This window comes from Zingiber officinale, chromosome 4A (assembly GCF_018446385.1).
Source record: "Zingiber officinale cultivar Zhangliang chromosome 4A, Zo_v1.1, whole genome shotgun sequence".
NCBI classification, from domain to species: Eukaryota; Viridiplantae; Streptophyta; class Magnoliopsida; order Zingiberales; family Zingiberaceae; genus Zingiber; species Zingiber officinale.
Window position 1 is genome coordinate 30,746,647 of NC_055992.1, and position 71,145 is coordinate 30,817,791.

Consider the following 71,145-nt stretch of genomic DNA (forward strand, 5'->3'; position numbering starts at 1 on the left):
TAATAACTTAAATCAAATTAGTAAAAGACACCAGAATTTGCTTAGTTACAACCTAACTGTTATTAATCCAAGCTAAATGGAAGCTCTTAAAAAGTCTCCTTCACTGAAGGTGGAGAAGTCTTTTACACTCGTTAATAGCTTAGACTATTGCTAGGAAATTAATATAGAAGGTGTTGACTCTTTCTTAGGTCCAGAGTCTTTTTATAGCCCTTGAAAAAACTTATCCTCAGGATGAAAGGCGTCTCCAGCAAGGCAAAGGATAAAACTTTATCCTTTCCGCCAACGACCAAATTACCTGGTCGAAGGCGCCTTCCATGGTTGGTTAAAGGCGCCTTTAGCCATTGAAGGCACCTTTTGCCTGAAGGTCGTGGATGCGCCTTCAACTCTTGTTGAAGCCGCCTCTAGTAGCTCAATAACTCCACTTGAGCTCTTCCACTGCTCCGATCGCCTCGGTGATTTCGACCAACAGAATATGGCTCACCCAAACCCAATTTTCGATCTTCTCCTCGAGCAGGCTTCCGCTCCGGCTTCTCGTCCCTCGAACGTCACGCACGTCCTTTTTGTCCACTGGCGTACTCTTCCGCAACGTCTCATCCCTCGGACGCACCAAGCTCGTCGGCTCTCTCCCGTACCGTCCTTCTCGCTAGTCGCGTATTCCGCTCGACTTCTTGTACTCCTAAGCTCCTGCACACTTAAACACAAGGATCATAACATAACATGCCCTAACCTAACTTGGTTGATCACACCAAAAATAATCTTGGGATTCCAACAATCTCTTCCTTTTTTGATGTGAGTAACCCAAGTTAAGTTAGAGTAAACAAATATAAAGTTAAAGTAATAAGAATACAATAAAGTGCAAAACAATTTAAAATTTGAATAATGCAATAAAATGTAAAAAGATTAAAGATTTAAATTTGTTCCATCTCCCCCTAGACTTAGTTTCCCTTCTCCCCCTTTGATCAAATAAAAAAATGGGGTAAAAAAAAACTAAGGGTAATTAAAAAACTTACAAGTGCTTTGAAATTTTTTTTGAAGATTATTTTGATATCACTTAAAAAATTTGCAACAATATTTGAAACTTTATGTTTTAAAAAAAATCTTGGTTATAAAATTGACAAAACTTGAAAGCATTATTTTAACTAACTATTTCATGCTTATCGGTTTGTCAATTAAATATTTAATTTAGTAATTAGCTTCCAGACTGTGGCGAGGCACTAGACCTTCTTGGTTATTGGATCATCAACCACTTATAGACAAAGACTCTTAAGGAATTTAAATATTTAATGTACTTTCTAAAAGCCCTAAGTCTAATTAAACTTTTAATTTAGACAAGTCTTTGTAACTCAATATAGGTTCCTTCCAACTGGATTAATTAGAAATTTCGGAGGTACGTAACTTTTGGGTATTTTTCGAATTTGATCCGTGTGAAATCTAATATATCAGTTCAGATTTTTATATTTCCTAATATTTTTATTATATGAACATGCACGATTTTTTAGATATTCTATCTTTATTTTCAAATTATCATTTTCTATTTTAAATTATCATATAAATCTAGCGGACATGCTTTGGACAATTATATTTTCAAATCTAAGTTTTCCTTTTATAACTTGCAATAATTTTTTGATAAGAATTTAACAAATTTGAATAGCTTATCAGGTGGAAGATATCGTACCTGACTTACCTTGTCAATCCTGTCATCTGTAGCTCTCCCTGAATTGTTACTTTCTTCTAATATAGTTCCCCCTTCATTGATGCTCTCAATGCTCATTTCAGAAGTGCTTTCTTCGTGTTCGTCTTCTTGATGACTTGCCATCAACGCAAGTCCAGAAAAGGCTTCGACCTCCGATTTGGATGACGTTTCGTCCCACATCACCTTTAGGGTCTTGTATTTGTTCTTTTGAACGGGTTTCTTATTCTTGCCTTTGTCCTTTTCGTTGATCTTTGACTTGGCGCAGTTGTCTTTAACGTGCCATTCTTCATTGTAGTGGTAGCATCTAATTGTCCTTTTCTTTCTACCCTGCAGATGATTAGATTTTCGAATTTTAAATAATTTCTAAAACTGTCTTACCATTATTGCCATTTCGTTGTCGTCGAGAGATGATTCTGACGTTTGTTCATCCATCTTTGCCTTAAAGGCAATATTGTGCTTCGGCTCATTTGGATATTCACATCTTGTTTCGTGAACTTCAAAGGTAGAAAATAACTCTTCTAACGTAGTTGAATCTAAATCCTTAGATATGTAATAGGCATCTACTAATAATGCTCATTCAATACTTTTAAGGAATGCGTTAGGCACGTACCTTAGCAAATCTCGGTTACTTACCTTTTCTCTGAGATTCGTGAGTCCAGTGATGAGCTCCTTGATCCTTGAATGAAGGTGTGCAATTGTTTCGCCTTATTTCAGTTTGATGTTGTTGATATGGTTTTTGAGCAGATCCTGTTTTGCGAGTTTCGCCTCCGAAGTTCCTTCATGTAGTTCTAGGAACTTCTCCCAGAGCTCCTTCGTAGACTCATAGACTCCGATCCGATTGACTTCTTGTGGTGGTAGAACACTTAGCAGATGGAACTCTGTTTTGCCATTTGCTACAAAATCAGCTTGCTCCTTTTTGATCCAGTGGTATTTATCTTTACTCTCGGGTGCTACAAAACCAAACTCCATTATTAAAAATAAATCGAAATCAATCTTAAAAAATACCTCCATCTTCTTTTTCCAGTTGGCAAAGTCCCCCTCGAACTTTGGTGGGTGGATGCTTGAACATGTCATCTCGTGTGCTTCGTTCGACGGTTAATCCTCCTGCTCCTGGAGCTGTTAGGCTCTGATACCACTTGTTGGTCCGATGGATCGGCTGGAGAGGGTTGAGTTGCCTGAAATAATAAAAAGCCTTTCTCGATCTTCCAACTTAGGTTAGCAGCAATAACAAATAAAATAGAATAAAAAATAACAACTTAAATAAAATCAGTAAAAGACACCAAAATTTACTTGGTTACAACCTAGCTGGTTGTTAATCCAGGCCAAATGGAAGCTCTTAAAAAGTCTCCTTCATTGAAGGTGGAGAAACCTTTTACACTCGTTAATAGCTCAGACTATTGCTAGGAAATCAATACAGAAGTTGTTGTCTCTTTCCTAAGTACAGGGGTCTTTTTATAGGCCTTGGAAAAACTTATCCTCAGGCTAAAGGCACCTTCTATAGGGCTGGAAGGCGCCTCCAGTGAGGCAAAGGATAAAACTTTATCCTTTTCGCCAACAACCAGATTGCCTGGTCGAAGGCGCCTTCAGCTATTAAAGGCGCCTTCTGCCATTGAAGGCGCCTTCTGCTTGAAGGTCGTGGAGGCGCCTTCAACTCTTGTTGAAGGTGCCTCTAGCAGCTCCATAGCTCCACTTGAGCTCTTCCGCTGCTCCAATCGTCTAGATGATTTCGACCAACGGAATAGGGCTCACCCGAACCCAATTTCTGACCTTCTCCTCGAGCAGGCTTTCACTCCAGCTTCTCATCCCTCGAACGTCGCACACGTCTTTCTTGTCCACCGGCGTACTCTTCCGTAGCGTCTCGTCCCTCGGACGCACCGAGCCCATCGGCTCTCTTCCGTGCCGTCCTTCTCGCTAATCATGTCTTCCGCTCGACTTCTTGTGCTCCTAAGCTCCTGCACACTTAGACACAGGGATCAAAACATAATAGGACCTAACCTAACTTGGTCGATCACACCAAAAATAATCTTGGGGTTCCAACACCACACCTACGGTAAGAAAAGGAAAAAAAAAGTATATAATATGTTTTAGGTGTAAGAAGAAGGGTTATTAAAAAAACCACTGTGCAAGAAGGAGATCCAAAAACAAGTACGAAAGTTCATATCCATGGGATCTCCTAAGATAAAACTTAAGATATCATTTGAATTTTCTGTAATTTATAATAATATATTTTATGACATTTTTAATGATGAGCAAATAAATTAGAAAAATCAAATTTTTATGATTTGAATGCTTCACTTATTACCCATAATTCAAAAAAATAAAATTTAAATTCCAATATTAAAAATTTAAGTGTAAAATCTAAAACTAATAAAAGCATAAATGTAAATAAATTAAATGATAAAAATATTGATATAAGTAAAAAAAAAAATAGAAGTAAAAATTGGGAAAATAAAACAAAACAAAATTTTAAAATCTAAAATTTAGAAAAGACCCTCATGAATTCACAAATGAGATTAAGGCACAAAACTTAAGATCAAGAACACATAACAAATTCAAGGATAAGGAAAACTTAGGTCACAAGCCTACGTCCAAGAACAACAAAAGTTTAGATTGCAAACCCAAATCAAATGACACTATCCCAACCTACCATAAAGTTCTATTTGACCATGGAGCTAAACCCTTTAACATAGATAATTTCAAGGTAGGAGGGCATCCCTATGATTAACCTTGATGAGACTACTATGACTATGACTTCCAAGAGACCTAGGAGAGTTATTAGAAGAATATCTAGGGAGATTATCCTTAGTATACTTGGTATGATCCTAAAAGCATTATCACTTTACAATGAATGAGTATAAGATATGTCAATTAAAATTAGAAGAGTAGTTATTAGTTAACTCTTTTGAAAAGTTTACACTTTAAGATATAAGGATACTCTAAAAATGAAACTTCAAGTCTCATTCTAGAAAGTATCAATAGAAATTAAGTTTTAAGTCCATCAAAAATAACACATAGAAATAAAGTCTAAATGTGTGTCAAAATTGGGGTTTGACATATTCAAGGGAGTTATTGCATCAAATTGTATATTAGAAATTAACGTTTATATAAAATTATTTTTCTTGTTATAACTTGATATGTTTTCAATACTTGCAATATTGTGTGTATCATAATACTTATCATGTCATATCATAAAATATTTTTTTTTATCAATATATGCTTATGCAGGTCATGTCGTATTACGGCTTGTATGAATTTATATAAATTAATTTAAACTAAGATTCAGAAAGAGTTTTGGTCAGTTTAGATAATTAGAGAGTTTGAGATTGCGCATGTCTAGGAAAGATTGTCTTAAGTTTAGGCCTACCCAAAGTAGTTTCATTGTGTCTCGCTGCAACCTGAAACTTTCTTGGTGCATCTTTTTATCAAACTTTGAAAAAACTTATAATTCTTTCTCTAAATCAAAACATCTCATATATATATATAATCCAGGTATATAATTCTTACAATCTAACTAATCTTGTAAGTGACTATCCCATGAAAGTTTTCAACCTATCACTAAGATAAATCCAATATTGTAAATGGCTCCTGACGTGATGCCCCAACATCATCAGTAGTTCAACTATAGTAGATGTGCCCTACATGGAATCAAATCCTCATTGCTTAAAAAAGCGACATACTTTTGACCATCGCATCATGCCCTGGATGACAAGATTTATATATTTTTGATATATGCAAGGAGATGAAATGTAAAGGGGCGAGATGAAAGATTGAAGTTAGAAATCTTCTTTTGACATAACATGAGGAAAGTTGGGTTACTAGATTAGTTTATTTTAAATATATTATAAAATATCAAAAAGGAGATATTATTGACACAATCAATCTCTAGTCAAGGTTGACTAAAATCAAATAGAATTTTGATATTTGATTGAAGGGGAGATTTTTTGTATAATTGATGTATGATTAAAATTGATCAAGTTCGAATAGAAAATTGGAAAAATACTTGGCATGAGGAAGAAGTCTTAGTAGGTTGTAGAAGATCAAATATTAGGCGGTTGGTTGGGAGTCTTGACATCTTAAGGTTAACCTAAAATTTGACACATGTGAGAAAAATTTAGACAAGTTAAGGATGATCGAATATTTGATAGGTATTAAAATCCTAGAGGAGTGAACTTTAAGTTAGGTGTGAGTGCACTCTAGATAAGTACGAAGTCCAAGTAGATCAAAAGAGAATCGGATGTCCGACAAGTATGGAAGTTTTAGAATAGTAAACTCTAGACAAGTGAGACATCCTACAAGAATAAACTCTAGGCAAGTGTGAGAAGTTCTGATATGTCAAGTAGTTCTAATACCAGATAGGTAAGGTCAAATAGCTAGAAGATATGTTGAATAAGTATGTTGTCTATATTCTTCATCCTAACCTTTGTGTTGTAGGTTTTTTGGGTAATTGGATGAGGTTTTCGATCAACTAGAGTTTGAGCTATAAAAAAAGGAGGTTCAGGCAACTAGATGAAAAGATAAGCATAGACAATTTCCACATGTTGACATGTCACACATGTGGTAGATTAAACTTTGGGTTGAAGCGATCGTAAAGTGATCGAGCAATCAAATGATTAGTGAGCATAGAATGTGCTATGTATCTAGACAAGAAGCCAATGTGGAGGGAGTTCAGTCGATCAAACAATAGTGTTTGAGCAACCAAAAACTAAATAACAATTAAAGAATGCTCATCAAATAACAATAAATTTGGTCGATTGGAAACCCTTATCTGGTCGGTCAGAACACAATTATAAGATGGGCCTTTGGGAGCAAAATAAAACAACTCAATTATCAATCACATTCATTAACTACTTTCAAATCTCTAAAGTGTTTCTGTTCATTTGTTTGAAGAGGTGCTATGATGAGTGTTATTACATTAAGAGCTTCCGGAAGCGATGATGATTTTTTTTGTGTAATTTTTATTATTATTATATTCAAGGGAGGAGCCCTCTTATGACCTACTTGAGTGATAGCCCGAGGGCTTGACTCCGACGATAAGGAGGAACGACTTAATTTTTTATAGAAAAAAGAAAAAATATATGAGAAAGAGAGGAAGGTAGCTCGGATAGAAAAGAGAAAAAATAGTTCGAAAGCTTTTTTATCCTTTTAGTTCAGGTTATAGATTTTCTGGATCTACTTGTATTGTGTTTGTAGGAATAGAAATTTGTAAAAGATTGTTTCTAACTCTAAAATTGTCCGAAAAAAGAAAAAAAGTAACAGACTTACTATCAAGGGCGGAGCCAAGTTCAACGCCACCCGGGCTACAGCCTGGGAGCTAATAACATATTTAATGTAGATTTAATGTGATTTAATGCCGGAGATTTGAAAAAAAAGGAGAGCAAAAGGAAGCAGCCCGGGGGACGATATCGACACTGTCGCTTGTAGCCCACCGCTCACGATCAACCCGGGTAGATCACCCGGGCTGGCTCCGCCATTGTTTACTATGACATATAGGCAATGGTCATGTAAAATCATGATGTATTTTTGTGGTTGCTTTTTTATTTGTTATTATTTATTTCCGTCATATACTAACAATCCAAGCAAGTAAACTAATGACAAAAAAAAAATCTAAGTAAAGACTAACTCCTATTCAACCCTAAAGAAATTATTATAAAATAACTAATAAAATAATAAAAATGAGTGAATATTTTGAGAAAATGTGAGTATAGCTACGTTTGGTTGAGTGTAATATAATCGAGCTTGTAATGTAATCAAATTTGTAATATAATGTAATGTAATTTTGATTACATTACTATGTTTGGTAATTTTTGATTACAAGAGTGATTACATTCTTTTGTTTGATATCCATTATTTTTTATAAGGAATGTAATTCATATTATTATAAAATGACAAAAATATCTTGCGACTTCTACCGACGGCCGACGACGACCGGTGACCGGTGGCGGTGGCCGGTGACCGGCGGCCGGTGGGCGGGCGGCAGCCGACGGATGATCGACGAGTGGTGACCGACGGGCGATCGACTGACTAAGGGTATATTCGACATTCAAATTTTGATTAAACAGTGACCTTGTAATGTAATCGGATTACATAGTATTTGCTTCATAATCCATATTACAAAACATCACTATCTTTTGTAATCAAGATTACATTACATTACATTACAAGTTTAAAGTTAAATTAAACAAAATAATCAACCTTATAATATAATTTTGATTATGCTATAAGGCAGATTATATTCTACCAAATATATAAATGGTGACTTAAGAGTTGTTAGGGAATGAGTTAAGAGCATAAGAATAAGAGTTCTTTGGATGGAGGATGAGCTGTGAGATTGATGTGTATTTATAGAAAACTTGAAAAATTTAATTTGAAAATTTTACTTAAATTACTAAAATATTTTTAAATTAATTATATTTGAGAGTTTATAGTCATCAATTTTAACCCTAGAATCAAACGCAATGGCTAACCGTGCTAGGCGCCGCTCATGCGGTCCGATTGGCGATTGCTATCCTCACCCCTTGCGTGTAAATCACGTGAGACTAGTATTTAGTCCAGCTTTCTGGCTGCTCCAAATGTACGAAAGACAAACCCTTTCTCTTGCCCGCCCACTTTGAGAGAACCCTTCTTCCCGTACCCTCTCAACCTGTAGCAATGGCGGCTGCGCAGTCCGCCGATCAAGACGCTGCGCCCTTGGACTCTGAGACCAATATCGACATTCCTCCGTCCTCCGCTTTTGCCAAAGTTGACGAAGAAGAGAATGCTTCAACTGCCGAAGATGCCTCGGGAGTTGCCACAGGGGTGGAAGGGGATTCTGCTACCGAGACAGCCACAGAGACTAAGGTCGGAGGCGGCTTGGTGGTCAAGAAATGGCCTGGGTGGCCCGGGGATAACGTGTTCCGCCTCATTGTGCCCTTGCTGAAGGTGGGGAGTATCATTGGCCGCAAAGGGGAGCTTATTAAAAAGCTTTGTGAGGAGACCAGGGCTCGTGTTCGTGTTCTGGAAGCTCCCATTGGTGTTAACGATAGCATTGTGAGTTTTTATTTTGCCTAGTTTTTACTTGCTATAGAATTTCTTCAATGTCTTTTCCCTTTCAGACACCGTTTAGCTATTTCAAAATTCTGACAAACTAGATGATTTTAATAGGCAGAGATCAAGTTGGACATCTAAGAATAAGAAATGAGGAATATAATAAGGTAAATGAAGGCTATAGTTTTGGAAAAAGATAAAGAAGGAAAAACTATATTGATTTTCGGGATAACATATGAATTTATAATAACTAATATATATATTTTTTTTAAAAGAGAGAAGAACATCGTGTTATTTATAAAAATGGGAATAATACGTCTCAAATTGATTTTTTATGGTTTGAAAGAGGGATAAAAAAATTTATAAAGATTGTAATGTCTTGTAGAAAACTGAACTACCTAACATAGGTTATTGGTGTTAGATATGCGCCTCAAGCATAATATTAATAGATGGAAAATGTGCATGACATGTAGGATCAAGTGGTGCAAGTTAAGGATGGGAAGTAAAGAATCTTTAAGGAGAAGGTAGGAGCACAAAATACATGACAACTTGAATGTGATACGAAATAAGATGATATCAAATTTGAAAAAAGTAGTAAGAACGTACTCAATGAATCAAGAGAATTGATACTACCAAATAAAAAAATCTTGATAGTGGAATGAGTAAGTATGTAAGAAATTGAAGGGAAAGAGATTAGTTTATAAGTTGTTGTACACTTGTAAGAATGAAGAAAACTTAAAAATGTATACAATAGCCAAGAAAAAGGGTAAGAAAACAATAAGTCAAGCCAAGAATGAAACTTTTGAATGCTTGCATCAATAGTTTGATATAGAAGAAGGGAAAAGGGACTTCTATAGAATAGCTAAAGTGAGAGGAAAATTAGAGATTTTATCAAATAAGATGCATTAATGATGAATCCAATATCGTACTAGTGAAGGATGAGAAAATAAATAAGCAATAGAAGTTTTAGATTACTTATTTAGGAGATTTAAGTAAGCAAAAGGAGTATATAGAAATTTATTTTTTTTGACAATTTAAATTTAGAAGTAGAACATGCATTAAATGAGATGAAAAATAAAATTTGGTCGAATTAGATGATATTCTAATAAAGGTATGAAAGTGCTTAAGGAAGCAATATATTGAATGACTTGCGAAGTTATTTTATTTGATATTACAAATGTAGAAAGTGCCTGATCAATTGACATAAGTATTTTAGTCCCTTTGTACAAAAACAAAAGAGATGCACAAAATTATGTGAATTATAGATGCATTATGCTAATGAGCCATACTATAAAACTTTGGAAAGAGTGATAGAAAAAATTAAGGAGATGAAGGTACTAAAAAATTAATTTGTGATGCAAATCTACTACCCGAGTACAACTTAGCTATGCTCGTGGGGGCAATAAAAAATCAATTTGGATTCATATATGAAAGGTGATAGGATTTATATATCTTCTGAGATTGATAAGTATTGAGAAAAGAAGTAAGACTTAATATTTAGAAAAAGTTTATGACAGAGTCTTGGAGAGAAATTATATAAAGAATTATAGAAAAAATGTGTTAACTTATTATATATTAAAACAATTACGGATATATATGATGATGTAATAAGTAAGAGTGGACATGCTAAGCAAATCAACTAAAACACTTCTTATAAAAGTAGGATTATACCAAGGATCAATGCTAAGTCCATATTTATTTTACACTAGTTATAAATGAACTCATCATTCAAAATACTTTACCGTGATGTATATTACTTGTAGATGATATTATTTTGATTGATGAGACACGTGAAAGATTAAATATTAATCTCGAATTTTGGTGGGAGATACTAGAAGTTAAAGATTCAAGGCTTAGTAGAGTAAACAGAGAATATATGTAATTTAAATTTAATAGCAAGACAATTGTTAAGATAGAAGATCATAATATCCTGTAATTGAAAGTTTTAAGTATCTAGAATTCTTTTTGTAGAAGGATGGAGAAGTTGATATTGATTTTTTACATAAGATACAAATATGATGGTTGAAATGGAGGAGTGCGTGTTACGTTTTTTGTGATCGTAAAGTATTTTTAAAGCTTAAAGGGAAGTTTTACTAAATGACGGTCAGAGATGCAATATTATATGGAGCTGAATGCTAGTTATGAAGTGAGCACACGAGCCAAAGATGAGAGTTGTAGAAAAATTAAAGAAAAATTGGGGTTACACCTATTGAGGGAAAACTTTGAGAAATGCCCCAATTAGATGATGTGAGATTATGATAAATACGCATATTAACAAGGGAGAGGGCGACAAAAAAAGACTTGATTAACAATGATAAAACAAGATGTGGATATAGTAGGGGGTTGAGCTCAATGATGTAGGAGGATTCATATAACTGATCTCATTCAATGGAATAAAGGCTTGATTGTTGTTGTTGTAATAAAATTAAAATTACCAATGTGAGACAAATAATTTGACATTGTAATCTATATTCTGCAATCCTCACTTAGATTATAATGTCAACATTTCAGTCTTTAGTCTTTGCTTACAGTAGGAATTTTTTGATTTAATACTGCTATCAGTTTTAAGAGTTTCATGACTAATGGTATACTTGTAGTTTGGAAACTTAAATCAAGAGTTCTTGATATTAGAATCATAAACATCACACACAAAGATCTATTCAAATCATTTAAGAAATTCACCAAAATATGTTAGCAGTATTAAGTCTACTACATCTTTGATTCATGAACATTTACAAAGGTATTCTAAACCTTTGTTTGGAGTGGGCACAATTCCTTATATTCGCATAGATGGACTTCCATGCAACATGAACTTCATTAAGAATTTAACACATCCTCAAAGTATTCGAGAAGAAATATCTTACTTATCAATAATGTATCCATTATATATTTACTTAGCAATTTCACTAAGTAAAGGTAGGGTTCCAATTGTTCATGATTTGTTTTAAAGGATCTTAGCCACATTTTAACTTATGATGCTTTTATCTTTTCTCCAATAAGTCCTTTAGTTATTGAATCAACTAACATCTCACATAAAACAATATTAATTATTCCATTAGTCAGTAATAATTGCTATACGTTCCTACCTAATAGTTATGTCTAGATTTTCTATTGTATACCTTTCTAATTACCCTAGATATTGTAGCTTTGCTATTACAATTTAAAGAGACAGGTCGCGAGTAATGCATGTTTGCTTCTTTGAATTCTAAGAAGTAATTTTGTACAAAGTTTCATTGACTCATTAATTTAATGCCCTAAAATTTGCATAATTTTGTATAACTTCATTGATTTTAATTTAAGGAATAAAGTACTTAGTCTCCACTAACAAGAGTTTTCTTTGTTTTCCATAACAATACTCTGCTTCCCTAGGTAATTCTATACCTTTATGAGAATATCTTTTGATCCATTCGTTTTTTTATCCCATTTAAAGCCGGATCTGCTTTCATAGTCGAAAATTTAAATATCGACATTTATCCAATCATTTAAATTTCTTATTTAATCATTTAAATTTCTCATCTAAACATTTATTAAAAAATTGATGAAAATACCAATTCTATCACTCCTTTATTGTCTCATCCTTCACTAGTACCCTATTAGATTTATCTTTAATGCATTTATTTAGACTTTTTAATATAGCCTACAAGTTTAGAGCGCTTGATACTAACTTGGTTCTTTTATGTTCAACCACTTTGTAAAAAATGCAAAACACTCCCAAACCTCAAAATAATCTTAGGAGTTCTTCCTCTTCATAATTCATATGGAGAAGTTTTGTACAATTATGTATGTGACTTGGGACTTCTACTATAGTTTTTTTTTTTTTTACTAAACCATTATGTTGTGGGGTATATGATGCACTGTACATATAATATCATTTTTGTTGCAAAAGATAACTCATTGGAAAAATATTCACCACCTCTATAACTTCTTAGAATTAAGGGGCCTTCATTTAAATCTGTTCCTCTAGATCTCTATGCAAAAATACATTCTCGACATTAAACTGATGTAACTACTTCAACTATAATTAGCTGCTAATGATAGTAAAATTCTAACTATATTCACTTTTGCAATTGGAGCAAAAGTCACTAGATAATCAATTGCATAGGTTTGAGTATAGCCCTTTGACTACCAGCCTTGCCTTACACCCTTCTATCGATCCATCCGTTCAGGTTTCTTTCCTTCTGCAACGTCACTAATTCCCATGTTTTGTTCTTATCTAATGCCTCCATTTCTTTTTCCATTTCTGATTGGATAACACCTCATATAAGGTGGTAGGGTTGATAGTGGTGTTCAAGTTAACTAAGAAGGATTTAGGTGATAGTGAAAATTGTCCAAAAGATAAGAACTTTGCAAGAGAATATAATTTGGTTTAGGGGAATAGGAGTGAGCAATGGGAATGAGAATCATTGATTGCCATTGTTAATGTTTGGATTATAGGAATAGGAATACAAATAAGGGAATGAATCCTTGAAATTGGATAATAACTCATTCCCATGTACCTCCCCTTCAATGAGCCATTGCCCTATTTTCATCAATCAAAATATTCCCTTATTCCAAAAATACCCTTGACCTAAAACTAAAATTTTCTTCCTTAATATCAAATATCAAAATATATTTATTTATTTTTTCTTTCATATCACTTCTCTCTCCTTGTTCTCTCTCATCATATTTTCTCTCTTATCATTTTATCACACACTTTCTCTCTTTCCTTAATCTCTCCTATCACACCCTTTTCCTTTTTTTTTCTCATTACACTTTCTCTCTCATCATACTTTCTCTCTCCTCAATCTCTTCCTTCTTTTTTTTTCTCATCATACTTTCTCTCTCATTATACTTTTTCTCTCCTTAATTTCTTCCATCGCACTCTCTTCCTTCTTTTTTTTCTCATTATCCTTTCTCTCTCATCATACTTTCTCTCTCCTCAATCTCTTCCATCACACTCTTGTCCTTTTTTTTTCTTATTATACTTTCTCTCTCATTATACTTTCTCCTCAATCTCTCCCATCATACTCTCTTTTCTCTTTTTTTCTCATCACACTTTCGCTCTCATCACACTTTCTCTTTCCTCAATCTCTCTTGTCACACTCCCTCCTTTTTTTTCCTCAACACACTTTCTCTCTCATCATACTTTCTCTCTTATCATACTTTCTCTCTCCTCAATCTCTCCCATCACACTCACTATTCTCTTTTTTTCTCATCACACTTTCTCTCTCACCGTACTTTCTCTCTCCTCAATCTCTCTCATCACACACACTCTCCTCATTTTTTCTCATTATATTTTCTCTCTCTTCATCCTCTCCCATCATACTTTCTCTCATATCATATTTTTTCTCTCATCTTCTCTCATCATGCTCTCTCCTATCACACTCTCTTTTATCATTTTCTCTCATCACACTTTCTCTCTCTTCATTCTTTCTCATCACACTTTTTTTTTTTTCAATTTTTTCTGATCACACTTTCTCTCTCATCATATTTTTCTCTCACATTCATCTTTCTCTCACATATAATTTTTTCTCTTATTTTCCTTTAAGGGTAAAAAGGAAATTTTGATTTATTCCGATAGAAAATATGCAACTAACCAAACATTGCTTTTAAGAGTGATATCCATGCTAATACTCATTCCCATTCCACAATACAATGATTCCCATTCCGATTCCTATTCCTAGGAAAGAACCAAACGCCCCCTAAATGTCATTTCGTACACTCTTTAGTTCATTTCCTATAAGTAATGGGAAGATTTAGGTCTTCATTAGCTACATGAGATTCATACAATTTGTAATGAAGAATCAGAAATTGAATGAAGAATCAGAAATTGTTAGCTCATGCCTAAGATTTGGGTTGGGTGACTTGCATTAATTTAGGGACAATCATCTTCTTCCTTAAGTATGCCCGGTCAAGTTTCACATTCTCAATGACAGAGTTGGTAGTTCCATGCACAGATTTAAACACAGATTCACACAGAATTTGACGCAGATTCAAATTTAGGATTTAACATAAATTCAAACATAAATATTTGACATAGTAGGACACAGATTCAGTCATAGGATTTGATAGATGTTCGGATTTAAGATTTAGTATAGATTCAGACATAGGATTTGGTATTAACTTAGATACTGACTTAGACATTGGAAATAATGATAGGTCGAGTATGAAATCCCATTCTTATCTTCCAGTGTAAAATTTTCCTTAAGATAAGATGTGAAGTAAGATGTATGTTCATTGAAAGGAATACTTATACCCCTTTTGTGTTGAGGATAACTACAAATACACATTTTAATACCCTTGGATCTAACTTCCCTCTATTTTTTGACTATGCATGGGAACAAATGACACCTAAGGGGGCACTTGGTATATATTTGGCAATGGGAATGATAATGGGTTTTGATTGAGGGTTAATGGCAATGAGAATGATTACTGGATTGATGGTGCTTGGTATAGATATTGGAATGGATATTATTCCCATTAATGTTGCTTGGTTTGGCTTAAATTATGGAATGAGAATCGGCCAAAATTCTCATTTTATCCTTATAAGTAAAATACAAAAATAATCACACAAAGTCATGGATTAAACAATTTTATTAAAAAAAACGCAATATGATGGCAACAACTCTGTCAATGATCTTGCATAATTAAAACATCTATCACAGTATCAAAAATGATAGAAGCAAAAAAATATTCATCAAATCCAACGACATCACAAACATACTATTACTTGAACAGCCTTGTACTTGTTCTTACCAACGAAACCATACTTATCCAACATCTCAAGAACTTGTGGCATTTTTGAGGATTTACCTTGAACCCAAGATGACATTGACTCAAATTGTGAGCTAACAGTTTGCATACATCCCTCAACCTGAGCACTGAGTAAATTGAAGTCAGAATTGACATTTTGCACAGCTGAAGTCTTTGTCCTCTTCGAAACTTTTTGAACTCTATCAACGGATGATTTCTTTTTCTCCTTAGAGTGAGATGCCCTTGATGTAACAGAAGGTTGTTGATTTGACATCGAATCAACTTCAACTCCTTTTCAACAAGTGAATTGTCATCCGATATGGTCAACCCAACATCCACATCAGTGATGTTTTGTGCAGCCATCATAGGATCTTCTGCGACAATGCCTGTTGCTCTGTCTTTGCCATATACCATCTCTAACTCCGAAAAATAAGGGAATGATACATTATAGAGACTTTTAGCGTCGTTGTGATTATGTCCAAAAAAAAAAAAACAAAACATAACAATCAATTTAACAAAGTTTGATAGCGTGTAATTTGAAAAAAAATAAAATAATGACTAATACACATACCTTATCTATTCAAGATACCATGTTTCTTCACAAGCTATCTTCTTTTCGACATCATTCCAAGTACAATCACTTTGTCTGCACATTTCATTGATAGCATGGAATTTCCTCTTTAAGGTTTTGATCCTAGATTCAATGTGATTGATAGATTTTGTGAAAGTTGGCAACTTTTGGATCATAATCTTTCTTATCTCGACCATGTAGTTGTTCTTGAACCCTCCGTTTGTTTTCCAAAGAGGATGGTTGACATATCTTGCAAACATCTTATTAATGCCCAACTCTCCTCTTCCGTTTAGAAAACTTTGTTTTTACCTCTTCCTCGTGCTACATTCTTCCCCACAGATTCCTTAGGATTACTCTCCATCCTACTATCCTGGTCATATCAGAGTCACATAAAATATAATATGAAGAGGAAAGAATATTACATAATATGACATATAATATAACAATGAAATTACAAGAATATCAAATCTGGTTGAAAGAATGTTAATGACACATAAAAGTTCTTTTATAGGCAACAAATCAAATGGAACAAATATTAAAATAAGGAGTACACATAAAAGTTTTCACAAATTTGTATAGACAACAAAACAAACATCACAACAATGGAAGTCATTCTATATCACTTACTTCATTTTCTCAATTGTTAAACATTTGTTGTGCTAAATTATTCCTAAATGCAGTCCATTGATCAGTTGGGGCAATTGTACGTATATATTCCGTTTCAGTCATCACTATCATCATCTTCACTTTGTTCATCTTCATCAGGAATACACTCCTGAGGATCATGGCTCATGAATTTACGGATCAAGTTATGAAGCAAACAACAAGCAATGATAATATGAACTTGGGTTTGCATTGGAAAAATGAAGGGGAAGCTAAAATTTTTCAACGACCCTTCAACAATCCAAAACACCTCTCAATAACATTCCTAGCTCTAGACTGCTTCATGTTAAAATATTCTTTAGCTGTCTCTGGACGACGACCTTCCCATTCATTGAGGTGATACCTATGCCCTCGATAAGGTGCCAAAAATCCATCTGAGTTGCAATATCCAACATCGACCAAATAATAACAGCCTAAACCAAGGACACTAGTTAATAAATGCAAGTATTCCAGAAATTTGAAACTCTGTCATAATTCCAATTTCAAATAAAAAGTATTTGTTATTTACCTTGGGGGACTTTAAGATTAGATGATCTACTGATGACATCACGAAGTATCCGACCATCATGGGCAGAACCTTCCCACCCAGGTAACACATATATGAATTGCATTTGTAGGCAACACACTCCCAACATATTTGTTGCAATCCCCCCTTTTCTTGTGCGATAACGTTGTTTTTCTTCTTTAGGGGGTGTCACTTGGATAAAGGTACCGTTTAAAGCACCTAAACAACCTTATAATAATTTTTAATTATAAGAATTATATATTGAAATAAAAAATACAATTAAACTGAAGAATTATAGGCGATTAAAAAATGCTTACCTCAAATGATTCCCATCTATCTTCTTCATAGTCATCGCGTATCGGTTCAGGTTTCTTGAGCAATATATTGTGTAGTTGTAAAATTGCTCGAAGACATAGATTGAAATGACGACTCAATGTCTCCCGACTTCGTTTAAAAAGGAGACTCATTGTTCGATTTTTTTTATGATGTGCCAACACATAGACAAATAAGGCCACAATTTCATCAATGGTGACATTTTTTGTGGCTTTTAAACCTCCAACATCTTGAACCATATCACACAATATCCTAAATGTTCTCCTATCCATTCGAAGTTCACTAATACTTATTTCATCGCTCTCTTTTGTAAGGTTGAACATCCATTTCACACGTGCAATCGATTTGTCCTCCTTACTTTTTATTTGACGAATCCTACTTCGACGATATGCAAGTATTGAAATTTGATAAAGTATGATAACCAAACAACTCATGAGCATTCCATACATATTCCACAAAGTGCATAATAATCTACGTCTTCTATAGTTTAACGGTGGTCGTGCCATGTTTATCTACATCATATAGCAACCGATGTCACCAATAATAAGTCAGAACCAAAACCATACATGAATAAATATCAAATAGCTCATGCATATATAAATAAATACGGAACCAAATCATAACAATGCTCAACATTTCAGATAAAAAACATGTAACCTCATTGACTTATGTCTCCTATCTAGAAAATTGGATTTAAACAGTGGCTTAAGTTAAATCAAGATATAGAAAAGTGATATAAATTTAGGCCATAATTAAATAGTTTGTATGTTTTTTTCGTTTTTTCTGTGGATTCTTTACTTCACATAAAGTAAAGTATACAATCATTTCAAAAAACATTTATAGAGTAAATGAACATCATAGGAAATAAGAGATGCCATGACGAAGTGATCAAACGAAAATGATAAAACTACATCCACTGAAGAGAGAAATCTCAAAAGCGGCGATCGAGTTCTATAATCCTAGAAAAAGGATCACTGTTGTCACCAATAGAAAATAAAGAGGCAATAGAAAATAAAGGACACTAATTTCGATTGACGAAAATTAGATAAAAAAAGACGTTGAAATGCGAAAATCAAAAGAGAAAGAAAGATAAGTTGAGGCAACTGACTCACCTTCGACAAACCAGACTGTGGCAAAGAGGCGAGTTGAGGCGCAACGGCGAGTGAGGAAGAAAGACGCAGAAATGCGCAAATCAAAAGAGAAGAAAAGGTTCGGCTCGAGGGGTTGGGTCGTCAAAAAAAAAAATCACATGAATAGGGAGGAATGAGTTTAACGATAACCTAGGGGTGGGTGGGTTATGAAAGTAGGGGTATCAAATCCATATTTTGATTCCTATTCCCATCTACCAAGCATCAAGAATGGGAATGAATTAGATTTCATTCCCATTCCAACATCCGAAACCTGCCTACCAAGCACCTCCTAAATATTTGAGGGACTGGGATAAGAGTATTTATAGTGCGTATGTTTGATAGGCTGTTTATAGTTTCTATTAAATTCTTAAATCCCAAGATATTGGAAGATGAATGAACGATGGGAAGAAGTGCTTCTTTGAAAAGATTTAAGCATATTTTTCTGGAATAAAAGGGCTCAGGTTGATTGTAGTAGGTGACTTTTTATATTTTTTTATTGTGGTGTATTGATAGAAGAACCTCCATGTGCTACCTTTTTTTTTTTTTTTGAAAATAAGGAGTTAGGAGTTGATTGAAATAAACCCTAGCATTATTTGTTCTAAATCTTTTGTGCTAAAGCTTTTGATATGACCCCATTTTTGTTTTTAATTGTGAAACAAAAAATTGGGAGTATTTTACTAACATCATATTTATGTATAAGTTAAAAAAATCTAACCAACATGCGTACACTCATCAATGTCATAAACCATTTTGCCAAGAAACATTAAGAGTTTTAGGACCTTAAATTTCACTGAAAAAGACATGTTTGTTTTTAGCAAGTTCACACACTTCACAATAGAAATTCTCAAGATCTATATTTTGAAATAAAATGGAAATAAAATTTCAATAATTCTAAATAACGAGTGCCCATGTTGGTGGCAGTGAAGTTAAATTTTACCATTATTAGACGAATAGAGTTTTGAAACTAAAGAAGACAATTTACATTTGTCAATGTTTTACTGCCTCAATGTTTTAAGATAATACATTCTCTAGCATGTGCAATCATTTTCCTTGAATTCTTGTCATGAAATACATAATAGCTATATTAAAAATTTACATTGCAACATAAATCTCGAGTAAGGGAACTAGAGTACTTATCCTCCATTCATTAAATATTTTTTTCATATTCAATATCATGTTAATTAATTTTGTAAGCCATTTAATACTTTGTTTCCCTAGGTAATTTCATACCTCTATCAGAATATCATCTGGTTCAATGACTTTTCCATTATGCATCCCATTTAAAACTTATTCTATTTCTGAAGTTTAAATTATACGATAAATATTTAAATTTTTATATTCATTTGACCTACTTAAATTATTTAAGTTAAGTTGACTATTCATTAAAAAGTTGATGAAAATACCTCTTCCACTGCGCTTTTATTTCTCTATCGTTTATTAGTACCGTATTACATTCATCTTTAATATATTTTATTTAGATAATATCTCGTCTTCTTTTCTCTCACTTTAACTATTCTATAAATATTTTTTTTTCTTCTTTTGTATTCAATTTTTGATATAATCGTTCAAAAGTTTTATTCTTTGCTTCATTTACTACTTTTTAGCCTTTTTATTAGCTATTGCATATTTTAAAATTTTTTTCTTTCTTATAAATATATAATTCCTTATAAGCTGTTCGTTTTTCCTTTCAGTTTTTCTTGTACTTTCTTATTCCACCATTAAGATTCCTTACTTGGTGGTGCATATCCCTCTGACTCATGAGTATATTATTAGCTACTATTTTCAACTTTGATGCCATCTTATCCTATGTCGTATTAGAGCCACCATATATTTCACCTAATGCTTGTACTCTTACTTTCTCCTTAAATATATTTTTCTTCTTATCCTTTAATTTCCACCACTTAATTTAGGAGTTGTATATATTTTCTTTCTATTGATACAATATTTGAAGTGTATATCCAATACTACTAACCTATGTTGGGTAGTTAAACTTTCTCATAATGACCTTATAATTTTTATAAATCTTTTATCTTTCTTTCTAACCATAAGAAAGTCAATTTACGATTTATTATTCCTACTTTTGAATGTGACAAAGTTTTTTCGCTTTTCTTAAAAAATAGTATGAACTAATATAAAATCATATGCTATCGTAAAATCTAATATAGTTTTCCCTTCTTCATTTCTTGCTCCAAACATATAACCCTTACCATCTCATATTCCTCATTTTTCATGACATGCCTATTTAGATCATCTCCTATTAAAATCATTTCATTTGGCGGAATGTTTTGTAATACTTCATGTAGATCGTCCCTAAATCTTAATTTGATAGCTTCATCTAATTTTATTTGCGGTGCATATATGTTAATTACGTTCATAATTTTTTTCGTCGTTATTATCTTTAGGGATATAATTCTATCTCCTTTTAACTACTACAACTTTATCCTTTAATGAACTATCTACAATAATATCTACTGCATTTCTTGTTTTACTCTTTCCTGTATACCATAATTTAAAACCAAATTTCTCTATCATCTTTGCCTTAATGCTTATCCATTTTATCTCTTGTACACACAAAATACTAATTCTTCTTCTAATCATCGTATCTACTATCTCTATTGATTTACGAGTGCAGATTCCTATGTTCCATGTTTCAAATCTTAGACTATTAGTTTTCCTATAATATTTGTTCTTATCCAACCTATGGTATGAGAACTCTTGCTTATTTAACACTACACCCAATTTCTCAAGGAGATGTAGCAGTTCTTGTGAATACGTTACATCCTGCAATGCAAACTCTTACATATTTAGCACTACACCCGAGTTTTGGTGATTTAACGGTTATTGCTGAGACGTTACAATCGGACTCTGCAACACGTTCATTCAGGGGAACAACTTAGCATTAGCATAATAATTTAATGAATCAATTTATTGAATATTTGTCATAGTTTAACTTTAGCTAGCAATCTAACATAACCCTTCTCTTTTATCCGGGTTTGGGACGGGTTATGACTAGTTCATCATGGGCGGAGTTGTAAGTTTACTATAATAGTTTAGAAACCATCGACTGTGATTATTTTTTTATTGAATGGTGAGTACATGGAAAAAGCACTTGGTAAGTGCATCATATGATTGGTAACTCTTGAATCCATGATTCAAGAGTTGAAAAAAGTTGTATCCGAGACATTTAATCTAATAGAGGATGGAAACATACCTGACTACACTAATGAAGCAATACACGGAGGCTTTTCAAGATTACCAATAAGAGATCTCAGCCTCTTGGGCTCTTCTTGGTTTAGTTCATCCGACTCATTTGTGCTGTTTCAGTTGTTGTGTATTCGTCATATGTTTCTGACAATTGATCCCTGTTTGTTCTCCTTTGTGTCCCCACTCTTGGCTAAGTGATTTACGATGAAACTTCAAAAACTAGCTTCTAAAACTGTTCAAGAGTATGATGTACCTTCTTATAATAGGTCCACCATAAAGCATCATGGTCAGAAGCTCGATTAATTTGCAATTCTATAGTTTGTTGAGATTAAATGGCCTCCTAACTTTGTTCTAACAATGTTTTTACAATTTTTGACATTTTATAAGCCAAAACTTGGAAAACATTAGCAATAAAGGCCGAGCAACTGAGAAAAATCCAGCTATGTAAAAGAATCTAGCTAAGACTGATAGCTAGTACAGGGAAAATCATTAATATAGGCTGAGCAACTGAGAAAAATCCAGTTTTGTAACAGAAAACCAGCTAAGGCTCAAAGCTAGTAGATGGAAAATTGTTATAAAGGCTGTGCAACAATGAAGAATACAGCTAGCTGGTAAAAGAATCTGTCTATGAAGGCTGGTAAAAGAAAAAATTATCAATGAAGGCCAAATAAAAGAGAAAGGTCTAGTTATAAAGGCTGGTAAAAGGAATTCAACTATGAAAGTTGAAAATTTGACAATAAGGGCTGAGCAACAGGGAAAAATTCAGTTTCAAGGGCTGTCGAAAGAAATTCAAGTATGAACCCAGTTGAAAGGAACTCAAAGGAAAAATCGGCAATGAAGCCAAGCAAAAGGGAAACATCCAACTATATATGTTGGTTAAAGGAATATTTGACAAATTGACAATGATGGCTAGACAAGATAAGTTTGCTAATGATGAAGACTAGAGAAAGGAATCCAATTATGACGGTTGGTAAAAGGAATAGGAAACATTCGAGAACGGATGAGAATAGAGAATTAACAATGGTAGTGGAACAAACCACTAAAAGGTGACGATGAAAAATGTGCAGAGGATGCAATATAGAAAAATATGTGTAATGATAAGGAGAAGGAGATGAGGACAAAAGTGAAATATGAGATTGTTGGCTTAGGGTTTTGATTGAAGGCATAAAAAAAAGAACAATAGAAGAAAAGGAAAAAGGATAAAGTCTATAATTGGTGAAAATTAAAGAAAAGCGATTCTGAAAGATAAATATGGTGGGGAGACAGAAAAGAGATTATGGCTCTAATATCATGTTGGAAATTGAAAATTATACTAAGTCAAAAACTTGTCATGTAACATGAGATCTTAACCCCTTTTTATAGAATGATACCAGACCTTATTCTTCATAAACTACTAAAATGTTTAATAGACTTCTCCAAAAAAATAAATTTACTTTTATGAAAGTTAGCTATGCTACTGTATCCCATAATTTATGGAAATATTTTCTGTTATACATGGTTTAAAAAAATATTGCAAATTAATTAACAAAGAAGAATTGAAAACTTTATTTAAATACGTTTATTGGCCCTATATGCAGCTTTTCATAATCATGGTATTATTTCTTGTATTTGTTAGGCTTTCTTGCATGTCGTAGCAAATGTGTAGACTCATCAACTTAAGGGGCACAACACAATAATTAATAAGAAAGAATTAAAAACTTTATATTTAGCTATGTTTATTGGCTCATAATGCGGCTTTTTTCTATATCTTTTGTGGGTATTATTTCTTGAATTTGTTAGGCTTTGATGTTGCGTTTTAGTTTCTGAAAACTAGTAACAAAATATACATCGGAAACTTCTCATGTCAGGTCCTGATATCTGGAAAAGAAGAGCTAGAAGCTAAGATACCCCCTGCAATGGATGCTGTGTTAAGAATCTTTAAACACGTTAATGGTATATCAGATAGTGTGCCTGATCATAAAAATTCTGGATCCACTGTTGCTACCTGCTCAGTGCGCTTGTTAGTAGCCTCATCACAAGCTGTGAATTTGATTGGGAAAAAAGGTGAAGCCATAAAATCAATTCAAGGGAGTAGTAATGCCACTGTAAGGGTTATAGGTATATCTATTTCCTTGGATTCTGTGACTAGTTGATCAAATTGGTTGTATGTTCATTTGTCTAATAGTTGCATGACAAGGTATCCTGCTAGATTATCATGAACTTAATTCACATGATTCGTGCGATTTCTTGTATATTTTGTTCCAACAGTTCACAATTTCTACCTTTTTATTTATGAATAATAAGAGGTAATATGTTTAGGGTTCTCAAATCTGGTGGCGTATGACCAAGAAGTATAGTGGATTTATGGGTTTCTTTAGGTTGTGTAGCTAGTCTACCCCACCTAGTGGGGTTGTCGTTGTTTAGGTAGTGTAGCTATCCAGTTTACTCATTAACCACTATTGCTTTATTCTATTTGTTTTTTCCTTTTCATTAGGTAGTCTAAGATGAACTGCATAGCATGTTGAATGAGTATCGTAACTTTTCAAGTTAGAGTTGTCAAATATCTTTGTTTGGTGTAACATTTGCATTTGCATTCAAAAATACATTTCTTAAAAGGTCTATTTAAGAAATGTACTTTGTGCTAAAGTTCATTTTTAAAGTAGTTTATTGTTTGGTAATTTCCATCTTACAATTTGTTGTTAAAGTATTTTTGTTCTTATTTTATCAAACTGTACCTAGAATGCACTTTTTAGGTAAAAGAATGATAATGCAATATACTTAGAATAATATATAATATTAATTGAAATATAAATAATAATATGTGTGCCTTGAATGTTTTTCTTATTATGTAATATTTTGTGCATGGTTACTTGTTAAAGAATATATTTTAGAGAATAAATTGCAAGTTTTGTATTTCTTCTGTAATAATATTATTATATAAGTTCGTATTTATACTTAAATGATAAAGAATATGTAATTTTTTAAGTTCTAGATTATAATGTGATTGAAATTTAGTAGAAGTATTTAATAAAATTATTTTTAATATTTTTTGAATTAATTGACTTGATTAGTTTGTCAAATAATATTGTAAAATAAAATTTCTATTTATTTATTTATTATTTTATTTTGTGCTAATAAAGTATCAATTCGAATAGTTGCTGAGTGACCTAGTGGTAATGAGTTCGAGTAGCGAAAAAAGTTGCAATGGGCTGCCCTTTAAAGTATCAATTCAAATTATAAAATTTGCAAATATTAAACACTATTTTCTAATATAATGAAACATTTTATTGGTACTACTATGTTTTTATTAATATGTTTTTACAATAAAAAATTGTTAACTAATTTTTACCTTTTATTTAAATTTTATATTAATTCTTGGAAGTATATAAAATTGCTTTGGTGAAGTTGTTACGATTATGATGTAATGTTCATGAAATTCTAGTAGCTAAAGAGGTGGTGGTTAAATAATGTTTGACCATAAAATTCAACTCTACTCTTGCAAATGATTTGCAGGGTCACACAATTAAATTAATCGTGATAGTAGTATAAAGCAAATAACACAAGCATTAATACAACATTTTACGTGGTTTCGATCCTTCGATTCCTACTACACAACCCGGTTGGGATCAGATTGTAGAATTGGACGATCCTATCAAAAACCCTTGAAATTTTATGGTACGTGATTAATAATTAGAAAAAAAGTCTAAAGATATCATTTACATATAAATATATTAATAATTTTACATATACATGCAATTGTCGACATTTGACACCATAGATGACATTATTACATGGACAAATTTAAATTAACTAATAATATAACTACTATTCTACACCATAACACTCAATAATATTTATATTTTTATATCACAATAATAAAAGAGTATAAAATTTCTACTAACACAATAACAATAATCGCATTCAACCTTAACAATATTCTCTTGGTTCACAAGATAGCTCAGTTTAAAGGCCAACAAAGTAGTTGACGTAGCATAAGCTATTGAAACCTTTGATTTGAACACGAACGCTAGAAAAATCTTCTAAAGACCTATTGATTCGGCATAATACCAGGCCATATGCATCCAAAAACTCTTCATTTTTGGAAAAGAAACGGTGGAAAAGAAACGGTAGAATATTATTGATAAAAAACTAACTAAAAACAACTAAATAGATGTTTAAATAGTCTCAAAACCCTAACTCTAACTTTGCAAAAGACGAAAATAATCTAAATTATAAAATAGTCTAAAAGATAATAAAAAAGACAAATTCTTTCGGGCCTTCGAAAAGCTTTAAATGATATTTTTTAGTCTGAACTACGATTACGGGTTTCACCGAATAATATAATGTAAGTCTTTGAACAAATTTCGATTTGATATATTATGTCCTATGGTTGAATCTAAGTTAAAAGCAAGGTTTAAAATTTCGACCTGTATCGAGGTTTCGGTTGAACGATACAGTTTCAGTATCATATAGTGCCGTACCATGCCGATACAATTTCAATATTTTTTTATTTATATATATAGTAATTATCAGATAAATATGTTTATGGTGTATATAAAAATAAGTTGTATATTAATTTTATATAAGTTCTCAATTATTGAGTAACTTAATATTATTAGAAAAAATATTTAAAAATGGCTTTATTTAAATAAAATTGATATATTAATAACTCGAATTAAAATGGATCTATAATAAAGTATATAAATTAGTATAATTATATAAATTAGCTATTTATTCATTTAATTAATTATTAATTAAATAATATATATTTTAAATAGTAAAAAAATATTAATTAAAAAAATACAAAAATAATAAAAAAATTATCAGAATATAAATCTAATTTATTAGATTTTTAAAAATTTTTTTAAAGATTTTTTTTAAAAATTATAAAATGAAATTTAAAATAATACAAAATAATAAAAAAATATATTAGAATATAAATAAGAGTTATTATATTTTTAAAATTTTTAAATGAAATTTAAAACATTAAAAAATAAATTTTTAGAATATTAATTCATAAAATTTATTAAATTTATTTTTAATTTTAAATATATTTTTTTTATATATATTTTATTAGGATAATTTAATTAGGGTTTATAAAAGCCTGTTCGAAATATCACACATCCTTAGGAATTGTTTAAATTAATTAAATAAAATAATTAATTTCTATCGGGAAAAGAAATTACGGTTCATGATTTGTCGGGGGGCATCCAGCGGCATCGGAAGCGTTGTCGAATGCCTCCGGAGGCACCGAAAGCGTTGTCGGACGCCTCCGGAGGCACGGGAAGCGTTGCCAGACGCCTCCGGAGGCACCGGAAGCTTCACCAGACGCCTCCGAAGGCACCGGAAGCTTCGCCAGACCCGACTGGCAGTTTCGAGACGGGGATGCCTCCTGTGCCGATTTCACCCGTCCTGTGGAACAGTAAAACCCATCCATGCCGGCGGCACGCAATGACATTTTATATACTGGTTAAAAGTTATGGTCGCTCAAAGCTTTTACCGATCCCACTCTGATCCTGCTATGATCCCACCGATCCTGCTCCTATCCCACTAAAAAAAAATGATCCTTCATGATCCAGGATCAATTCGATGTTATGGATCGTAGGATCATGCGATCCTACGATCCAACCATCTTGATTTTGCAAACATGGACTGCACCATAATCTCTTTGATTGCACCAACATTATGGTCCCTTTGGTGTACCATATATCCTTCTTCGATTTCCAATGGACCTTTACGTTAGGACCGAATGACCGAGCTAGAGGGTGAATAACAATTACAACTTGCAAGTATGCTTTTCATCTACTCTTACTTTTAGTAGAAAGGTTACATAAACAATTAACAACATCAATCAAATTTTTATCCCACTAAGTTGGTCAGTTATATGGATTCTCCTATTCTATTGAGCTCTATCCTCTACTATATCCTTATCTATATTTAAATGAATTTTATGTTGTTATTTTTGGTTGCCAATTAAGTTTTTTTAATCTCCCTTTTCCTCGATTTATGTGTGTATTTATTATGATTTTACATAGCTTAATTGGGGCATTTATTGATTACTTAAGTATATGTATCAACTTAAATGTATCTCTTGGAGTTTTTTTCTCTCAACAAGGGGCGCTATGACTTTCTATTATTTCTTATCATGCCCATCCTCGTATGTCCGCACATCATTTGCACATAAACAATTAACAATGGAAATAAAAATATAAACAGAATCACACTTACAAGATCGCAAACACGTTGTTTTAATGTTGTTCGGTAGTTCCTAGACTCCTATTCCATAGCCTAAAAATTCAACTCTGTACTCTTGTGAATGCTTTGTGAAGTCACACTATCAATTTAGCCATAGCAAAAATATACAACAAATAACACAAGTGCTAACACGAGATTTCACATGATTTGGAACAGTTCTTACTTTACGGTCTATTCATGACCTTTGACTTTTGAGGAGTTTCTCTCTAATCCCACTAATTTTCTAGCTCTAGGAGGTGGAGAAACCTCTCACCAGAAGTCTTCTTACAATATGGGGAAAGCAAATTAAGCAAGTAAGAAAACACAATAATGAGGATGCTAGAATTATAAAAAACAAGAGCACTAGGAAGTAGGACAATGAACACAATTCACCAATCTGGATAAGCTCCGCTTGGTCCTTTATTTATAGCCTGATAGTTGATTTCAAAGAAGCTTTACTTTGTTGTTCATAACACCCCAATCAACTTAACCTTTTCTAGTCGATTGTTTTCGCTATCACATCAACCTTTTGCCTAGCAATGGATTTCACAGTCGATTCAATCGGACTCTAGTCGACTGATCTGTTGTCAATGATTCCTTCATTCGACCGTGCCACTGTATTGTGTAAGCCATCTAGCGGCTGGAACCTTCCTCTGCATGATCAACAATCTTGTTTCTGTCTTCTGTTAGGATCTAGTCGACTTCTTAGTCTACTGAATCCTAGCATTTGATTGTATAGTTGACTACTTGACTCTGCTCCAAATAGAAAACTGTTCACAAGCAGACAATCCAGAGTCGATTGAGATTAAGATCTAGTCGATTGGAGCATCAACTATAACCAAAATGCATTCACTCGATTCTCACAACTCACTTAGGAGTTTACTTGTTGCAACTCTACTTTGCCCAAGTGGTCTCGAATGCACCAAGCCTCTTGGCTAATCCACATGCTATCCTTCGCTCATTCATTAATGTAGTCCTCTTGTCCAACTTTCGTCAAATTTGTCAGCTGAATTCTTCTTGTCTTGCAATTCCTTAGATGTTCTATGGCTGAATGCTTCTTGTCTTGTAATTCCTTAGGTGTCCTATATCATCCTTCTTCTTTGATATGTAGCTTGATGTTTGAGCCATTGAACTGATGCCAACTTGCTCGTGCTAAGTCAAGCTCTGAGAGTTTTGCCAACACCAAATCAATGCTTTTCGTCCTGTGGTCCCTCGCATCTCCCATACATTTAAGCCATTGAATAACAACTTGACCGGCAGTCATTAACCATGACTGGACTTTGTCAAGTTACAAGCTTCACGAGCTTCGTGTGAATCTTGCAAGACAGTTTCTGCACAATTTAATGCACACATGACTAACACTGAAAACTTAAACTTTTCCCCAACACATTAAAACACCTTTATTGATTGTGACCACTTAGGATATGATTGCTGTAAGAAAAATAACTTTTGCCCCCATTTATGCTGGAAATTAACTTGAAAAACTTGGTATTTTTCAAGGAAAGAACTTTAGTGGGAAAAATAATTTAGTGATAAATTTACCAAATACTATATGACAGTCTCAAAGTACTTGGACCTTCTAAAACATTTCCGAAAATCATTTCCAAAACCTTTCTTTATCCTTATGTCACGTGTGTACCTCATCGCTTCTTAGGAGAATTACTGGTCTTACAGTGAATCCTTAATCCACCCTCTTTCTCTTGACCTATCTCAGACCTTTTTGGTTCCCTTTTCTTTACGGCTTAAGCTCCTTGATATATTGTTGTGACTCGATGACTAATCATATGTGTCCATTTTTTCCCTACTTTCTTGTATTGCACAACTGATTCCTACAGTCGCCACTTGAACCATAAGCTTATATATCAAGTTGTGTTTTTCAGTTATGAGGTTTGGGTTGGTTATGAATTTGCAACACTGTTTGGATTTCTTTTGCTATCTTGATCATACCAGCTGCACTATTCTGTCATGCGACCTCAGCACTATTTCTGTCAGGTGAACTCACATTGGTGCAAAACATTTAATACCTTGGTTTACTATGAATTGGCCATACGCCAAATTTAACCTCGTTATTACTATTGTTGTCATTCCTAATTCTTCATCTGCTGGTTTCTACTTTGATCCATCAACGAATTTTTGTTCATAATTATTCTGAATCACTGACATTAATTTTTTTTCTCTTTTCCTAGGAGATTTGCCATTCTATGCTGCTGCAGATGAAAGAATTGTTGAAATACAAGGTGAACCTATAAAGGTCCTTAAAGCTCTTGAAGCTGTCATTCAACACCTCAGGAAGTTTTTGGTTGATCATAGTGTACTTCCTTTGTTTGAGAGACGTGTAAGATTTCTTCCAATTCTCAAATGTAGCCCCAATTAGGTAGATGTTAATTAATCATTTTTTGTTCATTTACCTTTTTTTTAGTACAACATGCCGGTCACACAAGAACGGCCAGCTGATGCATGGGGTGAAATCAACCAACCTTTTGGCTACAATGGACAACAATCTGCAGTTTGCAGTGACTATGGTTTTCCTATTAAGCAAGATTCTTATTATCTTGATCATGAATCTCGTTTAGAATCACAAGTACAACGTGGTGGACTTTCATTGTATGGACAAGATCTTGCTGTGCCAGGTTTGCATTCTTCAGCCATAGGGCATCCTGGAAGTGTCTTGGAGGTACTTATCCTGCTGCTGTCGCCTGTTTTATATGTTTATATGATTACAAAGTTTGAATCCTTCGTGGTCATGTCGTTCTTAGTTGTTATCTAAGATAAAAAGAATCCATAACTATATTTAAGAGTGAATCATATTTATATACAAACTAGGAATCTATATTAGGAAACTATAATTAGGTATAATTAGGCTAATTTACAAATTTGCCTAATTGACCGATATATATTACCTAGATAATATGGTAAATGGTAACTAATATTTTATACAGTCATGGTATATATATATATATATATATATATATATATATATATATATATACATATAATACTTCCCCTCAAGTTGGAGCATAGAGATTAATCATACTTGTTACAAAGATAATAAACTCGAATCCCATTTAAAGCTTTTGTGAAGATGTCTCTTAGTTGTTCCTTAGTCTTCACATATCTTGTAGAAATCAAGCTTTGTTGAATTTTCTCATGAATAAAATGATAATTAATTTCAACGTGCTTAGTTCGCTCATGAAATACTGGGTTCGATGCAATATGAAGAGCAGCTTGATTATCACATCACAGTTTTGTTGGTTCTAAAATTTTAAATCCTACTCAAGAGTTGATATATCCAAATTATTTCATGCACAGATTGTGCCATAGCCTTATAACTTTGCACTAGATCGTGACACTACATTCTGCTTCTTACTCTTCCGCGAGACTAAATTTCCTCCAACAAAGATATAAAATCTTGAAGTAGATCTTCTATCTATTTTGGAATCTGCCCAATCTGCATTCGAAAAACATTCAATATGATTATGCCCATGATTTTTATATACGATATCTCCCTTCAAGTAGCACAAAATTTGCTCTAATACTGCCCAATAATGAACAATTGGAGATGACATGAATTGACTGACAATATTAACCGAATATGCAATATCTAGGCGGTAAGGTAATTTAACTTTCTAACCAACTTTCGATATCTCTCAGGATGTTCAAATAGTTTTCCATTTCATGTGAGGTGTATGTTCTGAGTCATTGGAGCACCATAAGACTTTGCACCTAATTTCCCTGTCTCAGTTAGTAAGTCGAGGACATATTTTCTCTGAGATAGAAATATACCATTTTTACTCCTCGTAACCTCAACATCTAAGAAATACTTTAGCACCCCTAAGTCTTTCGTATAAAACTGAGTATGAATGAAATATTTAAGAGATGAGATTCCCATAGTATCATTTCCAGTGATAACAATGTCATCCATATACATAACTAATAGAATGATACCTACTACTAACTGCCTGTAGAACACAGAATGGTCAGACTTACTTTTCATCATACCAAAATTTTCAATCATATGACTAAATTTTCCAAACCAAGCATGAAGACTCTGTTTCAAACCATATAAAGCTTTTCGGAGATGACAAACTCGCCTTGACTCCCCCTGAGCAACAAAACCAGGAGGTTGCTTCATATACAACTCCTCCTGAAGATCATTATGAAAAAAATATTGTTGATATCAAATTGATGTAAAGGCCAATCATGAATAGCAACCATTAAATTAAACAATTGAATAGATGTCAAGTTTGCAATAGGAGAAAAAGTGTCAGAATAATCCACCCCATAGGTCTGAGTATAACCTTTAGTAACAAGACATACTTTTAATCTGGTAACTAATCCATCTGGATTGACTTTAATTGCGAATGCCCATTTGCATCCAATAGCTCGTTTCCCTGAAGGTAGATCGACCAAGTCATTCATCTCCTTTATCATTGCATCTTTCCAACCAGGATGCGATATGACCTCACGGATAGTTTTAGGAATATAGATAGAGTCAAGTGAAGCAATAAAAGAATAAAAGAAAGATGATAAGCCATTATAAGAAACAAAAGAAGTAGGATAACTACACTGACATTTACCTTTGCGTAATGCAATAGGAAGATTATCTCCCGGGATTGGATCTGATGACGAAGAGTAGTAGGTGTAGGGCATGAATCAAGAAGTTGACGTCTGGAGTAGACTTGAATAATAGGAGGCTTGGCAGGAGCCGATTTCGAGACAGGTGCGGAGGATGTGATAGAATACATCGACAAATCATTATTCTCCCTTTGATGAGTTAGAATATGTGAGGATGGGAAATAAGGTGTATCTTCCACAAAAGTAACATCAATTGAGACAAGATATTTATTAATACTGGGACAATAACACCTATAACCTTTCTGAAAATGAGAATAACTGAGGAAGATACACTTTAAAGACTTGAGATCTAATTTAGTAACATCCGGACGAACATCTCGAACAAAACAATTGCTATCAAATATCCTAGGGTTGGTAGGACACAACGACTTATTGGGAAAAATGATTTTGTAAAGGATCTCATCATGAAGAACAGAGGATGACATGCGGTTAGTGAGAAAATATGTTGTAGAAACTGCATCAACTCAAAAAGGTTTGGGAACATTCATTTGAAATAAAATAGCTCATGCAATTTCAAGAAGATGTCTGTTTTTACGTTCAATCACACTATTTTTGGGATGGAGTATCAACACAAGAGGTTTCATGAAGCATACCATTTTGACTCATATAAGACTAGAATGAACCTGACGTATATTCCTTGGTATTATCACTTCGCAAAATACGGATGAACACATTAAATTGAGTTTTAATCAAAACAGAGAAAATAATTCAGAATGATTTTTCATTAAATATAATCAAGTTACACGAGAATAATCATCCACAAAAGTAACAAAATACCTAAAACTAGATTTAGACAAAATAGGATAAGAACTCCAAATATCAGAATGAACTAATTTAAAAGGAATAGTAACATGTTTATTTGCTCTAGAACTTGAAATAATATGGTGATGTTTTGTAAACTGACATGACTCACAATCTAATGAAGACACTTTACCATATTATGGATCAAGTTTTTTTAACAAAGGAAGAGATGGATGCCCCAACCTACAATGAACCTCGAAAAAAGAAATACAAGCAAAAGAATTTGGGAGCGGTGTGGTAAGGATGTAGAGGCCTTCAGACTCATGTCTTTTACCAATAATCTTCTTCGTTAAAAGATCCTAAAATAAGCAATATTTGGGAAAAAATGAGATGCAACAGTGAAGATTACAAGTTAGTTAATTGATAGAGAGCAAATTAAAGGATAAATTTGGTAAATGTAAGACAAAGGAAGCAAAGGTGTAGGATTGATTGTTCTAGACCCACGAACACAAGATAGAGACCCATCAGCTAAAGTAACGGTAGGAGTGTTAGCTTTGGACTGAATAGTAGAAAAGAGACTAGAATTACCTATCATATCCGTGATCCCAGAATCAATGACCCATTTGGAGGATAAGAAAACAAGGCATGCATTGTGTTTACCTGAATCAACAATAGTAGTGAGAAGATGAAGACTTGAGTGATTCCTGATATTGTGAGAACTTAGCAAATTCTTCTGTAGAGATAAGAACCGATTTATCGGAGACATCATTAGTGGATGCAATATGGACCAAGTGTTTTTGCTGATTTTTGTATTGAAGCTTTCTACACTCAAATTTTGTATGGCCTGGCTTACGATAGTAATTGCACACAATATCACCAGAATTCGACGTTCAAGTGTGAAAGTCCTGGGAACCTCCTTTATGTCCATTGTGACTTGTTGATCTTCCATGTAATTAGTATTGCGACTTACTAAAGCACCATTAAGCGGAACAAGTATAGTACTTTCTATACGGAGAATGTGACTAAATATATCTTGTAGAGAGGAGACCTCTGAATCAGAGAGAATTTGTGACTTAGCTTACTCAAAGTCAGGAGATAGGCCAACGAGGAAGTTCATGATAGCCATCTGCTCTTGTTGACATTGTTGAACCTTCACATTAGGGCTAAAGGGCAACAACATAATTAAGCTATTCATATGTCTTCTTGAATTCCATAAAATAGTTGATTAGAGGTTGATTTTGTTTTTCCACGCGGTAAAATGCTTTGCAAATCTCATACATGCAGGAGAGATTCCCTTTTCCAGAGTACAAAAATTCCAAGTAATCCATTAGTTCTTTAACATATTCACAGTGATTGATCAAACCAATTACCTAACTATCAATACAATTCCGAATCTGAAGGAACAAACGAGCATCCTCTCTAAGCCATGTCCGCTTCGAATCATCTTGAGGAGGGTCATCAGTCAAATGACGTCAATACTTCGTAGGTAAAGACGAACATTTTTACTCCAATCCAAATAGTTTGAATCATTTAACTTATAGTCCGTGATTTTAGACATCACAGGCACCACATTCGTTATAATCGAAAGCTTATTTTCAACCATAAGGTTTTATCCCAAAGGAAGTCAAATAAGAGACAAAGCAAGGAAGAATTTTTTGTTTTATGTCGAGAAGAAGACCAAGATGGCAGTGGCTGTTTTTCCCTCAGTTGTGTTAGGGTTGAAGGTGATGGTGTGAGGCAGCAACAAAGGAAGACTTTGAAGAGCAAGCGAGAGGCGGAAAACGAGAGATTGATTGAAAAACCATTGAGGAAATTATTAAGGATTGGAATGCTGAGCTACAAGAGCACTGCAAAATTCCAAAAGCAGGCTACAGCGATAGCTGAATGAGATATGAGGATTAACGACAGCTTGAATTAATTGAAACACATTAACAGGAGGATGACAAAGCTCGGGAGAGCATGAAAAGCGAGAGGTGAACAACGACAGAAGACGTAGGCGCTGCCCGCGTCGAGGTAGTGGTCAAAGGATTTACCTTGAGGATGTAGCTTCGTGCATGCCAAGCAAAAGATAGAGGATGCCGAAGCGTGGTTGGAGGTAGCGAGAGGCGTGGCCAAGGGGCTGCGAGCTTGTCGGACCAACTCGCTTTGAGAGCCACTGCAGTGTGTGTGAGTTACCTTTTAGGGTTTCCCTCTCTTGGCCGTGTTTTGTATTTGTCCTCCTTGTCGATGGATCCAATGGACATCGTTGCTAGGGCATTCCGATGCAAGGGGGAGTTGGTGCGCAGGTGATGTACAGACGGTGTAGCATGCGAACCCCTGTACATGGAGGTTGCGACGGTGGATATAAAGAATGAGAAAAGAACAAGAGTGCAGTAACGACGTGGTTGCAGCGGTGGAGAGAAAAGAACGAGAGGGCAGTAACAATGGACCATAATTTAAAATCCTATGGCTATGATACCATATCTGAGATAAAAAGAATCCATAACTTTATTGAAGAGTGAATCATATTTATATACAAACTAGAAATCTATATTAGGAAACTATAATTAGGTATAATTAGGCTAATTGACAATTTACCTAATTGACCCATATATATTACCTAGATAATATGGTAACTAATATTATATACAGTCATGGTAATAAATATATTATATATATATATTTATATATAGATAATATTAGTAAGTAATTTCTTATTATAAGCATATTGCTAAGAGCCCAAACAAAGTTGAAATCTTTGTGGCTGTTTCGTTCTTGATAAATAATTTTAGTTTCGGCCAACATTTTACTTAGAGCCCAAAATCTTGAGGGGTGTACAAGCTTATTAGCTTCATTGTTTTGTTTTTTGAGTTTTAGCCATGTGCATCTGGTTGAGGATTGTGGGGACCATGAGTTGAGGCTTTCCGGTCCACAGCAAAATATTTAATGCCTTGTGGAAAATAAGGTACATAGAGAACAAAGAAGAAGAAAGGTAAGAGGAAATAAACTCATGATCACAATAAGGGAGATGCAAATTTGTGTGGTTTTACTAAGAATGCCTACATCCATGGCCACAAGGAAGAAAATTCGATTACTCAAGACACTGGTATAAACTGAGATGAGTGTTTTAAAAAAAAAACCTAATCTCACTTCAAGGTTTTCCCTTCTCATAGATCAGGGAGTTGAGGCATGCAGTTAATCTTAAGTGTCATGCAAGTCTCCACTTAGGATGACCAAGTGGACTGAGATTGGGTCAGATTTGTGCCATGAATGCCTGTTCAACTGTATCTCCGTTTGAGTTGACATGTTGGTTGATTGACACATTACTGGCACATAGGTTTGGCATATAATCAGTTGATTTGGTAGGCTGAACTCCAAGATAGGCCTGCATGTCTGAATGACTTGAACATGCTTGACTCCCTTAATCAACCCCAAATCTTTGTGTAGGGCAATGAATTAGGCTTCACTCCAATGCAACTCAATTTTCTTTGTGCTTTTACTGAACACTAATGGCAAGGAGATCTACATGTAGAGTATATAGTTACTCAAACATTATCAAGAGAGCTTCACTTCCACTGCTCGCTATGTAGATCCTGTATCAATTGACATTGAAGATACCTTTTTGTTGATTTGATGTTGTATAAACTTAAAACATTTGACCTTCTCCACTGTCATCCCCTATCTGAGCTTAGTCCACTGAGAGGGAAGTTTTGTGCAACGTGGTTTATAGTAATGTCAAAGAAAATTACAACTAAATTAATCTAGATGTATACCTCAAATAGGAGCATTGCTAATCACTGCACAAACTTCAACAACTAGCCTTTTGTTTGCACCAATTGAGCACATTATTCTCTTTCATTGACCCCACTTAGATTCACATCATTTATATTCTCAAATTTAGTCTTTCATGGGGTTTGATGTATTGTTTTATTAATATGCACATCTCATTATTTTATCATTTAATGCTCAAATCAAAGCTTCATCATTATGGTGAAACACTATAATCACTCCCATCAATAGCGTAAATGAAAAATGCACATTAATAGGCTTATGCCTTGTCGATGCAGTAAATAAAAAAGGGAGAAAGGCTCACATAATGCCTGAGAGTTAACTCTTTGCATTCAAATGTGGGGATATTTGTCCCAATATGCTCATGACATGATAATGTACCAAAATTCCTCTAAAACACGAAGCCGAAATCTAGATCACATTGTTGGCTCAAGGTGTGCTTCATTAGCATATTCTTTGTATCAATATAAGTTACTTGCTATTTTATTTTGGGGTGTTTTCATTATGTTTTATGTTTATTTGGCAACGCTAGGTTTCCGTTTCTTTAAAGAGTTTCATTCATTAGTTTGTATTATTGAACATATAAAATTCATGTCAAAGAGAACCTTAGCCAAAACTCCAAGAAAAAGGTAGATTAACATTTGATCAAACTTCTACAAATCAACAATCTAGATCTTAGGATTTTACAATCCTACAATCTAGATTGACCTAAACAGTCTATGTCTCAACTAGGATCTTAATTTGGCCAGCATCTTATAAATTGCAATTTGATCCTACATCCAACGATTAAAATACAGTTCCGTGTTGCCCAGCACGGACGGATTTTATCGTTCCGCCTCCGGAGCGAAACCGGCATAGGAGGCGGGGTAATTTCGTGTGTCACGGATAGATCACAGAACTCAGAAGGCATTAGAATCGCGTCGCGAATTGTGTTGTGTTGTGCGACAAAAGGATCGTGCGTTGTGAACGGAAGGAATTGTGACAAAAGGGGAGGCAGGGGCGAGGCGAGGCAGACAAGAATGATTTCAATTTGATCTAAATGAGTAGGTGGCTTATCGGAGGGGACGAAGGTGTACTGGAGGCTTCGGAGATGTTGCGGGACTCCTCCGGAGCCGTTGGAAGTGGTCCCGGAGGTGCCTTTGACCACAAAAGACACGGAGTCGTTGCATCGCGACGGCACAGGAGGCATCACGGGACGCCTCCGGCATCGCCGAAAGCGTCGTGGGACGCCTCCGACATTGTCGAAAGTGTCGCGGGATGCCTTCGGTGTCAATGAAAGCATCGCCCCGGAAGCATCACCGAACGCCTTCGGCTTTGCCGGACCCCTTTGGCACAACCGGACACGGCGTGGGGCTCCTGTGTTGCGTGTCTGCATTTGAAAAAAAGGAAAGATTTAAATAATTCAAATATTTCTCAACTAGATGTGATATTTCGAAGAGGTTTTTTATAAATCTTAATTAAATTATCATAATAAAGTATAAAAATATATTTAAAATTTAAAATTTAAATAAATTATATTAATTAATATTCTAAAAATACTTTTACTATTTTAAATTTTATTTAACAATTCTAAATATTTTTTAAAAAACATCACATTTATATTCTGATAATTTGTTATTATCATTATTTTTTTAAAATAAAAAATTTACAAATACATTAAAAAAATAATTTGAAATTGTTAAATAATTTTATAATTATTTTTATAATTTTAAATTTAGTTTTGAATTTAAGAATTACTTTTTTTTTTTAAATTTTTTTTATAAAATTTTAATAGGCATTATGCAAAAATATTAAAATATACAACATCTCAAAATATAAAATATCTTTAATAATCAAATCTTAATATACATTTATATTTATATTTAAAAAATACTGAAACTATATCGGCACGACACAATACGATACTAAAATCGTTCGTTCCGATCAGGGACCTGAACCTTGGCACAGGTCCAGATTTTAAGTCTTTCCTACATCTATTTAACATTCCTATGTAGGATCTTAGTCCCAAGCCCAACACCTTGGAACAACTTGAATTCCTGGTTAGAGTATATTTAAATTCAATCAGACACTTTAACAATTAACATTTACTATAACAAATATTTTTTTTCATGTCTTGTTAGTGAGAGTTTTCAATTATCAACAATTATTTTTGTTCTTCACAAAACCAAAGAATTATTTTTAATTATTGTTATGAGTAAGCATCTTATAATTTATCAATTATTTTATAGTTCCTACTTGCTATATAAAGATGCAATACTCTAAAAATTGTATTATATTCTTACTATATAAATAATTTTATTTATGTTTGATATTGAAATAATAGTGTTTAAACTATTCATATTAATACTATATAATATTGAAAGATAACAGGTATTATAAATTATAAATATTAAATAAAATGTTCTTATTAAATTGTAGGATTTTCTAGTCTTTTGCTTTGATCCTATAATCTAACCTATGGACCTTTTCATGATCCACAAGAGAATCTTAATTATGACAACTTTGATCAGATCGCTAGTAGAAAATCCCAAATTACTAGATCAAATATAGAATTGCCTCCATAATCAATCAATACCTAAGGCAACATACGAGAAAATTTACCTGCCAAAGTTTGAAGGTCAACTTTTTAGACCCCAAAGAATAACCATTGAGCTAATCTTTCCAAGGAAAAATTAGTAGAAAACTCAATAAACGATTAAATCTAGGAAGCCCTAACTTAACTCTTACCCCAAATATAAAAGGAAAAATTAGTAGAAAACTCAATAAAAGATTGAATCTAAGAAGCTCTAGCTTAACTCTTACCACAAATAACAAAGGTAAGATCTTATGTTGATAAATTAGTGTCTTAGATGAATCACAACCATAAGCAAACATTGCCACTTATTGCACCATTGAATTAACCACAATAACAATCTCAAATAGTCACCATAACCAAGTTGCTCGCTCGAAAGAAAAAAAGTAACAAGTTTCTAGGGTTAATTAGAGACCAATATTCTTGTTGGAAACTATTCTTCCCTTGAATGTTTTGGTACATGTGTAGAAGACATAAGAGATCGGGCTACTTATAGTAAATGTCTAGTTTTCCTTTTGGCCATTGCCCATGTCTTTCAACACGAGCTTAAATGAAAAAAGTCCCTTAGACTAAATAGGCTAAATGCGAGTGAAATCTGCTGCCTTGCTCAATGCTAAAGTGGATATCTTGGTGAGGGACGAAGGCTGTCTTGCACCCATGAAAGCACTCATTTGTTGTTTGACAAAGTCCTTAAGTCATGATGGTGCTGTGGAGGTGATAAAACAATAATAGAGAAGAAAATATTAACTAGTGAGATAGATTAGGGTTAGATACTCGTTGGCATCGACTTTAATATTTATAGAGGATCATTATCTAAATCCTAAGTTGTAGGGTTATTCGGCCGTATGTATTTATAAAGGATCTGTATCCAAACTCCAAACCCCAAACCCTAGGTCCGTTGCACCTAAGGGATTATGGGCTGCAAATCATGGGGGGCCATGTCTAATTATGGCTCGCAAGTGAGTAGGTGCTAGGATAATGGTGAACTCGAGAATCAAGCTCGGTATAGGGAGCTCAAAATGCTCAAAGTGTTTGGAGGAATAGTTGGTTAGGTGACTCAGGTATCAAGTCACATTAGATATTTTGAAGGACCAACTCTGTGGAGAACTGGTGAAACTAAGTGGGATGAAGAACTCAAGAAGTCATTGCAAGGCACTCTAAAGTCTGGCTAATCTGTAGTAGGGTAGTAGGAAAGTTCCGCTAACCTAGAATGGGGTCGATATTAGTGGTATCACTAGTCCCTTCAAACCAAATTTAGGTATACAAGATTCGATTAGGGCCAAATTGGAGAGCAGTTGAAGAAGAACTTTCCCTTATAGTGGGGTCAGAAAGGCAAAGACTGAGTTGGAGAGGTCGGCTACCAAAGAGTAAAGCTGATAGAGGTTGAGCTGGGAGCTAAGTTTGAGTTGTAGGTATAGTGCAGAATTTAAGACTTGTGTAAACCTTGGCAATTTGGGAGAATATTTAAAAGTCGATTTCGAAATCGGGGCAAACCTTAGTGGTCTAGGAGAAAAATATCTTCAAGTTAATCCCTAGGCCAAGGTAAATCTCTATGGTCTGGGAAAATATTTGAAAGTTGATTCCGAGACTAAGGCGAACCTTAGTGGTTTTAGAGAAATTTCCAAAACTCAATCTTAAAGGCATGAGCAATAAGGGTGAAGAACTTGATCTTAAGGTTGCAGGGTCTAGGAGAGACATAACCTGAAGTTGATCCTAGAGCCATGGGTTAAGGAGGAATAGTTTGATCCCTAGACCATAGGGATCTGGGAGATATATAACTATAAGTGAACCACAGAGCCATAGGCTAATAGGGAAGAGCTCGATCCCAAGACAGTAGGGTAATGAGAGATATAATCATAAGTCGACCCTACAACCGTGGGATAAGGGTGAAGAGCTTGATTCCAAGACTAGTTTTTTTTTCGACCCTTGAGCCATGGGCTATGAATTGAGGGGAGTAATTATCAAGTTGAACCTAGGTTGTTAAAGGCGCGCCTGAGGCATTAGGCCCACAAGGCGCTGAGAAAAGCGCCTTCTACCGCGCAAGGCGGGCGTTGTTCGTCAGGCGCGCGCTTGTGCCGGCCTAGGGCGCCTTCGCGCCTCACCGAAGGCGCGATCGATACGCATCGCACGATCAAAGCACATTGTGCAATCCTTCAGGTTCACGATTTCTAACCAAAAAAACATTTCAAACCTAATTTGGTTTGGAATTAGGGCACGGAGAAGAAAAGGGAAGAAGAAAAGAACGGAAGGAGAAGAAGAAACCTGAATTCGAAGAAGAGTCGCGCCATCGCCCAGGTATTTTCTTCGCTGCCGCCGCCGCTGCTGAGTCGCGTCCGTCGTTGCCCAGGTATGTGTTTTTTCCATCTTTTTTTTTTGTTTTTCTATTCTTCACTTCATCTTCTTCTTCGTCTGTTGTAATCTTCTTCTTCGCTTCTTCGCTTCTTCTCTTCTTTTTCTGTTATTTCTTTTTTTTTCTTCTTCTTCTTCTGGTCGTTTTCAGTGTTCAATATTTCAACGTTTTTTCATCACCTTCTTTTCTTCTCTATGTTATATCTGCTTCCTCTGTTTTCTTGTTTTTTTCCCTTCCTGTTGACAACAAAAGTGTAGCTTCTCTTTGTTATATCTTCTTCCTTTGTTTTCTTTTTTTTCCCCTTTCTATTGACAGCAAAATTGCTGCTGCTGTGATGCTGCCCCATTTTTTTTCCTGTTTTTCTTTTTTTTTTATTTTCTGCTGCTGGTACCGTAAAAAACTGCTATCCAGTTTTTTATTTTGTTGTTGGTCCTATTTTTTTTTCTTTTTTTTCCCTGCTTTTCTTTTTTCTTTTCTTATTTTTCTATTGCTGGTAGTGGTACCAGTTGTACAGTACTTTTCTATTATTGTTGATGCTAGGTACAGTAGTTTACCATTCCATTAATTCATTAAAATATTTTTTTATTTTATTTTAAATTTTTTAGGTTATTTTCTTATTCAATTATCATGGAAGGTAGTAGTGATACTCCAACATATATATCAAAAGCTCCGGAATGGAATTATTTTCAAAGAGTTAATCCGAATAACAAAAATGATTTGATTTGTAACTTTTGTCAAAAAGTTACAAAAGGAGGTATCTATTGTGCAAAACAACATCTTGTTGGGGGGTTTCGAAATACTACGATTTGCAAAAAATGTCCGCCTCATATACGTGAAGAAATAAAAAATTTCATGGAGAAAAAGGCGGAGGAAGACAATCTTTCTAAACTTGCGACATTAGACTTTGAGGATGTAGACCCTCTTGGTGATGATATTGATATGAATGATATTGGAGCTAAAGCTGTACTACCTATAAGTACAAGTACAAGTTCTAGATCAGTGAATATGCAAAAAAGGCCAAGACAAATAGGTCGAATGGATACGTATTTTGCTCCTAATGTGCAAAAAAATATTGAAAGTAGAAAGGGTAAAGAGAGGCAAACTACGATAAATGAGGCATACAAGAAAGAATTGAGGGAAAAAACTTGTATGACTATAACTGAGTGGATGTATGATGCGGCAATTCCTTTTAATGCCGTTAACTATTCAAGCTTCAAAAGGATGTTGGACTTGGTTGACCAATATAGTGTAGGTCTAAAAGGACCTAGTTATCATGAGGTGCGGACTCCTTTTCTAAAAAAGGTTGTTGATAGTGTGACTAATGATTACATTAAGTTGTGTGAAACAGAATGAGCAAAGTATGGTTGTAGTTTGATGGCAGATGAGTGGACAGACAAAAGGCAGAGGACATTGATTAATTTTTTTAGTGAATTCTCCTAAAAGTTCAGTTTTCATCGAATCGGTTGATGCTTCTGATTATGCAAAAACTGGAGAGAAAATATTTCAGTTGCTTGATCGATTTGTGGAGCGTGTAGGAGAAGTTAATGTTATTAAAGTTGTTACGGATAGTGCAAGTAACAATGTGCTTGCTGGTAAGAATTTATTTAATTTTTTCTTATCATTATGCTTTTTCTTATATATGTTAAAATTATCTAGTTTTCTAACTTCTTTTATAGGAAAATTATTAGAAGCAAAAAAGCTACACTTATATTGGACTCCTTGTGCTGCTCACTGTGTTGACTTGATCTTAGAAGATATTGGGAAATTGCCTGATTTTAAAGTAACATTGAAGAAGGCAATGAGTGTGAATGCTTACATTTATGTTCGCCCCGGTATGGTAAATATATTGAGGCAATTCACAAGACAAAAAGAGCTTTGTTGGCAGGTGTCACAAGATTTGCTACTGCTTTTCTCACTCTTGAAAGGATACACCTACAGAAGCAATATTTAAAAAAAATATTCATTTCAAAGGATTGGACAGAGAATAAATGGACAAAAGAAGCGGCGGGGAAGAAGGTAGCTAAAATCATCATGATACTTAGATTTTGGAGCAGTATTGTGCATATTTTAAAGATATATGACCCTTTAGTTCGTATTCTGAGACTGGTTGATGGTGAAAGAAAACCTGCAATGGGCTATATTTATGAGACTATGGATAGAGCAAAAGAAACAATTATGAAGGCCTTTAAGGAGAAAGAAGAGAAATACAAAGAAGTGTTTGAGATAATTGATAAGAGATGGGAATGCCAACTTCATCGGCCTCTGCATGCTGCAGGACATTATTTGAATCTAGAATATTTTTATTCATACACAGATTCAAATATCTGCGGAGAAGTGGTGAATGATTTATTTGAAACTATGGAGAGATTGGTTTCAAACGCTGCCGAGCAAGATAAAATCACTGCCCAGCTCTCTATATATCGAAAGACAGAAGGACTATTTGGGAGGAATGTGACAGTTAGATATAGAAGAGCATTATCTTCAGCAGAATGGTGGGAATGCTACGGAGCAAATACCCCAGAATTGTAAAAGTTTGCTATTAAAGTGCTTAGCCTCACTTGTAGTGCTTCTGGTTGTGAGCGCAATTGGAGTGTATTTGAGCAGGTATGTAATAAATATAAATGTTTAATACTATTAGTATGCTACTTTTATAAGTAGAAAATATTCTTTGTTATTTTATTATACTTATTGTGATTTTTGATATTTTGTAGATTCACAGCAAAAAAAGGAATAGGCTAGCTCAGCATCGCTTAAATGATTTAGTATTTGTGAAATATAATCGTGCCTTAAAACTTCGGTATGACACACGTGATAAGATTGATCCCATCTCTTTGACATATATTGATGATAGTAATGAATGGTTGATGGGTAGAATGGATGGAGAAAGTGATAATGAAGAAGATGAGTTGGTTTTTGAAGGTGATGACTTGACATGAGATGTCGTTGCTAGGGCTAATGGAGCTAAAGAGCCTGAATATTGTACTAGAGTAAAAAAATATTGCATCCATAACCTCTAGTTCACATGCTAGGCCTAAACAAGTCGAGAAGGGAAATACATCTTCCTCTATGAGACACTCATCTCTAAGACTTAGAGATGAAGAAGAAGAAATTGAATTTGAAGAAGATGAAGATAAAGAAGAAGAATACAATGAGGATGATCTTGAGCATATGATTAATTTGACTTATTACGCTTGTTTTGATGAACTTTGTTAGTTTAAATTAGAAAATTGAAACTTTTATTAATTTTATCATGGTGTTGTTTTGCTTGTCGTATTTGATATTGGTGTGTGTGGAATATTAATAGTTATCATATTTGACATATTATATGAGTGTGTGAATAGTTTAGTAGTCATCAACCTCATGTTCAAGAGGCGCGCGCCTCAGGCGCGCCTCGGGCTATATGAGCCCTTTCCGCCTTGGTGCGCCTCGCACCTCTAACAACTGAGTTGAACCCTTAGACTAATGCTAAAGGGAAAAAGTTCAATCTTGAGACCATGGGTCTAGGAGAGTAATTGCCGAATCAACATCTTAGTGTTTAGGTGACCCACTTACGCTAAGGAGGAAAAAATTGATCCCAAGACCGTGGTCTAAGAAAGTAATCATTGAGTCGACTCTATAGCATTTAGGTGACCTACTGATGCCAAGGGAGAAAAGTTCGATCCTGAGAGCGTGATTCTACGATAGTAATGTTGAGTCAATCCTAAGATTGTGGATATAGGTGAGTAATATCAAGTCGATCCTGAGATTGTGGATTTTGGAGAGGAAATGTCGAGTTGATCCCGAGACCTTAGGTCTGAGAGAGTAAATGTTGAGTCGATCCTAAGATCATGGATTTAGGAGGCTAAATGTCGAGTTGATCCCGAGTCCGTGGGTTTAAGAGTAAAGGTTCAGTCGATCTTGAGACCGTGAGTTTGGGAAAGCAATGTTGAGTTGATCTCGAGATCGTGAGTTATAGAGTAAATGTTGAGTTGATGCAAGACTGTGGGTTTGAGAGTGTAAATGTTGAGTTCATCCCAAGATCATGGATTTGGGAGAGTAATGTCAAATTGATCCCAAGACTGTGGGCATGGAAGATTGAATACCGAGTCAATTCCGGTACTGTGGGTCTAGGAGAGTGAATATGGAGTCGATCTCGAGACAGTGGGTTTGAGAGAGTAAATGTCGAGTTGATCGCGAGGGGGGGGGGGTAGATCTCTATTTCGAGACTGCTGGACAACTCACAACTATTTGGGAGAGCAGTTGACAGTTTAGCGTTAACGACATTACAAGAGAGAGCTCGATCCCAAGATCGTAGGGCAACTAACAACTCTATGGAGAGTAGTTGCTGAATCAACATTTAGCGTTTAGGTGACATTAATTCTAAGGGAGAGAGTGGGAGAGAGCTTGATCTCAAGATAGTAGGGTGAATCCATAACCTAGAATTATGTGATTGCCAAATTGATCCCTTAGGATTTAGATGACCCATTGATGCTAAGAGGGAGGGCTCGATCCCGAGATGCGGGGTAGCACACAACTATTTGTGAGAGCGGTTGTCGAGTCGAGTTGATTGGCTAAGGTATAGGTGACCCATTGATGCTAAGGGAAGAAGTCGATCCTGAGACTATGGGAAGACCACAACTGTCTGGGAGAGCATTTGCTGATTCGACCCGTTAGCATTTAAATGACTTGTTGACACTAAGGGGTTGAGGGAGATCTCGATATCGTGGGGTAACCTGCGACCATGTGGGAAAGCAGTTGCCGAGCCTTAGTGTTTGGGTTACCCATTGATGCTATGGGGGAGAACTCGATTTGAAGATCGTGGTGCAGTTTGCAGTTGTCTTGGAGAGTAGTTGTTGAGTCAACTTCTTTGTGTTCATGTGACTCACCAAGCATTTAAATGACTTGCTGACACTAGGGGGTTGAGGGAGATCTCGATATCGTGGGGTAACCTGCGACCATGTGGGAAAGCGGTTGCCGAGTCGACCCCTTAGTGTTTGGGTTACCCATTGATGCTATGGGGGAGAACTCGATTTGAAGATCGTTGTGCAGTCTGCAGTTGTCTTGGAGAGTAGTTGTTGAGTCAACTTCTTTGTGTTCATGTGACTCACCAAACATTTAAATGACTTGCTGACACTAGGGGGTTGAGGGAGATCTCGATATCGTGGGGTAACCTACGACCATGTGGGAAAGCGGTTGCCGAGTGGACCCTTAGTGTTTGGGTTACCCATTGATGCTATGGGGGAGAACTCGATTTGAAGATCGTGGTGCAGTCTGTAGTTGTCTTGGAGAGTAGTTGTTGAGTCAACTTCTTTGTGTTCATGTGACTCACCAATGCTAAGGGGAAAAGCTTGATCCTGAGACCGAGGTTTGAGAGAGATAAATATCTGAAAATTATTACTAATCCAAGAAAATAAGCATGTAAGTCCAGAATTAGTAAATCAACAGAAATAATCCTCATAAGCCTAGATTAGCAAATTGATAATACGAAAGCGTTGTAAAAGGAGTTGAAAAAATCCTCATTATCACGAAGATGTCCAGGGTCAATCCTGTGGCCTTGGGGCAGTCCACTGGCATCTATGAGAAATATAGGCGCCTGAGCCTTTATCTTCTTGACCAGAAATTGTACTAATGCTCTTGTTGCTATTGAATATTCGTGCTTGTCTAGTCTTCTTTCTTTCTTCAACACTTTTTTGGTAATTTGTCTCTCATATTTTGTGAATGCTTCTTAGGCCTTTGCTACCGTTGTCTCTCTTCCAATGTGAAGTCTGCCAGCTTTTGGGCTTCGGTTATATTGTCATTATCACAAAGAACAACCAGCAAGTGATAGATATCTGGAATGCAGTCATTCATTGTCATGAGATTGATTCTACCAAGAGCTTCCTTAATATGGTCCCTCATGAGAAGTGCTTCCAGAATCTTATAGACCAAGTCCATATTCTCCTTCACTCCCTTCTCTATCAAACTCTTCATCACCCCACTAGCAGTTTGTTTTTAACCCAGCCATCTTCAAACAGAGCCATCACCACTGAGCAGAAAAAGGTTGGACTGGGCAAGTGCCCCTGTTCCTTCATGCTATCCAATGCTGTCCTTGCATCTGCTGGCTCATTCTTCTTCAAGAAGCTCTCAACGAGCAATACATATGAATCGGCATCGGTTGGAATTTCACAGAATGTCATGATAGTAAGTATCAGATGCCAATTCTGGCATAGCTTCCTTTGCTAGCACACTTATCAAGTTGTTGTCATCTACCCTTCATCAACCACCCTTCTTCATCAGTCGCCTAAAGAAAGCCTGTCTTATTGGTCTCTCCTTGTGTGAAGAAAGCCTCTGTCTTCTTGGTCTTTCCATGATCACACAATTACTTGATCATCGAATTTTATGCAGGGGGCTCTAAAGTAGGATCCTGGGGATTCAGCAATGTACCATTCTGAAGCAGCTCAACAAGCAATGCTATCACACTCTCATACTTTTCTCCCTTGCACAAACTCTCAATCAAAACACTATGCTGTTGTAGATCCACCGATAGATGTTTGAATTGGGCCATTTTCTAGTGCACATCCACTACTCCCTCTAAATCACCAGATTGGCAAAAGGGAAGACCAAGTGTCAAGAATATCAACTAATCCTTTGGTATTATTTGTAGCTCAGCCATCTTATTCTATGCTTTCTGAGCTTCCACACCTCTCACATCATCATGATAGCTGCAAAATGTCTTCTTCCGAGGCTTACTAGAGAATAACGGCATATCATCCACCCTACCTTATGAGACAATCTTTGATCATAATGTTGTAGGAGGTTGAGTTCAATGTAAAATCAATAGTTGTGATTTTGTCTAACACATTTGTAATATCCATCTTCTTCGCCATGGATTGAAATACCGAGCTGTGTCGCTCGCAATATTTACCATTCTGACGCGTGATCGGCACATGTACCTACCGACACCACGACCATGAGGTCATCCTTGTGCTCTCGTGACTGCCCTTCGTCGAGGCTAGAGGCCGCTATTACCTTCGTAGATTGCAAATCGCGGTGGGGACGCCTGTGCGATGTTAGAAAAAAAAAACTTGGGTAATAATTAAACTCGAACTTTTTGTATTTTTAATTTTTTAATATTTAGATTATTTTTTTTAAAAACTAATATATTTATATTTGAAGGGGAGCCTTGGTACTTGTTGCCGTGTGACTTGGAGGTCACAAGTTTGAATATCGAAACTAGCTCTTGCAAAGTAGGATAAGGCCGTATACGATAGACTCTTCTCTGGACTCGCATTGATGCGAGCTTCGTGCACCAGGTTGTCCTTTTAATATATTTATATTTAAAAAATATTGAAATCATATCGACACGACATGATACGGTACTGAAACTATATCGTTTCGATAATAAATCGAAATTTCGATGCGACTCAAGATTTTAAACTATGTTCTTCGCTGGTAACCAATCGTTGAGGTTAATGTTATAAGTGTCAAGAGTTAGAGCAATGTCATGCTGCTTTAAGCCAACAAAGAAGCGTTGTGCCATCTCTATCTTGATAGAGATGCAAAAGTCCTAGAGGCGGAGAGTGTTTGGGGGACACCCTCAATCAGCATGCCATGGCAGAACCTTTTGACCATTATAACCTGGCCGGTGTGAAATGACTTTAAAAAAAACATCATAGGAGAGAATTATACATGTGATGTTAAGCTCAAGGAGGCAGTGGAAGATCGTGATTGCCTCTTAGGGGATGCTGGAGTGACCATAGCCGTTGATGAGGGCAGCAAACATTTTCTTGATGGGCGGGATGAGGCGCTAGGGCATATCATCTAGGAGGATGCAACAGGCGTGGTTAAGCATGGAGTTCTAGGCGAAAAGTGGTTGATCTCTCGATAGGTCTCCGATCATGGTGGAACTCAGTCTTCTTAATTATTTAGAAGAAGTGGAGCATGAGTTTGGATGGTTGGAATTACGGAGGACGACAAGGACAAGGGGTTGGCCAAAGGTTGAAATGAGAGCAGCTATAGTTTTAGAGGTTGGTGGTCCATGGTTATCGGAGAAAGCATGTTGGACGAGGATAGAGGTTCTTGTTCTTGCCAAGGAGGTTGACCATAGTGTTCCATGCATAGGATGAGCATTTGTAATTGAGAATAGCAATATCCCACCTAGTGGAAGAAGGTGACCGCAACATCTGGGTGGGAGTAATTGAGGCTGGTGGTCCATGGCCGCTGGATAAAGCATGTTGGAAGAGGATGGAGGTTCTTGTTCGTCCTGAGGAGGCCAACCACAAGATTCCATGCATGGGGTGAGTGTTGGTAATTTATCCCACCTAGTGGAAGAAGGTGATGGTGACATCCAGGTGGGAGTAATTGAACTCGAGCACTTTCTTCACATCTTGCTAGGAGATGTGGATGCCAACGCAATCAAGGGCATGATCGATGAAGGGTTGGGGGAGGTGAGGATCTTACAGAGAAAACAAGTCTTAGGGCTCAAAAGGGGCCAACACCGAGGTTGGAAGGGAAGGTCGTGTAGGTGAGGGCAACTTGCATTGATGGGCTTCAATTCCTTGTACCTTTTATTGGATTTGGGATGATAAATCTTCCACACTGCTGGTTGCTTGACAACCATGTATGTCACGAATTACTTGAAGATCGACCAAAGCCGATTGAGGGCTTATCTTTGCTAACGCTTGAAGTGATCAATAGGACGGTGCGTCAACTAATAAGAAGAGTATGGATCTTTTTAGATGAGTTCATCCCATCCCAATGTCTTGGCTATTTAATCAAAGTTTTCTAAGGCGACGCTAATATGATGTGGATAAAATTTGTTGCCTGACTTGATGTTGAAATGTTTGACTTGGTGAGGGACAATTGTCCTTCAGACAAGAAAGCACACTTCAAAGGGCTTGCCGATATTTTTTGACAAAACCCCTTCTATGCTTAAGTCACGATGGTACTATGGAGGCAATAAAATAATAATAGAGAAGTGTTTATTGATGAGAGAGATTAGGATTAGATGCTCATAATGCTACTACTTTAATATTTATAGAGGATCATCATCCAAACCCTAAGTCCTGGTTGTTAGACCTTGAGTATTTAGAGGGTCTGCATCCAAACCCTAAACACTAGGTCCGTTGGGCTTTAGGGGTTGTGGATTGTGGGGAGTCGTCTAATTATGACATGTAAGGTACTTGGTTTCTAGGAGAATGCAAAACTTGAGACATCGAGCTTTGCTTTGGAAGGTTAGGGAGCTCAGAGTGCTTTGAGGAGAGACATCAGGTAGCTTTTAGTGTTCAGAGGGGAGAGTAGGCTGGGGGATTCGGGTATCGAGTTGTACGAGGTATTCTGAAGGCCGAATTATGTGGAAAACTAGGATAACTGAGTGGGATAAAGAGCTCGAGAATTTGTGTGAGGTGCACGGAATCTGAGTTGCCTTAGAGAAGGGCTACATAGGCATGCTCTGTTTTTGTTTTTTTTTTTGAGAAGGTAAATAGTTTTTATATATCACATGAGACATATTGGACGCACACAAAGTGAAAGATGTACGTCTGGATCTTGTGAAACATTCTCTCAACATCGGGGACATCTCCCTCATACTAACAACGATTACGTGCTTGCCATAACAAAAAGACCGTACAAGACATGCCCAAATATCTAGCTCTAGTCAATGATCCATCGCCTTGATATCTTTGGAGGAAGACTTTCAACATCCGCTTGGAGGTGCTCATGTCATGTTGTAGTAGAAGCCAAGTCTTCATCTTGTCCTAAAGAGCAGCACGAGCAGGACTCCGAAATAAGATATGGTCCAATGTTTCATCTGCTCGCTTGCACAAGGGGCAGATTTTGCACGACTCATACTCCAGCTTGTCTTTGGTGTGCAGGCGGCTGTGTGCAAGGAGCGATAGGGAAAACTGATGCTTATGCATGAGGTATGGCTTCCACAGAGCCTTTGCCCACGCCTTGGGCTTGCTTTGAGGCTGGAGGAAGTCATACAGAGCTGCTGCTCCACGCTGGACAGAATTGAACCAGGTGGACAGGAGGTTCTGCTCCTGCTGTTTGGAGCCGCTCCTGCTGTTTGGAGCCGGTCCTGCTGCACAATGTGTCCCTAAGTTGCAGCAGTTTCTTGATCAAAGGCGAGTCCGCAGCCTTGGCATTCAGTCCCACAAGTCGATATCAGTAATATCACTTTGCATTATCGTTTTCGAAATTTTTTTTTGGTTTAAAATTGAGTTTGAACCATGGTATTGAATTTTTGAAATATTAGACCTGCCTTTGATTTTTTTCTTTCACTGGGAAAACTAATATAAATTCAGTGTCATCATCCATAAATGTTATGAACCAATGAGATCTAGTATTATTTTTAATTCTAGATGGTCCCCCCACATCATTATGGATTAATGAAAGAGGTTGTGAATCTGTCTAAGGTAGGTTGGGATAAAATTTTTCAACATGTTTTGCGATTTGCCAAATTTCACATTGAAACTCATTTGAATTTCTTTAGCATTAAATTCAAGTCCCCTTTCAGAGAACTAGAAACTCAATTGTGACTTGCTAAACAACTGGTATTATAACCTTCCCTTATAGAGAATGGTTCGCCTCCCTTTTAGGATAATTATTCGCCTCAAGAAGATAGATCTATGAACATTCTTTAGCATTGCAATCATCTTCCCCAAATCCAAGATCTGAAATTCATAAAATTTGGAGAAAATTTAGCAACATAATTGTTATCCCTAGTGAGTGTTCTAATTGATAGTAAATTGCACTTTAATTAAGACACTAAAAGAGTAGAATTGAATCTTAGGTATTTTGAAATTTTTACTATTCCAATCCCAATTCTTTAGAAAGTGAATTGTCTAATGTGTGCTATCTTGACTGATATGTTTTTACAACATGGGCTGAAATTTGTTAGTCTCTCTATCTCTAGTCATGTAGTATCAAGCTTCTGAATTTGCAATCCATGAATTCAATTTATCTTTTCTAATGCTTAAGACACTTATAGAACAATGCTTTTTACTCTAAAAATTCAGTCCCAATTGTCACAGTAGAGTCGACTAATTGTGATTGCTTATTAAATTCTTCAGAATCCTCAGCTATTACCTTGGTTTTGTGTGTGTGAGGGATGCCAATTTGATGGTTTCCCTTGAATCCCTTGGTGGGACCAACTTTGCGATAATGCTCACAATATGGGTGTTCCCTCTAGTGATTTCATTACCTTCATTCTGAGGCCCGTGAGCAACTAGGGCAGAATTTTCTACTTGAGTTGTGGCCTTTTTCCTGGATTATTCCCTCTGAAAAAGCTTATTGAAGGTTGAGTCGTGGCTTCATCCCCTAAATTTTTCTTCAAACTCCAATAAGGTTTTTGTTGAGCCTGAAATAGAAATTTGTACTCTTTTCTTTTCAACAGTGTGCCTATACTGGACTCAGTCTTCAAGGCAATTCCATGGATATTCCTCACACATAATAACTTGCTCCCAATAACGTGTGAGTATTAAAATATTGAGTCACTATCAAATCTCCTCGGTGCAAATCATGTAGATTAGTTTCTATTTCGAACAACTTTGTGGTATTCTTCTTATTTGAATAAATATCCCTTGCTCCTTCCTAAATTTCTCTCGTTTTATATAGGAGAAATGTGTTCCCTATCTCGTTGTTTATGTAATTAATTAACTAGGACACTTATATTGTTTTTTTGTTTTTCGACTTCTGAACCTTTGGGCGTCTGCATTTGTATGGTCTAGATAAATAATTTTCCTTTCCTTGCTACATATGAACAATCATCGATTGAGACCGTTGAAGGTAATTATTTCTATTGAGTTTGTCCTGTAATGAGGATTTGATTGTTGTCTCATATTCTGCTAAGGTTGAAGACAATCAAATTTTGATGAGAGGTAACATCACATGTAGAGGAGGAATTGAGTTTTTTTGTTGGATTGTACGAACACATGGGGTATGGGATACGATCGGGAGACATTGTACAAGCTTGTACGGATACAGAAGACAATGAAAGAGGATGCATTAAATGCCTATGACAGGAGAGATCACTAAGGTTTAAGTGATGAATAGTTGTATTAACTCACATTCTGACTCCCTGAATCGCTCAACTTGCTAAGACCAATAGAATCTGACATTGGAAAGTGTAGTAGAAATAGGATGTAATACAAGGCACTCTCAATCCTCACCACTCTTAGGAAATCCACCAAAGTGTTTAGAGAAATAACAAGAAGATAAATCTTCTAACAAGCTTAAAAATTCACAATATATTTTAATCTCAAAACATCTGTTCTCAACAATACAAAGAATGGCCCTCGGGAAACTTGGAACAACTTTCCAAGATGAGTCAAACTGTTTCAAATGAGATTTATATTTCCTAGGCCTCGAAAATGAAAGGTGTGTTTAACAATGAAACAAAACACATTAAAGACTTATTCTCTTGCAAGTACCAAGAAAATCTTCAAAAATACTAAAAAAACTAGTTGGTCCTTTCCAATTCACGAGTAGCATGTTAATTTTTGAATTCCCAAGTAGATTAATCTTTCCTGAGTATATTTTCAGCTTTCTCGAGTAGACTTCCAGCTTTCCCGAGTGGGTTCATCTTTCCCGAGCAGATTTCCAGCTTTTCCTGAGTGGGTTCATCCTTTCCGACCAGATTTCCCATCAAGCATACTTAGTAAAAAATGGCTATAACTTCTTGTAGGAGTATTATTTTTGAGCACCGTTTTTTTGGGTGAAAACTAGACATTCATGGCTTGCCATGTAATCCGTTCCCAATAAAAGCATATTAATAGTTGAAGTTGACACAAAAATCGAAACTTTTTCTGTGTCATTCTCTCATAGTTGAAAAAGATTCACCCTTGAATGAAAATTAGGTTCAATATAAGGAGAATGGTCAGCAACATTAAAAATTATGGAAACACCATAACCACTGGCAACTTAACTTTATAAGCATTATCACCGACCTTTTTGCATCTGTGTGATACACTTCGAAGATCAATTTTGGACCTAATCTTGAACCATGAAGTTGGTTGAAAAGATCATCGAGTTGGGGGATAGGAAAGCAATACTTGATAATGATTTTGTTCATCGTTCTACTATCAATGCACATGGGCCATGAACCATCTTTCTTCGGCATTAGAAGGGCCGGGATAGCACAAGGACTCTTGCTTTCTTAGACAAGACCTTTAGCCAACAAATCCTCAACTTGGCTTTGCATTTCTTCATGCGCCTTTGGATTCATTCTATAGACCACCTTGTTTGGAATAGAAGCACTAGGGACTAAATCAATGCAATGTTGGATATTTCACATCTTTAGGCATCATATCTTGAAATTTTGGCGAAGAGACTGCACTTGGAATGAGACAACATGACATTCTTTTTTTTCTTCCAAACCTTTACAAAGTCATGATAGCTTGTAAGGTTGTAGATGATCTACGATCTTTAGTTTCAGCTTCTCCACCATCGTAGTAGCCACAACATTCTCGCAACTTTTGCCATCAATGATGACATTGCACACCTTACCATGAGAAGTGCACCTAGTGTGAAAGATATTATTGCGAAGCCATGATTGATCTTCAACATAAATAGCATTGAAGCTACGTCGTATCATCAAAGATTCTCAATGATCTTTATAAGTAATCTCTCCTTCATCGTATTTATCGTAGATAGGTGTTGCCTCATAAGGTTCCTCATCGTCTTCTTCCTCAACAAGAGTAATAATCCTATGATTTATAAAATCTAGAGCAAAGTGTCCATTATCACCAGAATCATCATTTTCATTACCATGAAATGGATTAAAACCCATTTCCTGATTTGCATAATTAGCTTTCAAATCATGCCCCTCAATATCATGTTCCAAAGGTTCGCCACGTGCGAGACGTTGCTCAAGTTGTTGCACTTGTCTTCTTAAGTCATCCAACTCGACATCACGAAGGTCTCTTTAATGAGTTGCAGGATCATCATCATTTGGCCTTTGTCTTCTACAACCAATCATTGTGAACCAAAGCTCTGAGACCAACTTGACACGGAAAGTGTAGGAGAAAAATAGGAGGTAATACAAGACACTCTCAATCCTCAGCACTCTTAGGAAATCCACCAAAGAGTTTAGAGAAATAACAAGAAGGTAAATCTTCTAATGAGCTTAAAAGCTCACATATATTTTAATCTCAAAACATCTACTCCCAACAATATAAATGATGGCACTTTATAGGGGAGACTTGGAACAACTCTCCAAGATGAGTCAAACTATTTTAAATGAGATTTATATTTCTTAGGATCTCAAAAATGAAAGGTGCGTTTAACAATGAAACAAAACACATTAAAGATTTATTATCTTGCAAATACCAAGAAAATCTTAAAAATACTAAGAAACTGGTTGATGATTTCCAATTTCCGAGTGGAATGTTAATCTTTGAATTCCCGAGTAGATTAGTTTTTCCTGAGTAGGTTTCCAGCTTTCCTGAGCATACTTCCAGCTTTCCCGAGTAGGTTCATATTTCCTTAGCAGATTTCTAGCTTTTCCCGAGTGGGTTCATCCTTTCCGAGCAGATTCTAGTCAAACATACTTAGTCAAAAATGGTTATAACTTCCTATAAGAATACTATTTTTGAACACCTTAGTTTTTTTTTTTGTTGAAACCTAAACATTCGTGCCTTACCAATGATATATGGCTTGCCCTGTAATTCGTTCCCAATAAAGCAGATTAATAGTGGAAGTTGACAAAAAAATCTAATGGTTTATGGAACTTTTATGTGTCAGGCTCACTTGGCCTTCTCAACTTGTTTAGTTACCTTAATCAATCAGCCTTCATGAAGGAGGGTGTAGATTGAAGCATAGAGACGTTTATATTGATTGAAGCATAAGGACGTTTATTCATAGAACAAAGGCTTGTGGATGAGTAAGGAAAATGATTTCTGCTCTTTTAAAGAGGATTCATTTTTTTCAAAAAATATTTATTATTGAAAAAGAAAGTTTTCCCTTGACCATACTTTCTTATGACATCAACAATGAACAATCTAGAAAATATTTTCGAATGTGAAACAAAATAAGCCTTAGACATGATGAGAAATTTAGTTGGTCTCTGATGAACACTAGAAATTTGGATGTTGGTTTGCTTTCCTTCCGGTGAGTGTTGGTTTTGTCTTAGCTATTTGATATTCTTGTTGGGTTGATTTGAAGGTGCAATTGGTGGCCTTTTGGTTTGGTTATGAAGCATGGATTTGCCAAGATTATATCCTACCTTTGATGGTTAGGGTATGAGTAAAATTTAAGTTAGAACTTCTTAGAGGCAACAATTCAACCATCATCAAAAATGCTCTTTGGTTTCTAAGAAGTCAACCTTACTCAATCATAGTCAACAATGCTCTTTTGGTTTTAAGAAGTCAACCTTCTACCCTTAGGTATCTTTTGTTTCTTATGTTCTTAGTATGTTATCATGGGATATTATTCATAGGTTAATCTACTCGGTTGGTTTCGAAACTACCCTTGTACTCTTGCTTTTGTTGAGACTTAGCTTTAAGTTGCTTGCCCTTACGTGATATTTGAGTTTATGACTCTGATAATTGATTGATAGCAAACTAACTAATGTGTGAAACTCTTAAAAGAGAAAATTGTAGGTAGCCACTAGAGTTAATATAAACTATAATGAGATCACCCTTGGATAAAATTATAACTTATCAAAATAGAGAAAATGGTAATGGTGAAAACTTCAAACCGACCATATAATTTGGGCTTTGACACTGCCTCTAGAGGAACTTTGGTCCATTAGCGCATCATAAGTATTTTACGATAGATGTCCTTGTAGTTGAGTGCAGAGGGTTTATGGTTTAGACCTTTGCATGTTATATGGGGCTCTCATTTTTTTTTTTATTTATTCCATTGACAAGGCATTGTTCCATTACAAGTGAGTGTTTATTTATGAGATAGATGATAATAACTATTATGTTTCACCATAATCCTAATGTTTTAATTTGAGCATTAAGAAGATATAATGCGATGTAAATTTTGATAAGTGAATAATACGTTTAACTTGTGAATCATAATGTGAACTTAAATGTGTAACAAAGAATAATGTGTTCAATTGGAGTAAGTGAAAGATTATAATAAAATGTGGATTTAAAAGATAAATCAGTAAGGGGAATGTGTCTAAATAAATGTGGTAATAACTTACTATGTGATAAATGATTGTTAACTTTGGTAACCTCTATAAGATAATATAAACATAAACTTCTCTTTTGAAAATATAAGTAATGTGAATTTAATTGGCTAATGACAATGAATAATGTATTCAATCAGTGCAAGTGAAAAATTATAATAAAATGTGGATTTAAAAGATAAATCTCTAAGGAGAATGTGTCTAAATAAATGTGGTAATAACTCTGATAAATGGTTGTTAAATTTGGTAACCTTGATTGTTAATGTTATTTAGATTCTATGCAAATGAATATAAATCATGTATTTATTTTTTAATTTCACTTTGCACTTTTGTGCCATATTATGCAGCTTATGCGATGATTGGGTGGTGTTTTGTAATAATTCTATTTGAGTTACGCATCTAAGTTTCTTTGACATTATTATAGACAACGCACGTCGAGTGACACTTGTATCTCAGTAAACCGAGCTCAGGCAGGGCGTATCCATAGCTTGGATTTTCTTTATTCCTTCATGAATACTAGAGCTTAGTGTCCATGCAGCTTCTATAGTGAGTTTTTCACCAAGTACAATCTTCGGTTCATAGGAACTTAGCTTCTCTAAGAAAGACTTTTGCTGCCTAAAGCAGTGGCTTAGAGTGAACACTCGTTGACACCAAGCAGAAGATGTTTAGTACAGTGGCTTACAACAATTTAGAAATAAGCAAAGTGCTACATTCAGATGTGGGGAAGCTATTTCTTGATATCTGATTGTAGCACTTTGCTTTGTAAGTCATAAACCATTAGGCCATTTGGCCAGCAATTTTTGTTCTGTGCTAATGAGGGTCCGGTCTTAACCATCACTTAGGCTGCAATGTCTTCGTTGGAGAAGCTAAGATTGTTAAGCATTAGAGCAAACATGACTCATGGAAGAAGGGAAAAAAAGTTAGCTTGTATTTATGTTTTTATTTTTCACTGGAGTGTACCTAGGTATCAATAACACCTTTTATCTTGGAAGATTACCTACACAAAATGATGCAATTAAGCAGTTCCTGAAGCTTATTGTTTCATGTTTCTCTATCCAAGTGAGGAGAATATTCAAAGAACTAATCAACTTTTAAAATTCTAAATCCATCTCACATTTGCTATATTAGAATAATACTTCTTATTCCAGTTGATTCACTTGTTGAACTGCTTCGTGGCGCAGGTCACACAGAGAATGCAAATTCCACTTGCATATGCCGAGGATATTATTGGTATTGGAGGGAGAAATATAGCATACATGCGACGTACTAGTGGAGCATCAATTACCATTGAGGAGAGTAGAGGAATGGCTGATGAGATAACTGTTGAAATCAAGGGCACTTCATCGGAGGTCCATATTGCTCGGCAGCTCATACAGGTCGGTTGAATGATCTATCTGTTCCTTTCTTTCTCCTGTTGTAGTAAAGGGCCCAGTCCATACCCTTCTTTTCCTGGATGAAAGTTCCTAAAACATTTTTAGGCATGAAAATTATTGTTGTTGAAGCTTGATTACGTCCTACAGACTACAAGTTGACCCAAAAAAGTCCTGATTTTGATCATATAAAATGCGATGATACTAATATGATGACATACAATGCAATAACACCAACCATCGGTTTCAAGCTCATCCTGCTTTTTCTATTGCCTGCAGGATTTTGTTGCCAGCCGTACTGAACCATTATCAAACAGCTACAGTGGATTGGACACGGGCTCGGGTTCAAGTTATTCCCATTTATCGAGTGCACCTTATCCATCCTCTTCGCAGGCCTATGATCGATATGGTTCCTCAGAGCTAGGTAGCTATGGGGGGTATCGGATATAAGAGCAATTTAGTTTATTTTTACGGTTAAACATGTGCATTTGAAGCCACTTTCAAAGAAAAAAAACCAGTAGTTATTTGAGTAGAGATAATTTGTTGGGTTGACTGTTTCTTAACTAGGTTTACTTAATAACTGCCAATTACTTGGTTAACTGCCTAATATCAACTGCGTTACCATGCAATTTTGGAGATTAACCGCTAAATGAGTGTTAATTTTGCACTAGTTCTTGAAAATGGTTGGCGGCTTGTTTACTTTGGGAGAAAACATGAGAGCGGAAGAAAAAGAATAAGAGGATTTGTATTTTTTTTTTTTTACAGATAACACATCAACCTTATAAATGCCAAGATTAGTAACATCAATATTCACCTTTGTGCAAAGGGGATATTCAAATTGTGTTCGAAAGCTTCCTTTGAAAATATTGAGAGCAACGGTCGAAACTATAAGCTTCTATATCGATGATCCTGTTATTCCGATGTAATAATTTAAAATAAACATTCTTAAACTACTCTTTTAAATTTAGGCAATAAAAAATTTCAACAATTGAAGGCTCATTAGGATAAGACCTTGACACCAACTTGCAGAACTATTAGAAAACAAAAAAAAAAAGTACAAGACAAGGAGATTGACGATTAAGTCTTATCTTAATAAAAAGAACGATTAATACAAAAGTAAGACATGATTTATAGAATGAAAATTGTCCATTAAGAATGTAATCTTGATAGTAAGATTTTGATGTTCTCACGGTGTAGCCGCGAGTTGGTATTTGGATGACAAAGTTATTTTATTGATAGTAAGATTTTGACATCGTCCATCACTATGGCTTTTAAGATTTTGATGTTCTCACGGTGTAGCCGCCCACGAGTTGGTACTTGGATGATAAAGTTGTTTTATTGATAGTAAGATTTTGACATTGTCCATCACTATGGCTTTTACATAGTGAGTAAAAATTTGGTCTCGCCAGATAGATGATGTTGCTTTTAGATGACTAACCAAAATAATTTAGTTGAGCAAAGTTGGAAAATATCCATTACGATACAATACTGAATTTTTTTCACCCAAAGAAAAGTTTGATCGCTTAAGATTTCTTTTACCTGACCAATTAGAAATTTCTAGTTGACCAACCTTCAATATTGGAACTCTAACAAAAAAAAAAAACATAGTTGCAAAATATTTTGATTGACCACTCTATGATAGAAAACAAACTTTTGCCCCCTAAATTATGATGAATATGTTGGTGTAATCAATGACCCAAGGGATTAGATTCGACCCTGGGTTTTGATGTTTGTGCAAAGATTTAAGTTAGGTTTGGCATGTTATGTTTGATATGTGCCTTTAAACATGTATAAACTTGTATGATATACATAGAGCTTGGATAGCTCAAGACTCAACAGAGTAAGGGTTGATGGATGATAACTTGGCAGGATCAAAATGACATACTCGAAGATAAAAAATGGTTGCATGAGGAGACACAGGGATTACAAGATGAGAAACATTAAAGTGGTATTTAAGCACCTCATGGAGCATGACTCGGTGCGACCAAATTGACAACTATGTGACTTGAAGACTGATTGAGTTTGGAGAAGGATGAAATGAGACATCTTTGTGTTCTATTGGATACATGCCGGGGAAGGGTGAATAGCACTAATAATTTTATTTTTCATCATAGCTAAACACAACATAAATATATGTAAGCAAAGAAAGATCACGACACAAACTCAAGGAGACTCAGGATTTAACATGGTGCAGTCCCCTAGAGCTGATAGTCCATGGTCCTAAGGTTTTCATCGAATAATAAATTACTTTTCCTCTTTTCGGCCTTAGTGGAGGTAGAATAAACTCCGTATAGTACAGTTTTAACACTCTTAAGGATGATACAGATTTAAAGCACAAAGACTGATAAAAATAGAGATTACTGCTGAATAAATATGCAATATTTTAGAGTGATTTTGAGATGTCAGCGAGATCTAATCTTCTGGATGTGAATGGCACTAATTCTCCCTTTAGAACACCAACAGTAAGATGGATAAAAAAAACTATAGAAATCGAGGCTTTCTTGCTCAGTCTTGGAACTTCAACAACTAGAGCACACACTTCCCAGCGAGACATCAAAGAGCACAAAGAAGAGGGCCAACTATCACTTGCCTGCAAACCACAACCATATTTTCATGATTAATCGACCGTCCATGCTCCATGGATCAACTGATCACCTTAATCTTATTGTATCATGAAGTTTTGATAAGTCAAAATCTTCGGGATTATCCAAATCACTTTTTGATTTTGCCATCAGTCGACTGTGTACTCGTTACAGTCGATTGTACTACTGAACAATCGACTTCCAGAGCAGATTCACAAAAATTATAATCGATTTAGAATTCCTACAGTTGACTCGAGTTGACTGTCCAATATTTTGTTCACTTCTCAATCGACTACACAGTGCATTGTTCACCATTCTGTCACTTCTATGCAAAATATGAATTCAAATACGTTGTGGTTATTACTAGTCAATTGTATATACACAATAATTGAACGTGTGGTAATTCGTGGCATTAATCACAGTTGACTAATCTCACACCATGAATTCCGACTTATTTGGATTTGAAGTTTGCACTCTTCCTGTGCAACAGTTTGTATTAGTCGATTGAGACATCATAATTCTATGTTTCTACGAATTGAATCCGCTTAGCTCTGACTCTACCCCCATACTAGGGGTCAGTTTTTTAAAAGCTCACAGGTTTAGAGATATAGTTAATATTAAATGGCTTCGCTTTGCCGATTGGTCTTTCGTGCTTGGAGTCTCATCACTCAGAGTCTTCATTTGCCCAGCATCTAGTCTTTCTTGCCTGCCAAGACTTCCTTGTGAAGGCCCATCATAGACTTTATTTGTCTAGCATCTAGATTTCCTTCCATTGGGCCTTCCTTGCGAAAGCTCTTCTTGGACATTTTTCCTAGCATCCAACTGTCTTTACTTGCTAGGACATTCTTCAACCTATCAAGTAATTTGTATCCACATACATGACACATCACATCAGATCACAATGGTCACTAACTTAAACATGGTTCAACTATTATAATCATGCAATATGCATGCTTGGATAGATTGTATCAACAATCTTCTCATTTTTTATATTTGATAGTCTCTTTAAATTAAGCTAATACCAAGCGTAAAAGCATGAGTAATAAACTCAACAACAAACATTCTTAAGCATATAATAAGCAAGTACAACAAACAACAAATAACATGTAAATGAGCATTTGTACCTTTTCCCCCCTTTTTCCTTGTTTTTGTTTTCTTTCTTAACTTAAACACTCATCCTTCTCCCCTTTTACCGCACATTAAAATGGACCAGAAAATTTGGATTTTCATAGAATGGTCCAGACATTGAATTGAATTGAAAATATCAATCGATTCTAGAGAGAAATGTCTCAGAGTTACTTTATCAATGTGTTAGTTAATTGTAAATGTTGAACAATCGATTGCTAGTCTGTCTTAGCCCAATTAATCAAGACAAATTTGAAATAATAAAAGATTATGATTTTGAACTAATCATCAAGCAAATGAGATATTCAAGATAGAATACCAAAATGAGCACGAGAAGCAAAATTTTAAAAATTGGAAAACCATCCAATTAGTAATAGATAAAGATAAGGCCTTGTAGGCCGAAACATCCATTTCACAAAACAAAGATAACTAGGGTTTTAAGGCCTAATAAAAATCATATATCAGATGGAGGAGGAGATGGTTTTAGTTCTATAGCATATAATAAATATCGTTCTGCCACTGCTGTAACTTAAATTGGTAAAAGATGATTGCGTTTGCCTCTAACGTTCCTGTCAATCCGTTTCAGAATTAATAAGAGGTAAAGCATGAATACTACCAACCCTTGGAATAGTGACTGACGTATGAGGGAGACATTTACCTTGACTATGCAGAGATTTAAATCCCAGACCTTAAATTGGCAACACCTTATACGCTAACTACTAGACCGTCCCAAGGAGACTTGTCGCTGCAAGAGCCCAAGAAACTAGGAGAGGTGTTGAGGGTCATTTGCTACATGTTTATTTGATCTAAGCCCATCTAAATCTCCTCAAATCTCATATCAATTGATTCATCAAAATCAACCATGTGCTCAAAACTCTGGGGTAGTTATTCATCGGCCCCCGGGGCTATGGTGCAGCAGTAGGATATCCAGGTTGTCACCCAGGCACCCACGGTTTGAGCCACAGTTATGGCGAATTTGCATGAATTTTTCCTCCAAAAGGGGCATACAACTAAAGGATGCTGGGCTCCTGGGCTGCCCATTGCGAGCGCTTCCAGATTTACCATAGTGGCCGGTGGAAAACTTCCGTGGGGCCGGGTCGATCACCCCAGACTCGATGTTACCCAGCCTGGTTAATCATTTTTTTTTGTGTAGTTATTCATCGTCCTCTCGGGGCAGTATGTGTTGGATCAAGAAGCGCTAGAGGGGGGGGGGGGGGGGGAATAGCGCTCGTGACTATTTCGTTCGATTTAAAACGTGTCGAGTAAATAAGCAGCGGAAAATAAAAGAAAACACAATACACGCAAACACAGGTTGTTTACTTGGTTCGGAGCTTGTGGCGACTCCTACTCCAATGCTTGCGATTGTTGATCGCTTTCTGTGGGCAACACCTATAAGCTCGAATAACGGTTACAGAATTATTATAATCTATTAAACTGAAAGAGTATACTGACAACAAGAATGAGCAATTTCAAAGCTTCGGGTCGTTTGGATCTCGTTGTAGCACTTCGGGATCGTCTTGTTAGCAGCTTGTAGAACAAAGTTCGCTTGGTAGAAGATATGTTAGATTGCTGGTCGAAACCCCCTTATAAAGGGTCTTCAAGGCGCCTCCATTAAGCTCCAAGGCGCCTTCGACCCGCCGAGTCAACCGCGTGGATCAGCACTGATCCGGTCGCACCTCATCCACTTGAAGGCGCCTCCAAGGCTGGTCCAAGGCACCTCCAAGGCCTGGTTCAAGGCGCCTCCAGCCTATTCCAAGGCTCCTCAAGCCTTGTCGCGCTGACTTCTTCTGGCTTGCATCCGAGGCGCCTCCAAGCTCCATGGAGGCGCCTCGGACACTGTTTATCCGAGGCCAAGTGTGCTCTTTTGTCCCTGCACAATGTGTTAGTCCACAAACTACACATATACCCTGCAAGACAATGTTAGCACACATAAATATGATAAGAAAGGTGTCACACCCCCAAAGGAGTCCCTGCCAGAAGAAATTTCGGCAACATCTCCCCTGTACGGGTGACAATCTGAAACATTACTACATACAAAATATACATCAGCCACACTCGGCTGGAATATATATAGAATATAACTATCACAACCACGCAGTTTAATAAGCCTACACGGCTGAATAAAAATAATAACTGACATACCAACATCATCCATAACCATCAGCCTACACGGCTGGAACAACATAGAAACAGACACAGCGGAAGACAGAACAATAAATACTCAGCCTGCACGACTGGATGTAAACACAGCGGAAATCACAAAAGGAAAACGAATGTGTGACCGACAAAGACACTAACTAAATTACCTGCAACCAACAGACTAGACTCCATAAACCATATCGAAGCATACAATACCAAGTTCACAAAACCAAAACATAAATAGCGTTAGAAACTAAAACCAGAAAAAGAACTATCCTCGAGTGTGACGTGGGACCGGCAGCCGAGACTCTCCAAGCATCCAGGATTCATCTACCTGTTACCTGGCGAAAGAAAACCATTTTTACGGGGTGGTGAGTATTGGAACTCAGCAGGTAAGGAAAGAGATAGTGCATGAACATAACATATAAGTAAAGAGTGAGCCAAGAGTATACAGTCTCATAAGAGGAAATAGCAGATACTACAATAGAATCAAAATAAATGCTCATACCTGAAACAATATCCTAAGCTAGGTATAGTAGGTCAGACTAGTACTAATTTGCTACAGCTCATACTACAGAGGTAATAAGCAAGGTATATACAAGCAATAATAGCGTATGTAAACAACAGCAATAAGTAAGCAATAACAGCATATATAAATAACAGCAGTCCAAGCCAATATAGTAACAGCGTATGCACGGATGGTCACTCCCGCCCACCTCTCTGCGCCATGACCCCTGTATGGTCGAGAGGCCGGGTCAGTGACAGACTGTACACCACTCCAGCTACCACTCACACGAGTGGCCAAGGGGACAGTTGCATAGTAGCTAACTAGCTACATCTGCGACGGGGTCCCTGTTGCTCGTACTCCAGCTATCACTCACACGAGTGGCCGAGTGCGACACGACAGGACAAGCGGCATCAACTCCAGCTACCACTCTCTCGAGTGACCGAGGGTGCGGCATGCATGCAATGACATGATGCGAACAATGCAACAGTCATCATATATATATATATATATATATATATATATATATATATATATATATAAGCAGAAACAGGTATGCTACATGAAGCCAGCATGCTCAACATAATATATAAATAAATAACAGTCAAAGCATACAAACATGGTATCTAGTATCTGCTACTAATCATGGACAGCAACAAGAGATTGTATAGATATGGAAACGAATTTCTCAAAGATCACGTGGAAATATCAAGCGCAGAAAATAAGAGTGGAGTCAAGGTAAAATGGTCCTTATCCAAAAATAACTCATGCACCAAGTTCAAAGAACTAAAGAGACAAAGTAAGAAGTACCCGCCTTTATACGTGGCTCGTGTCAAGTAATCTCACGTCGAGACGCTCATCCCAAACACAAATCCTGCGATCACATAGTGTATGATATAACTAATCAAGTATGAACTAGTTAGCTAAATCCATCATGAACCAACTAGTTAACTAAATCCTAATATGATTAGGATTATATTCAATTTCAACTCCAAGATAGAACACCTCCACCCAAACTGCTATAAAGCTGAAGACATCACAAAAAAATAAGAGCGCAAAGCCAACACCCTATCATTTAACACTAAATCTGCCATGAAAACCGAAGTTATTACAAATGCAAAAATCACCAAAACCCCACCCGACAGCCATACTAAATCGGTTAAGGGAAACTTAAACCTCCTCCAAGCAAGAACATAAAACTAACTGAATCATTATTACCTACTTTTGTTAACTACACCCAAAACCTTCATAGAGCACAACTACGAACTAGATCTAAAACAATACCCACACACTAAGACACACATTCATCTCCTCCGGACTTCAAAGCTCATTCCTAGAACAAAGTATAGCTCAACTAAAGTAACAACTCCAATTCTCCTAGACAGATGAAGATAACATAAAAAAACAAATCATGTCATACCCCACGCATTAAACCTTGTTCGCTCCTGCAATTGAAACCATCCAAATCTCTACCTACCAAAACTCGATCAGCAGCAAGGGAAGGGAAACTTCATAGATACAATGCACGAATGCTACAACACCTAGATCTAATTCAAAGGAAACAACTCCCATCGCAAGAAAACCACGAAATCAGCAAAAGTAAAGACCTCACCCAATCCATAACTACAAGGGAAACTACTTACTGGATTAGGTAGGGCATGACTCGGAGAGAAGAGGATCGATGGCTTTACTGCTCAGGTGAGGAGGAGAAGAATCTCTGCTGTGTTGTCCGCGTGAGGGAAAGAAGAAGATTGCCTGCTCGTGCGCAAGGAAGGGAGGAGAACGGCGGTGGCTCATCATGACCGGCGGTGGCATGGCCTCTTGGGTGCTAGTGCGAGGAGGAGGCGCCGACGGCGTCCGAGAACTCGAGAGAGGGCAAGAGGGATGGAGTCGGCGGTGGCTTTGAGGGGATAAAATTATAGGTTTTGGAAAAGGTCCGTTTGGAATACCCAAATATGATAAGAAAGGTTAGCACACATATACCCTGCAAGACAAGGTTAGCACACATAAATATGATAAGAAAGGTGTTTGACAGTCTCTGGACTGTCCGGGTCTAACTTTAGATTTCCAATCGGAAACCCTAGGTCGACCCGACGCCTACTGTTCCCTCTGCGGGGAACGCGTCCTCACCTACTCCTCTCAGGAGAGTTACCTGTTGTCAGTACGATCCTCCAGATCGTCTGGACTTTTGCTCAGTGCTCGATGCTTCCGGACTTTTTGTTGGACGCCCGCTCCCCGACCCGTCTAGTCTTCCACCTGGTTCGTGACACCAGGAATTTCCACCTAGGGTTACCACCCCCTAGGACTTTTGCCTGAAGCCCTCAACGCACCAAGACTTTCCGTATAGGGTTACCACCCCCTATGACCTAGGGTTATCACCCCTAGGATTTTCTACCTGCCTAACCTTAGTTAGGACTTTTGCCTAAGTACACTTAGGACTTTCCTGCAAGCTCATTCAAACTGTTAGATCACAATATAATCTTAACTTTGAATCCTTTGCCATTATCAAAACACTAGTTTGATCGTCAGATGCTTCCCTCACCAACAATCCCCCCCTTTTTGATTATGACAACTTAAATTCAAAGTTAAGTAAAATAGGCGTAAGTAAGCTAAATGTCTAAGGTCCCCCCCTTAATAAATGTCTAAGGCTCCCCCTTAATAAGAGCTCTCTTAACCTTAATTTGAATTTGTCCTACTCTCCCCTTTTTCCATATATCAAAAAACTTTTGTAGGGAAAAGACAAGATGAAAGGACTAAGTTTTTAAATATGTTTTCAAAGAAGTTACACTTTTAAAAACAACATTTTAAAACAACTTGTAAGTGAAATTTGCTAAAAAAACTTGTTTTTGAAGTAAACTTGTTTTCGAAAGGCAAGTTTTGAGAATACTAAGCTTTTCGAATAATTTCTAAAGGTTTTTTTTTAAAAAAAAATTAGGTAACCTTGTGACTTTTTGTAAACTACTTGAATAGATTTTTTTTTTTTTTGAAAATGGTTAGCTAAGTGGAAAGGAATTTTTTGAAATAATATTAAATAAGAAATCTTTTGATTTTACCTAGTTAATTTTGAAGATGACTATAGAAGTCATAAAATATAAAGAATTTTAAATTAAAGACAAAGGAGGAGTAATTATTTAAGAACCTAATGTCCAAGCATGAGTTAAGTTAAATGGATTTCAAATTAACCAATTTTCTTTAGTGAGGTATCAGAGCCCAAAGGTACAAGCATGAGTCAACTTGAAATTTTAATATTCTTAACCAATTGTCTAACCTTTAGCTACTGGCTGAATACCCAGAGGGCAACAGTTTTCACTTGATTAGTCAAGTTAAGTTAGTAATCCAGTTAGATTTGACTAGGGTTGGATCATTTAACTTGATTAATGTAAAGTTAGTTTTTAACGCCCAGACTCACTATGTTGCACAGAAATAAGCATTCTGGAGTCCAGACTGTACTCTATGCATCTCACGCCGTTCTAAGTTTCTTTCAAACACAAACAAGTTATGCCTAGTGTGTTTGTGAGATGCGCTGGCTAAACTCTAGGGGAGCATGATATCTAAAGGTAAGTGCCTAGGCTAATTCCAATTTTGAAAATCTAATAAGATTGGGATTTTGAAAACATTATTTTTCCTAGAATTTTAAAAGATAATTTTAAGATTAAGTAATTTTGTACACAAAAAAAAATTTAAAATTAGATGTAAGAAATTGGTTTGAAAATCAAGATCTATTCTACCCAACACATTCCTATTTGTCTTCTAAGTGCACTGAACTCGAGTTCAGATAATGGTTTTGTGAAAATGTCAGTTAGGTTTAATTTGGACTCAACATGGTTAAGTACAATTTCACCTCTAGCGACATGATCCCTTACAAAATGGTGTTTTACCTCTATGTGTTTAGTCCTAGAGTGGTGAATTAGATTTTTGGTCAGATTAATTGAACTTATATTATCAATTAAAATTTTTGTATTTTTATATTCTAATTGATAGTCTTTTAGTGTATGTATCATCCACAGAAGTTGAGAAGCACATTCTCCTAGGGCTATGTATTCAGCTTCAGTAGTGGATAAAACAACGCAGTGTTGCTTTCTGCTTGACCAACTTACTAGGCATTGACTTAGAATTTGACAGCTACCACTTGTGCTTTTTCTATCTAGTTTGTACTCAGCATAGTCTGAATCAAAATAGCCAAAAAGATCAAAGGTGCAAGTTCTAGGGTACCAGAGTCCTACATTTAGGGTGCCCTTAATGCACCTAAGTATTCTTTTAGCATATGTTAGATGTGACTCTTTTGCACAAGATTGGTATCTTGCGCACATACATATTGCAAATAGTATATCAGGTCGACTTGCAGTTAGGTAGAGTAAGCTACCTATTACACTTCTATAGTGTTTTGGATCTACTGGTTTTCCTTCAGGGTCAATATCAATGTTGATATTAGTTGCCATTGGCGTATTTATAATTTTTGAATTTTCCATGCCAAATTTTTTAATTATTTACTTAGCAAATTTAGTTTGATAAATGTAGATTCCATCTTTGGTTTGTTTAATTTGTAAGCCTAAGAAAAAATTGAGTTTCCCTACCAAACTCATTTCAAATTCATTTTCCATTAATTTAACAAATTATTTTAAAAGTTTAGCGTTGGTTGAGCCAAAAATTATATCATCAACATAGATTTGAGCTATGAAGATGTCTTTCTCTAAGGTTTTGACAAATAAGGTCTGATCTATTTGACCTTGGTTAAAGCCTTTGGATATTAGGTAATTAGATAACCGTTCATACCATGCCCTAGGTGCTTGTTTTAGGCCATATAAGGCTTTTTTCAGTCTGAATACATGGTTTGGTTTGTCTACGTCCTCAAATTTGGGGAGTTGGCTTACATAGACCTCTTCCTTAATGAACCCATTTAAGAAGGCTGACTTGATATCCATTTGGTATAACCTAAATCCTTTATGTGCTGCATATGCCAACAGCATCCTAATGAATTCAAGTCTAGCTACTGGTGCATAGATTTCGTCATAGTCTAAACCTTCAACCTGGTTAAACCCTTTAGCTACTAGTCTGACCTTATTTCTTACTATATCATTCTGATCATTCAATTTGTTCCTAAATACCCATTTGGTGTCAATTATGGACTTATCCAAGGGTTTAGGTACAAGTTCCCAGACTTGGTTTCTATCAAATTGGGCTAACTCTTCCTGCAT

General features: G+C 35.7%; 1 protein-coding gene and 1 pseudogene across 1 annotated transcript; one reads left to right on the forward strand and one right to left on the reverse strand.

The window, feature by feature from the left end:
- Nucleotides 1–8,249: 8,249 nt before the first annotated feature.
- On the forward strand, nucleotides 8,250–60,249 carry LOC121969772 (RNA-binding KH domain-containing protein PEPPER-like). The gene is made up of 6 exons (XM_042520015.1): nucleotides 8,250–8,719; nucleotides 23,702–23,951; nucleotides 30,254–30,402; nucleotides 30,487–30,741; nucleotides 59,411–59,605; nucleotides 59,879–60,249. The coding sequence occupies exons 1-6, from the start codon at nucleotides 8,342–8,344 to the stop codon at nucleotides 60,047–60,049; spliced, it is 1,398 nt and encodes a 465-aa protein (XP_042375949.1). The 5' UTR covers nucleotides 8,250–8,341; the 3' UTR covers nucleotides 60,050–60,249.
- LOC121969773 lies at nucleotides 47,617–50,398 on the reverse strand (annotated as a pseudogene).
- Nucleotides 60,250–71,145: the final 10,896 nt, after the last annotated feature.

Coding starts and splice junctions, on each gene's coding strand:
- LOC121969772 (XM_042520015.1), top strand. CDS start 8,342: ATGGCGGCTGCGCAGTCCGCCGATCAAGACGCTGCGCCCTTGGACTCT. Junction 23,952..30,253: donor TGCCACTGTAAGGGTTATAG/GTATATCTATTT, acceptor CTCTTTTCCTAG/GAGATTTGCCATTCTATGCT. Junction 30,403..30,486: donor TTCCTTTGTTTGAGAGACGT/GTAAGATTTCTT, acceptor CCTTTTTTTTAG/TACAACATGCCGGTCACACA.